This window comes from Triturus cristatus, chromosome 6 (genome assembly GCF_964204655.1).
Source record: "Triturus cristatus chromosome 6, aTriCri1.1, whole genome shotgun sequence".
Taxonomy (NCBI): Eukaryota; Metazoa; Chordata; class Amphibia; order Caudata; family Salamandridae; genus Triturus; species Triturus cristatus.
This window is the reverse complement of record NC_140589.1, coordinates 266,305,984-266,378,072: the sequence shown is the minus strand read 5'-3', so window position 1 is coordinate 266,378,072 and position 72,089 is coordinate 266,305,984.

The window sequence follows — 72,089 nt, the reverse complement described above, 5'->3', positions numbered from 1 at the left end:
GGAAGCACAACTGGGTGGGATGGGGAATCATGTTCTGTTCCGCATACCTGGTGATCTGATGGTTCACCAGGGAGTCTAGCATCTTACCAAGGTGAGGGAGGAGAGATATAGGCCTATAGTTGCTCAGGGTGTGTGGTCGGCGTTAGTCTTTTTTAGGAGACGGATTACCAGTGTCTTTTTCCAAGTTAAAAAGGGCATTGATGAGGATTGATGGCAGGGCTGCTTTGGCAAGCAAGGAGGGGGTACAGGGGTCGTGTGAAGAGCCCGAATTTATTTTATGGTTTATGTGCCCTGAGTCAGCAAACGAGATGGGCCCGAATGACTCAAGCTAATGCAATGTCTTGTCAGGAGAAGCGGAGGCATTGATGTAATGGGAGGGATTGTCGGATTGGTTATTGAAGTTGGAAAAGATTTTATCCACTTTAGTGTGGAAAAATAGAATAAGGTCCTCAGCCAGTGACTGAGGATGAGGGAACATACAGTTTGAGGGCCGCAGGCTGCAAAAATGTTTTGACAATTTTGAAAAACGTTCAAGGGGCATTAGTGGTTGCAATTTGCACAGAGAAGAATGCAATTTTAGCCTTTCTTTATGTTTCTTCTGAACTGTTTGAGGGCCGTTCTATAAGTCCACTTGTCCTCAGTGTGATAGTTCCTTCACCACTTTCTTTTCAGATGTTTGCATTTAAGTTTTTTTTCCTGTAGAATCTGTGTAACCACTTTGCTGAAGGTGCAGCGCGATTACTGGGTTATGTTTTGGAGGGGGACAGATTATCAAAGCCTTGCACTAGGGATGTATTGAAGGAAGTGATTGCGCTCTCCATTTCCTCAGATGTGTCCACCATAATCTGAGGGAACATGGATAATAGCCTAGACTCTGGAATATTCCACCAAGGTCTGGAGGTACTTTTTGACTTTGCAGAGCCCGGTCCGGCAGTAGAGAGGGATACTTGGAAAGGCACAAGGAAGTGATCTGTCCAAACTAGTGAAAGGTGGGAGCCAACCGTGAGGAGGGGGTGGTTAGAAGAAATCAGATCCAAGGTATGTCCATCACTATGGCTAGCACTTACTACTGATTGAGGTAGGTTAAGATCACACATAGGCTCTCGAAACTGCTCTGCTAGTCTGCAGATTGGGTCATCCAAGCACTACATAATTTGAGTATTCAAAGTAGAAAGGGGTGAGAGCATTGATAAGTGCATCAAGGGCAGAGGAGAGGGTTTTGGGAGGATGGTAGATCAAAGCATCTGAGAGGGAGAGGTTGGGAGTACCTGGAGGGAATAGATCGATCCCTCCATAAGGTCTATATCCTCAAACTTCGAGAAGGTGCAGCCGAATGTGGAGCAACAGATGACAGCAATCCCACCGCCCACTCAGGTGGAGCGATCAATGTGGGTGATCGAATAATCCTCGGGGATTAAGCCAGGTTTCCATTAGGAAGAAAACCTCTCAGTTATTGTCTTTTAACAGGTCCCATATTTCGTTCTTGTGTTTGGGGAGTGGTCTAACATTTAGTAGACCAATGTGTAGTTTACCTTGGTCAGGTAGGGAGGTCCACCTCTTGCCGTTCTTGACTTGAGATATTAAACTGGGGCTCAGGGCATCACAAGGGAATATGCAGGGAGTAAACCAATGGTGCTTGCAAGTGGGGCAGGTAGATAAATGGCTGGCCTTCTGTAGGCAGAAAAGAAATGTGCCAGAGGGCTGGTGACGGAAGGCCAGAAAAGATTCCTTATCATAGTGGAGTCTCAGGGGCTGGGCTAAAAAGGGCATAGTGGTTGGCGCTGGATGCGTTCTGGATGCAGACAGTGGCGCGCCCGCTGCATCTGTCCGCAGCGCATCAGCACTGTGTACTTCCTTAAATGGGCCAGGAGAGCCCTAGTAGCCTCGCCCAGCCACTAAGACTAGAGTGCTTACTGAAGCGTGACTTAGAGTTGATTGATTCCCAACACAAAAAGGAATTTCCCTCATAAAATCAAAGTGCTCTTGCCAACAATAAAAGCAGTATTTAAAATGAGGAATAAAAGAAAAGCCAAGAGTTTTATTTAGCAGCAACAAGAATTAAATTAATTTGGCAGCGTTCTTACTTCGCTGCGAGTCCACGCCTTGTCCTTACCACATCCTCCCACTCCTATCACAGATTTAGGGACTCATTTATGAGGCCCCAGGCGCCATTGGAACATCACTTCTTGTGTCGTTCTGGGGCACGGGAGCCTGCTCCATATTTACGAGGCACCACTAAGCCACTTTTTTTGGCATAATGCTGCCTTGTAAATATTGTCCCATTACAGGGACATGTAATGGGTGTTGCTGGGGGCGTTCCCATCAACATCCATGGCATTTTGACACTGCCCCAGATTTATGAGAAATCGTAAATCTGAGGCAGTGCCAGAGGCGTAAGGTAGGCACAGCGCAGCAGGCCTTCCTGCTGCACTGACCTACAGCAAAAGAAAAGGGCAGGAATGCGCCATTTCTATGAGATATGGCGCAATCCTGTCCTTTTCACCTGTGCCGGTGCACAATAGGCTGCTGTGCGCCAAGGCAGGCACCTTTGCAACATGATGCAAGGGTGCCTGCGTTGAGGGACGATTGTTTTTGTGCAGGAAGGGAAACCTTCCTGTACAAAAACAATCACAAGAGCCTTTTTTTTTTCCTTTTTCTATGTGTGCTGCATTCCGCACACATAGAAAAAGGAAAACGTTGGAGAAATAAAGACATTTCTCCTCATTGCCCGACAGCAAAAACACATAAATGAAGCCCTTAATCTGCCGTCATGCCTGACCTTTAACTCACCAGGAGTGCAGAATTCCTGTCCATCCCAGAGTCAAACAGAAAGGTACCTGGCAGTGTGCAAGGCCTGGCACCAATTCAGGATGCCCTCCTGTACACCAGGCACAGTTCCACAACCCCTTAGTAAGCGTATCATTGTTGGCAACATTTTATATTTAAGATAATACCTGAAAAATCCACATTTTGCCTGACCATATGCCCGTTAGCATTTTCCAAAGTTTACAAAGTTAATTACACACACTCTTAGGGCCTCATTATGACTTTGACGGTCTTCGGCTGAAACCACAACCACCCTGGTCCCTTGAGGACCGCCAAGGCCGTGGTGAACCCGCCTTCCAGATTACAACTTTAATCCAGGGCCCGCAGGCGGTGCTGTGGCACTCTCATGGTAGTGGTATGTTAGGCAACACAGAGAGCCTAACAAGCATACCGCAGGTGTCAGAGAGCCTGCAGCATGTTACTGCACGGTGTGGAATGCACCATGCCATGCATGTCACACCTTGCAGGAACCAGGGTGCAATTCCATGAGGGCCAAATTGTGACCACCCGCATGCACTTCAAGGCCCAGTTCTGGCTGAAAAGGGTGGTGGTTATTTAGGGGCCCATTAGGATCTCGGGTGGATTGCCACCGCCCGCATGGCGGTGGCGATCCACCCGAGATCCGTCCCCGCCCGCCACCCATTTTTCCCTGCCATATTACTATGGCGGGGGACCGCGGCGGACGGAAAGACCATCCGCCGCTTTTCCGCCCGGTCAACAAGTCGACCGGGCGGAAAAGAGTTTAATATGGTGGCGATGTCTGTGAGACACCGCCAGCCATATTAATAGGGGCGCGGAAACATGCCTTTCTGTGGCAGCATTGCCGCCACGGAAAGGCATGCGGGAATTGCGGGTGGTGGTGGTTGGACCACAAATACGGCAGTCCCAGGGCCACGGTACTTGTAATAAGGCCCTTAGTATTGATGTATATGAATGCTCAGAGTATTCAATTGTACATTTAGTGCACACCTTTTCTAGTCATTTACAAGAGACTAATAGGAAAGGCATTTCAATGTTGACGATCGTATGTTATTTTCAAAAGTGGTCAAAAATATATTTCTTATCCGTGTACGCAGATACCTGATTTTTAAGGAAAGGGCTAGTGCCTTATCTAGAAGGCTAGCTGTGTCATCAGAAGATATGAGTGTGCCAAATGCCATCAGGCAAAGGCCCGGATGCTGCACCGGTGCCACAAGAAACTGCGGGATGAGCCTAAAATGGCACTGGCAGTCTCATCAGAAGCCAATTTTAATGTATAAATTCAAACTAGGAACACAAGGGATGTGCCCAAGCTAGAAAGGTGAATGAATGGAAATGTTGGGTGGTGCAACTGCCCCTTTAAAAAAACACAGGGAAATAGAAATACGAAGGAAGACATTTTCAGGACAATTGGATGTAAAATGCTTCTTTGTTTATTGAAAAGGTCATGTTTTGTGTTCAGTCTGCCAAGAGACTGTACTTGCGTACAAAGAATATAATCTCCGGGGAAATTGCATAACAAAACAGTAGAATGAATATGATTCTTTAGTTGGCAGCGATGAGAGGAGGCAGGTAAAAAAAAATCTCTGTCAGTGCAAGAGACTGCCCTAGGGGAAATGACTTGCATGGCACCACTGGATTGCATTATGGATAAATGTACTTTTCTAACACAGAGCCTGGTTTGATTTCCCAGAATGCCTCATTTTGTTTAGGTCACTAGCAAGCTTCTGTTTTGAGACAGCACCTCTCTTACAAAAACTATTTTATTGTATCTATAAGCATTTTCAGCTCTAGGAAATGCCTGCAGGTTTTAGAAAAGACCATTTCAGACTGACACTCAAGAACTGCTGCCGCTTTGGCAAAAGTAAAAGTGCACTTGTATTGTATTAGTATTTATGAGGCTCTTTCTTACACATTAAAAGGCCCAAAGCGCTTCTATAATGACCACACTGTATTCCTCTGGATCACTTCTACACAGTATTTATTGTATAACAGTAGGCATCTCAATATACATACTCTCAGAATTAATCCAGCTCTTACATGAATAAAAAGCATTTTCCAAGACAATTTCATTTATAACTTCAACACATAGCACAAATTCAATTATAAGGTAATATATTGCCTTGGGCTGAAAGTCAGACCTGATAGCTTTAAAATTTTGTTGGGCCAGGTAAAACAATTTTAAATCAATACAAGTCAATACAAAACTGTAGTAGGTATAACATACATAACAGATAACTGTGTAATATAGGCCTCTATTGCATTTAAGGACTTCTGGTAACATTTGCAAATCACAAGGTTGAAAGCTAAGTGGTAAATGTCATGTGAGTCCTGAGATGGCAATATAGGACCTTATAACAAATGTTGTTATATATTTTTTATATTACATGATCTATTAATTAATTTAAGCATTTTAATAAATATTTACATCATTTGGCCATCATTTATTTAGTATTCACTCTTGCCTTGTTATTGTTATTGTTATTCTGATTAACAATATCTAGAATCCCATTAATGAAATACACAGATATTATTTGTGAAAATCATGAAATGTGGCAATACATGGCTAGATATTGTCAATAGGAATAACAAATTTGTTTATCTAAATACTGTTTCTTAATAATGAAGTGTATATATATATTAATTGTGATATACCATGCATTGAAAATCAAGATATATGCCGATATACGGCAAGACATTGTTAATCGGAATAACAATTATGTTATTTATTGCAATTAATAGGTTTTATTAAGCTCGAAATATGAGCACTGAAAAAAGCCACATATGGAAATGCTTAGATTTTTGAGCATACAAATGTATGCCTATTGAGGGCTCTAGAATGTATTGCAGGCAAAATTATGCCAAGATGGCGGCTTCTGTTCACATTGCGCTGATGTCTGTTCTCAATGTTGATGATTTCACGTGATTGATTTAAAAATGACCGCTTACGGTGTGGCAGACAACATCGACTAAGGCGTTAGCCGAGACACGTCTGTTGCATTGTGATTAAAAATAATCATTGCAACCGCTCCCACAAGTGCTTTTTTCTTTTGAGAAGAAGGAAAGGAGCTTATATATATATATATATATATATATGTGTGCTCCTTTTGCCGTTCCCCTTCGATTGAGAGCACTCAAACACAGGCCAAGGTGGCAAGCCTTTTAATTCAGGGTATGAGCAAGACGTAGCAGGCAGTTACAATCAGACACTCATGCACGCGATACGCCTGACGCGTTTCGAGGGTCATCCCTCTTTCTCAAAGGCAGTCGCGTTTGTGAATACGTGCTCCGGTCTCGGTCCATTGAGGCCTGTATACGCCCCCAGATGGGCGGGTCAGTTGGCCCAAGGCATCATGGTACTCAGAGTCCCGTAATTATTCCCTGTATGGTGCACTAATTTCTGTCCCAATAAAAAACCGTAGATGGGCCACTGTCCGCTGTATCCGCTCTCATCCCAGGTCTGTGATCCACTTGTCGGCTCCAGGCATATCGCCCGCCATGTGGCCCCCTCACTTCGCGGGGTGGTGCTGCTCGACGGCCAGGTCGCCGCCAGATATGTGTGCTCCTTTTGCCATTCCCCTTCGATTGAGAGCACTCAAACACAGACCAAGGTGGCAAGCCTTTTAATTCAGGGTATGAGCAAGACGTAGCAGGCAGTTACAATCAGACAGTCATGCACGCGATACGCCTGACGCGTTTCGAGGGTCATCCCTCTTTCTCAAAGGCAGTCGCGTTTGTGAATACGTGCTCCGGTCTCGGTCCATTGAGGCCTGTATATGCCCCCTGATGGGCGGGTCAGTTGGCCCAAGGCATCATGGTACTCAGAGTCCCGTAATTATTCCCTGTATGGTGCACTAATTTCTGTCCCAATAAAAAACCGTAGATGGGCCACTATCCGCTGTATCCGCTCTCATCCCAGGTCTGTGATCCACTTGTCGGCTCCAGGCATATCGCCCGCCATGTGGCCCCCTCACTTCGCGGGGTGGTGCTGCTCGACGGCCAGGTCGCCGCCAGATATGTGTGCTCCTTTTGCCGTTCCCCTTCGATTGAGAGCACTCAAACACAGACCAAGGTGGCAAGCCTTTTAATTCAGGGTATGAGCAAGACGTAGCAGGCAGTTACAATCAGACAGTCATGCACGCGATACGCCTGACGCGTTTCGAGGGTCATCCCTCTTTCTCAAAGGCAGTCGCGTTTGTGAATACGTGCTCCGGTCTCGGTCCATTGAGGCCTGTATACGCCCCCAGATGGGCGGGTCAGTTGGCCCAAGGCATCATGGTACTCAGAGTCCCGTAATTATTCCCTGTATGGTGCACTAATTTCTGTCCCAATAAAAAACCGTAGATGGGCCACTGTCCGCTGTATCCACTCTCATCCCAGGTCTGTGATCCACTTGTTGGCTCCAGGCATATCGCCCGCCATGTGGCCCCCTCACTTCGCGGGGAGGTGCTGCTCGACGGCCAGGTCGCCGCCAGATATGTGTGCTCCTTTTGCCGTTCCCCTTCGATTGAGAGCACTCAAACACAGACCAAGGTGACAAGCCTTTTAATTCAGGGTATGAGCAAGACGTAGCAGGCAGTTACAATCAGACAGTCATGCACGCGATACGCCTGACGCGTTTCGAGGGTCATCCCTCTTTCTCAAAGGCAGTCGCGTTTGTGAATACGTGCTCCGGTCTCGGTCCATTGAGGCCTGTATACGCCCCCAGATGGGCGGGTCAGTTGGCCCAAGGCATCATGGTACTCAGAGTCCCGTAATTATTCCCTGTATGGTGCACTAATTTCTGTCCCAATAAAAAACCGTAGATGGGCCACTGTCCGCTGTATCCGCTCTCATCCCAGGTCTGTGATCCACTTGTCGGCTCCAGGCATATCGCCCGCCATGTGGCCCCCTCACTTCGCGGGGTGGTGCTGCTCGACGGCCAGGTCGCCGCCAGATATGTGTGCTCCTTTTGCCGTTCCCCTTCGATTGAGAGCACTCAAACACAGACCAAGGTGGCAAGCCTTTTAATTCAGGGTATGAGCAAGACGTAGCAGGCAGTTACAATCAGACAGTCATGCACGCGATACGCCTGACGCGTTTCAAGTGTCATCCCTCTTTCTCAAAGGCAGTCGCGTTTGTGAATACGTGCTCCGGTCTCGGTCCATTGAGGCCTGTATACGCCCCCAGATGGGCGGGTCAGTTGGCCCAAGGCATCATGGTACTCAGAGTCCCGTAATTATTCCCTGTATGGTGCACTAATTTCTGTCCCAATAAAAAACCGTAGATGGGCCACTGTCCGCTGTATCCGCTCTCATCCCAGGTCTGTGATCCACTTGTCGGCTCCAGGCATATCGCCGGCCATGTGGCCCCCTCACTTCGCGGGGTGGTGCTGCTCGACGGCCAGGTCGCCGCCAGATATGTGTGCTCCTTTTGCCGTTCCCCTTCGATTGAGAGCACTCAAACACAGACCAAGGTGGCAAGCCTTTTAATTCAGGGTATGAGCAAGACGTAGCAGGCAGCTACAATCAGACAGTCATGCACGCGATACGCCTGACGCGTTTTGAGGGTCATCCCTCTTTCTCAAAGGCAGTCGCGTTTGTGAATACGTGCTCCGGTCTCGGTCCATTGAGGCCTGTATACGCCCCCAGATGGGCGGGTCAGTTGGCCCAAGGCATCATGGTACTCAGAGTCCCGTAATTATTCCCTGTATGGTGCACTAATTTCTGTCCCAATAAAAAACCGTAGATGGGCCACTGTCCGCTGTATCCGCTCTCATCCCAGGTCTGTGATCCACTTGTCGGCTCCAGGCATATCGCCGGCCATGTGGCCCCCTCACTTCGCGGGGTGGTGCTGCTCGACGGCCAGGTCGCCGCCAGATATGTGTGCTCCTTTTGCCGTTCCCCTTCGATTGAGAGCACTCAAACACAGACCAAGGTGGCAAGCCTTTTAATTCAGGGTATGAGCAAGACGTAGCAGGCAGCTACAATCAGACAGTCATGCACGCGATACGCCTGACGCGTTTTGAGGGTCATCCCTCTTTCTCAAAGGCAGTCGCGTTTGTGAATACGTGCTCTGGTCTCGGTCCATTGAGGCCTGTATACGCCCCCAGATGGGCGGGTCAGTTGGCCCAAGGCATCATGGTACTCAGAGTCCCGTAATTATTCCCTGTATGGTGCACTAATTTCTGTCCCAATAAAAAACCGTAGATGGGCCACTGTCCGCTGTATCCGCTCTCATCCCAGGTCTGTGATCCACTTGTCGGCTCCAGGCATATCGCCCGCCATGTGGCCCCCTCACTTCGCGGGGTGGTGCTGCTCGACGGCCAGGTCGCCGCCAGATATGTGTGCTCCTTTTGCCGTTCCCCTTCGATTGAGAGCACTCAAACACAGACCAAGGTGGCAAGCCTTTTAATTCAGGGTATGAGCAAGACGTAGCAGGCAGTTACAATCAGACAGTCATGCACGCGATACGCCTGACGCGTTTCGAGGGTCATCCCTCTTTCTCAAAGGCAGTCGCGTTTGTGAATACGTGCTCCGGTCTCGGTCCATTGAGGCCTGTATACGCCCCTAGATGGGCGGGTCAGTTGGCCCAAGGCATCATGGTACTCAGAGTCCCGTAATTATTCCCTGTATGGTGCACTAATTTCTGTCCCAATAAAAAACCGTAGATGGGCCACTGTCCGCTGTATCCGCTCTCATCCCAGGTCTGTGATCCACTTGTCGGCTCCAGGCATATCGCCCGCCATGTGGCCCCCTCACTTCGCGGGGTGGTGCTGCTCGACGGCCAGGTTGCCGCCAGATATGTGTGCTCCTTTTGCCGTTCCCCTTCGATTGAGAGCACTCAAACACAGACCAAGGTGGCAAGCCTTTTAATTCAGGGTATGAGCAAGACGTAGCAGGCAATAGGGAATAATTACGGGACTTCGAGTACCATGATGCCTTGGGCCGACTGACCCGCCCATCTGGGGGCGTATACAGGCCTCAATGGACCGAGACCGGAGCACGTATTCACAAACGCGACTGCCTTTGAGAAAGAGGGATGACCCTCGAAACGCATCAGGCGTATCGCGTGCATGACTGTCTGATTTTAACTGCCTGCTACGTCTTGCTCATACCCTGAATTAAAAGGCTTGCCACCTTGGTCTGTGTTTGAGTGCTCTCAATCGAAGGGGAACGGCAAAAGGAGCACACATATCTGGCGGCGACCTGGCCGTCGAGCAGCACCACCCCGCGAAGTGAGGGGGCCACATGGCGGGCGATATGCCTGGAGCCGACAAGTGGATCACAGACCTGGGATGAGAGCGGATACAGCGGACAGTGGCCCATCTACGGTTTTTTATTGGGACAGAAATTAGTGCACATACAGGGAATAATTACGGGACTCTGAGTACCATCATGCCTTGGGCCAACTGACCCGCCCATCTGGGGGCGTATACAGGCCTCAATGGACCGAGACCGGAGCACGTATTCACAAACGCGACTGCCTTTGAGAAAGAGGGATGACCCTCGAAACGCGTCAGGCGTATCGCGTGCATGACTGTCTGATTGTAACTGCCTGCTACGTCTTGCTCATACCCTGAATTAAAAGGCTTGCCACCGTGGTCTGTGTTTGAGTGCTCTCAATCGAAGGGGAACGGCAAAAGGAGCACACATATCTGGCGGCGACCTGGCCGTCGAGCAGCACCACCCCGCGAAGTGAGGGGGCCACATGGCGGGCGATATGCCTGGAGCCAACAAGTGGTTCACAGACCTGGGATGAGAGCGGATACAGCGGACAGTGGCCCATCTACGGTTTTTTATTGGGACAGAAATTAGTGCACCATACAGGGAATAATTACTGGACTCTGAGTACCATGATGCCTTGGGCCAACTGACCCGCCGATCTGGGGCGTATACAGGCCTCAATGGACCGAGACCGGAGCATGTATTCACAAACGCGACTGCCTTTGAGAAAGAGGGATGACCCTCGAAACGCGTCAGGCGTATCGCGTGCATGACTGTCTGATTGTAACTGCCTGCTACGTCTTGCTCATACCCTGAATTAAAAGGCTTGCCACCTTGGTCTGTGTTTGAGTGCTCTCAATCGAAGGGGAACGGCAAAAGGAGCACACATATCTGGCGGCGACCTGGCCGTCGAGCAGCACCACCCCGCGAAGTGAGGGGGCCACATGGCGGGCGATATGCCTGGAGCCGACAAGTGGATCACAGACCTGGGATGAGAGCGGATACAGCGGACAGTGGCCCATCTACGGTTTTTTATTGGGACAGAAATTAGTGCACCATACAGGGAATAATTACGGGACTCTGAGTACCATGATGCCTTTGGCCAACTGACCCGCCCATCTGGGGGCGTATACAGGCCAAAATGGACCGAGACCGGAGCACGTATTCACAAACGCGACTGCCTTTGAGAAAGAGGGATGACCCTCAAAACGCATCAGGCGTATCGCGTGCATGACTGTCTGATTGTAACTGCCTGCTATGTCTTGCTCATACCCTGAATTAAAAGGCTTGCCACCTTGGTCTGTGTTTGAGTGCTCTCAATCGAAGGGGAACGGCAAAAGGAGCACACATATCTGGCGGCGACCTGGCCGTCGAGCAGCACCACCCCGCGAAGTGAGGGGGCCACATGGCGGGCGATATGCCTGGAGCTGACAAGTGGATCACAGACCTGGGATGAGAGCGGATATAGCGGACAGTGGCCCATCTACGGTTTTTTATTGGGACAGAAATTAGTGCACCATACAGGGAATAATTACGGGACTCTGAGTACCATGATGCCTTGGGCCAACTGACCCGCCCATCTGGGGGCGTATACAGGCCTCAATGGACCGAGACCGGAGCACGTATTCACAAACGCGACTGCCTTTGAGAAAGAGGGATGACCCTCGAAACGCGTCAGGCGTATCGCGTGCATGACTGTCTGATTGTAACTGCCTGCTACGTCTTGCTCATACCCTTAATTAAAAGGCTTGCCACCTTGGTCTGTGTTTGAGTGCTCTCAATCGAAGGGGAACGGCAAAAGGAGCACACATATATATATATATATATATATATATTCACTGAAAAAAACATAGGTTTCAGGCACGTTATAGTTAGAAATTAGCATTTAAAAGACCTTTGAAATTCACTGAAAAAACCATAGGTTTTAGGGAAAGTTATAGTTAGTTGGACATTTCACCCGTACAAAACCATAGAAATTCCCCCGTTATAGTTAGTTCAGCTAGCTATAACTCGCGCCCCCGCAATGCACTGCTGATGACGTCACATATTACATCACTCATGACATGGTCAGTGACATCACTGATGACATCACTAATGACATCTCAAATGACATCACTGAAGACATCATCCATGTGATAATTTGATGCATCTTCTCACACCCTAATATAACCTTTGATACACCCACTCTAAATTACAGACTGCCATTCTCAAAACCATAGACACTCCAACACCAATAACTACATACCCACTCACTGATTCTTAGGTTTACACACACATCCACTCACTCACCCGTACAGTCACTCATACTTATGGTCACTCAGTACAGGACTATCATATGCACTCAAACACCTATATAGAAACTCACACACCGCCACTCATCCATTGAGGTACTCACACACCTAGTCAGTCATGCAAATAATTAATCACACTGCCATTTACTCACCTATACAGTTATACACACACCAGCTCACTTACTCATACAAATATTAGCACATACTTACGCTCTTATACAATCACTGATACAAGCACAGACTCGTCCATACAGCCACTCTCACAATCACACACTCTCACTTATAGCCATTTATATCCTCCAACACACATATATACTGCCTCTCACATATGTAGTTACTCACACATATACAACTGAGATATACATTCACTCACTAACACACTCATACACACACTCACCCACCCATACAGTCCATCACAGATGCACTCTTGAAACCATGCACCCAGTGAATCACCCACTCACAAATCTATGTACAAAGTCACACACACCCCACCCACACAAACACTCAGGCACCCATACAGATACTTAGACAACCAATCAATAACCCATATAGACACTCATTTAGCAATTTGCAAACCCATGCAGCTGCTTACACACCAACAGACAGACGGATACAGACATTCACACAGTTTACTCACTAACCTATGCATTCAGTAAGATAAGTTTAATCACTCACTTATAGAGTCAGTCACGCACCTACTAAATCATCTATTCAGACACTTATACACCCACTCATTCTTCAATACGCCTTTCCCTATATATATTAAACATATTTAAACTTTACAGAAACACACAGTCACTGGATGATGTCATCAGTGATGTCATCAGTGATGTCATTTGAGATGTCATGAGTGATGTCACTGACCATGTCATGAGTGATGTAATATGTGAAGTCATCAGCAGTGCAATGTGGGGGCACCTCTCTGCAACGCAGGCCTGTGGCGCTTACTGGAGGTACCTGGTGGCCTAGTTGGCCCCCAGGTGCCCTCAGGATTAAAGGGGACTTAATTCCCCAACTTAAAACGTGCCACAGGGCGTATTCTCTGAGAACTTTGGTTTGCCAGTAGGTAGTAATAGTTAGGACCTTGTTTCTATTCAAAAAGCGTTTTTTGTTTTCCCAATAACTTTGGCACCCGTTGACGAATCTTTGCGAAATTTTCAAAACATATGGCCCGCTCCGGTCAGCTCCTATCTTGAAAGTTTCGGGGTGATTTGGCAAGCGGGGGCCGAGAAAAAAGGGTGTCCGAAAACGTGTTTTCTCCATGTTAATTCCCATAGTAAAATTTAGACACGACTACAGCCCGAACTGCTGAACGGAATTACACCAAATTTGGCAAGAAGGTAGCCCTTGGTTCAGAAAGAGACCTTTCTTTTAAATGGTGTAATCCATTCAGTAGTTTCTGAGAAATTCAAAAAATAGAGGTCGGAAAATAATTTTTCCCATAGGAAACTTTAGACACGGTTACAGCCGAAACTGCTGAACGGAATTACACCAAATTTGGCAAAACGGTAGTGCTTGCTTCAGAAAGAGACCTTTTTTAAAATGGTGTAAATCTGTTCAATAGTTGCTGAGAAAATAAAAAAATAAAAGTTTTGGTTTCTATGGCCGCGGTGGATCCACGCACCCTCCCGATCACTAGCTGCATTATGGTAATGTAGGATTTATCCAAGTCCAGATTGTATATCTGAATCTATGATGCATTATGGGACATGTATTTTTGAATTACCAGTCAGGTGATCGGAAGTTTAAAGGCACGCATTAGACGCACTGTTCCAATTGAAATGGTTTCCACCTGTGAACAAGGCCGATAGAGACGCCGAAATGCGTAAGAACTTTTGGAAACATATGCGTTGCTGGGCCCGTGAATAAAAGCCAAGTCTCCTGTATTGGGCCTCACTATGTGTTTTCTTATGTGATTTTGACGGGCTGCTCCGTGCCCGTTTACTGAGGCCGCCCTGTAGGGTTGGGGGTTCCTGTACTCGGAGAACTTTGTGTGATGTTTAATTGGGAGCATGACCCACTCACGTTCACCTGCCTATCAAGGAATGCTAACCAGCGAAGTGGTGACCGCGAAGGAAGGGATTCGCAGAGGTATGACTTTCCTATTTGATCGTGCCGGAGGACAGGCTTTTTTGAAGGGCAATCGTAGTATGAGAGCACTACGCACGAAATGAAGCCACTTGACTGTACGAACAATATTTTACTTACCATGATGCATATTCGAAAGACATTATTTTGAACTGAACTGGTAATGTAGGATTTATCCAAGTCCAGATTGTATATCGGAATCTATGATGCATTATGGGACATGTATTTTTTAATTACCAGTCAGGTGATCGGCAGTTCAGAGGCACGCATTAGATGCACTGTGCCAATTGAAATAGTTTCCACCTGTGAACAAGGCCGATAGAGACGCCGAAACGTGTAAGGACTTTTGGAAACATATGCGTTGCTGGGCATGCGAATAAAAGCCATGTCTCCGGTATTGGGCCTCACTGTGTGCTTTTATATATATATATTCACTGAAAAAACCAAAGGTTTCAGGGGCGTTATAGTTAGTAATTGGCATTTAAAAAACCTTAGAAATTCACTAAATAAACCATAGATTTCAGGGGCGTTATAGTTAGCTGGAGATTTCCCTAGAAACCCTAGAAATTCCCCTGTTATAGTTAGTTCAGCAATGCACTGCTGATGACGTCACATATTACATCACTCATGACATGGTCAGTGACATCACTGATGACATCACTGATGACATCAGAAATGACACTAAAAGACTACATGCTAACTGACTGAATGATTACAGTACTATAAGGAGACACACTGGGTGAGTAACAGGGTGTTTGCTAGAAGTGTATGAATACTGCCTGGGGAATTGAAGGTGTGAAAGACAACTGTGTAGGTGGTTAGAGGCCTGCATGCATAGTGATTAGGCATTTGAAGCAGTCTATGTGCTAAGGCCTGGCTCACTGCATGAGTACTTGGGAACTGATGGAATGATTAGAGTACAGCAAGGAGAGTGCCTGGGTGAATTTATAAGTGGTTGGCTTTTGACACAGTGAATGGATTAGTACTTGGTGCTGAATGGGTCACTAGAGGAGCGCAAAGGGAGTGACAGGATGTTTGCTGGACTGTATGGATACTGACTAGGGAATTGAAGGTGTGAAATACAAGTGTATAGTATGTTAGAAGACTGCATGCATACTGCATAGACATTTGAAGCAGTCTATGTGGTAATGTATGGTTCACAACATAAATCATCAGACTACTGCTAGGACAGTGCCTGGGTAAAACTTTTAAGTTTTCAGTTCTGGCACAGTGAAGAGAATAGTACATGGTACTGCACTTTAGTGTCAAACCCTGACTCATTTTATCAATGCATAAGCAAAGAATAGCTTCTAAAGCTACTAAAACTTGACAACATGACCGGTTTTAAAACAGTTATCTGTCAGCAAATACACGATGTTACCAAATGCTTCTATCACAATCCTTACCCAAATGCACACAGACTCACAGTGTGATTTTAGACAAGCAACACTATCCTAGGAGTTTACCAAAACTCATTCACTAGTCTAGAGGAGGTAAGGGTACTGCACACAATCTACATATTTAAGTACAGCACATTAGTGTCAAAGCATGACTCATTTTATTAATGCATAAGCAAAGACTGGCTTCTAAAGCTACTAAAACTTGACAACATGACCGGTTTTAAAACAGTTATCTGTCAGCAAATACACGATGTTACCAAATGGTTCTATCACAATCCTTACCCAAATGCACACAGACTCACAGTGTGATTTCAGACAAGCAACACTATCCTAGGAGTTTACCAAAACTCATTCACTAGTCTTGAAGAGGTAAGGGTACTGCACACAATCTACATATTTAAGTACAGCACATTAGTGTCAAAGCATGACTCATTTAATCAACGCATAAGCAAAGACTGGCTTCTAATGCTACTAAAACTTGACAACATGACAGGTTTTAAAAGAGTTATCTGCCAGAAAATACACGATGTTACCAAATGCTTCTCTCACAGTGGTTCCCAAATGCACACAGACTCACAGTGTGATTCTATACAAGCAACACTATCCCTAGCAGCTTACAAAAACTCATTCACTACTGTGCAAGGGGTAAGGAGACTACACACAATCTACATATTAAAGTACAGCACATTAGTGTCAAAGCATGACTTATTTTATCAATGCATAAGCAAAGACTGGCTTCTAATGCTACTAAAACTTGACAACATGACAGGTTTTAAAACATTTATCTGCCAGCAAATACACAATGTTACCAAATGCTTCTCTCACAGTGGTTCTCAAATGCACACATACTCACTGTGTGATTCTTGACAAACAACACTATCCCTTGCACTATACCAAAACACATTTCTTCATCTAGAAGGAGTACTACATTTTAGTATAGAAACATAACTCATTTCACAAATTCATAAACAATGACTGGTTTCTAATTCTACCAAAATATAAAAACAGCACAGTTATCTGTCTGCAAACACATGAAAAACACAAATGCTTATCACAGAATGATATCTACCTGCACACACACTGTCAATAAGATTGTAGAGAAAAAATGTACTCCCTACACTTTAGCAGGAGAAATACATTAGTCTGATTAAAATCAAAATAGTCTACATACATCCCCTCACAATTAAATAACTCACCTTTCAAGTTGTTTTGTAGATTAAGAAGTATATCAGTCACACACCAGATATCAGTCACACACCAGATTTTCTTATACAGAATCTCTGCACTGTGCACCTCTCAGCACAAACAAAGAATGGCAAAGTTTCCCTTTCATTTTCCACACATATACATGTAAACATCAAATCACAATCCTTCACACATAAATTCAAAAGCAAACACACATTTCTATTGGTTAAACATTTCAACCCTTTCCAAATGAAATACATTTCAACCCTTCCCCCAATCTGCCTTCTGCCTGTTACCATAGAAACAGGTCATGGAACACTGCACTGAGCACACAGGTCACAAGTTCAGCACACAATGTTGCTAAACAAGACAGCAAGTGTGCTTGACTTTTCAACATATCAGCTTATCATATATAATGTTCCTTACAATCAGTTTTTGTTAACCAATAAGAATCATGCATTTAAAAAACAGAAATATACACCCAACCTTTCAGTGTAGAAAGTTGTCATACAACCAATGATTTCTTGTCTTTTTTCAATTTTTTTTCCCTTGGATCCGCGCACCCAACGTGAGAGGATCTGTGCACCAAACGCGATAGGATGCGCGCATACTGCGCGCATTTCGCGTTTTTTTTTTTTTAAAGTGGGCCCCACCTCTAGAGGGTCAGAGTATTTACACTCTGCCCCCTTTACATGTTTTACACACTTATTCCCCTTGCTTCTTCAGCCTCGCTTCTACCGAGGCAGAAAATGCCCGCCAACAGTTCCTAGTTTCGAATGTAAACAGACAATTGACAGCCAATTAGCATTCAGCGCACGATCGGAAGGGTGCGCGCTTGATTCGGGGAGGGTGCGCTTACAGTGCGGGTAGGGTCCGCGGATCCTCCCCGGCCATAGATATCACTAACTTGTTTACCCTAATTTTCTCAGGAACTAATGAACAGATTCACACCATTTATGCAAAAGGCACAAGTCTGAACTGAGGACTACCTCTTTGCCAAATTTGATGTCATTCCGTTCAGCGGTTCGGGCTGTAGCTGCGACAACAGATCCTATGGGAAATTGCATGGGAAAACCGCGTTTTGGGACCCCCCTTTTTTCTCGGCCCCCGCTTTACGAATCACCATGAAACTTTCAGGGTAGGAGCGGAGCGGCGCTGGCCAAAAGTTTGGAAAATTTCGCGAGGATTCATCAACCGGCACCAGACTTATTGGGAATAGAATGTTGCGGATTTCCTATGGAAAATAGGTCCTAACTATAACTATCTACTGGCGACCGCCAGTAGGTAATATATATATATTGAGGCGGACCCTCGTCTGATGAATTAAAAAAGGATTGGAAACTTTGAAATCGCTTGTGGTGCATTCTTTGGAAGGCAACATTGACCGTGGTCCGTACCTGTCTCAAAACCCCTCTGTGGAATCGGAGGGTCAGGACTTTGTGCTTATATATATATATATTCACTGAAAAAAACATAGGTTTCACACACGTTATAGTTAGGAATTAGCATTTAAAAAACCTTGCAAATTCACTTAAAAAACCATAGGTTTCACACATGTTATAGTTAGGTGGATATTTCACTCGTAAAAAACTAATGAAATTCCCCTGTTATAGTTAGTTCAGATAACTATAACTCGCGCGCCCGCAATCCACTGCTCATGACGTCACATATTACATCACTCATGACATGGTCAGTGGCATCACTCATGACATCACTGATGACATCATCCTTGTGACAGAGTGGCGGTCGCGCGAGTTATAGTTAGCTGAACTAACTATAACGGGGGAATTTCATTGGTTTTTTACGAGTGAAATATTTTTTAAATGCTAATTCCTAACTATAACGTGTGTGAAACCTATGGTTTTTTCAGTGAATTTGTACGGTTTTTTAAATGCTAATTTATTTATGTATTATTATTTTTTTTATATATTTATTTTACAATAAACTACGTATTAAAAATTATATATTTATTTTGGTATTTCACCGTGCGCGGGGCCTTCGGGGTCCTTCAGGGACCCCCTGACAAAGGCTAGGGGGTCAGGAACTCTCTACCCTGCCCCCTTTTCACGTTCGCCACCTTCCTTTTTCACTCTCGCACTGAAAACAAACAAAATGGCGGCAGACACTTCCTGATTTCGACCGATTCGAACGTTGACTAACATGTAACCACCAATCAGAATTACGCTCGCGCACGTTAGTGTGCTCGCACGGTGCGCTCACGGTGCACGCACGGTGTGCGCTTATAGATATTTATATGCTTTTAAATGCTATTTTCTCAGTAACTACTGAACAGATTGACACCAGACCTGCAAAAGGCACTTCCCTGACCTGAGGACTACCTCTCTGCCAAATTTCAAGTAATTCTGTTCAGCCGTTCGGGCTGTACCTCCGACTAAAGGTCCTATGGAAAAATGCATGGGGAAAACGCGTTTTGGGACCCCCCTTTTTTCTCGACCCCCGCTTGACGAATCACCCCGAGACTTTCAGGGTAGGAGCTGAACGGAGCGCCCCATTAGTTTTGAAAATTTCGCGAGGGTTAGTCAACCGGCGCCAAAGTTATTCAAAATAGAATTTTCAGATTTCCTATGGAAACTCTGTCCTAACTATAACTATCTACTGGCGACCGCCAGTAGATAATATATATATATGTATATATATATATATATATATATATATATATATAAAGTCACTCCACTCACACCGAAGTCTCGCACTCACGAACGGGTGCTGTACGGCGGGGGTGCTCCCGCCAATATTCACGCTACACGCCTCCGCTACACTCCAGAAAAGACACAGCACTCACGGGGGAGAGTCAATAGATTTATTTTGACCCTCAACACACCAGACGCGTTTCGGCAGTCGCTTTCCTCGATGGTATGAGTGCGCGCCTGAAACGGCCATGTTTTATGTTTACTTGTGGCCACATTTCCTGTTACCAACATAGAAAAAGGACTAATCTATTTGCACAACATCACCAGCATCACCAGCCACACCACACACAGCACCACCACCACCTCCAAACCAGCACAACTAACCCCCCTGCACAACACACACCATACACAGCACAACCACAACCACCACTCACACCCCTGCACCCACAATCACTTTGCACACCACACACCATGACCACACAGAAAATGCCCAAATTCACTGAGAGTGAGTTGAAGGTCATGGTAGATGAAATAATCAGAGTGGAACCACAGCTTTTTGGTACCCTGGTCCAACAGACACCATTAGCCACAAGGACACAAATGTGGGCTAGGATAGTCCAAAGGGTCAATGCAGTAGGGACCACCCCAAGATCAAAAATGGACTGGCAGTGGCCCTCCCATTCCACAAAAAACATTCACACAATGGGAGAAGGTGCTTGCCATACTGCATCCAGAGAGTCTCACAGGAGTAGCCAGGGGAGTGGAGGCTGGTAAGTACAAACAAATGACTACCACCACTCTGCTATGTACTGCCTTGCACAACTACAAAGCTACACCACCTAGGACACACACCATCCATCTGCACCACACACTCACAAAAACATGGCTCACAGATCCAACATTCACCCACTCCCATTCACCACAAACATAGCTAACAACATAACCATGGGGCCATGTGTACAGGCAGACAGCACTACAACAACCACCAGGCCTCTGGCCCACACCTGAGCAGGATGGACCCCTCCCCCACCCCACCCAGGAGCAGTTGCAAGCCATTGCAGTACACCAAACAAACTTACAGGTAGGTAGCCATCTTCACAATGAGGGTGTTTGTGTCTGGGAGGGCTGCACTACTACTCCCACCATGCCCCCTGTCCCACAGCCTAGCAAGATGGATCCCTCCCACCACCCCACCCAGAAGCATGTGTCAGCTATTACACAACCCTCATTAAACTTACAGGTAGGTAGCCATCTTCCCTTGGAGGGTGTTTGTGGCTGGGAGTGCTGCACCATCACTCCCAACATTCCCTGTGTCCCACACCTCAGCAGGATGGAGTCCTCCCCACCCCACCCAGGAGCAGTTGGAAGCCATTGCAGTACACCAAACAAACTTACAGGTAGGTAGCCATCTTCACAATGAGGGTGTTTGTGTCAGGGAGGGCTGCACTACTACTCCCACCATGCCCCCTGTCCCACACCTGAGCAGGATGGATCCCTCTCCCACCCCACCCAGGAGCAGTTGGAAGCCATTGCAGTACAACAAACAAACTTACAAGTAGGTAGCCATCTTTACAATGAGGGTGTCTGGGGGTTGGGGGTTTGCACTACTACTCCCACCATGCCCCCTGTCCCACACCTGAGCAGGATGGATCCCTCCCACCACCCCACCCAGAAGCATGTGTCAGCCATTACACAACCCTCATCAAACTTACAGGTAGGTAGCCATCTTCACAATGAGGGTGTCTGGGGGTGGGGGGCCTGCACCACTACTCCCACCATGCCCCCTTTCCCACAGCCTAGCAAGATGGAGCCCTCCCCCACCCCACCCAGGAGCAGTTGGAAGCCATTGCAGTACACCAAACAAACTTACAGGTAGGTAGCCAGTACGTGCACCCACCCATTTTTCCCAAATTAAATGGTGACAAATGACAACACCAGCCCTCGCATTGCAAAAAGAGCCATACCTACCCCATTGCCAAGCACAGTGTGCACACAGGTAAGCCAAGGAAACTGTCACAACCACCAAAGTGCGACACACCAATGCACAAGTAGAAGAAAGCCTGGGCACATGTATGCACAGCAACTAGTTACATGTGCATCGCCATGGGTCAAGTGCAATAAGGACCAATCTCAAATATGAAAGCATGTGTGGTGGCACAAATCAAGATATGCACATGACAGGACAAAGGGATGCAGGAGATGACAATGGCCAGTCCATGGCCAGATGTGACGTCTGCTAGGTCAGGCAACTAAACCATTAGTCCACAATGAAACACATGTTGTGCCGGGCCCTAGATGGCAACAAGTCCCAGTAAACCTCAATTGGACACAGTTCGCATGGTATGCCCTGACACCTCGCACCATGGACAAGTAATGCCTGTACCACTGTATCATGTCAGGGAGCACAGTACTGCACACAGTCAACAATGTGATGATATGTCAATTGTGCAGTGTACAAAATGTGAATGACACACAGCTAACCCAAAGCTTGCCGGGTGCACTGCAATGACCATTTCCCATCTGACCCACAGGTGACCAAGAACTCACTGCAGAGGACAACACCAGCAACCTGCAGAGCCAGGACTTTCGGATGTTAACTCCCAGGATTCCGTGGACGATGAGCTCGAGGTCGGCCCATCTGGTGTGCCAGGGAGCAACAGGTCCCAGAACCCCAGCGTCCCCCCACCACATCTGCAGCAACAACAACTCCACAGCAGACCCCTGCTGTCATGGCCTGTGCGGCCACCGCCACCACCACCAGTGCTGCCTGCAACACCCTCCCTGTCCCAGAGGATGCCCTGCACACACCACCCATGGAGGAGGGCAGGGAGAGGATGCGGGTGCCCACAGTGGTGAGGCAACAGGTCCGTGGCAGCAGGGCAGGTGGGAGGGGCAGGGTCACCCAGGGACACCAGGAGGCTGGGACCCACTCTCTGGAACACATCACCAGAGTCCTGGGCGCATACGAACAGGCCCAGGGACAAACGGGCCGGTCGGACGATCTGTTGCACGAGCTCATCCTGCTGATGAGGTCCATCAACAGATGCATGGGACAAATCATGGACCTCTTGGGCCAGCAAGTGGCGGTACTGAGGGACAGGCATGCGCCTCAGACAACACCTCCGCCTCCCTCTGATGGCTGCACAATGGCAGTTCACCATCCTCCCCTGCGCCCACAGAGAGGGGTGAATCCTCAGACCCCACTGTCCCTGCAGCAGGGCCCCCCTGCCAAACGACAAAGGGGCCGTCCCAAGAAGACCCTGGGAGTATCTGGAGGCAAAGCACCTGCCAGACGCAAGTCACGGAGACAGCCATGATGGCAACCCTCTCCACCACTGCATCGACTCTTTGGACTGTCCTACCCCACACTGCCTTGTGAATGGCATCTGCCTGTTGAACTGGGTCACCACAGCAATGTGGTGACTACTCGACCATCTCATCTACCACGACTGTCAACTCACTCCCCCCCAATGGAAATGTACACCCCCTTGCATCTCACCATAGTAAATAAAATATCACATGTTGTTGTGTCTGCTCTGTCTTTATTGCAGGGTGAACAGTCTTCAACATGATCACAATGTATCAGGACCACGGGCTGTATGTAGGCAAGGAGAAGTCGAAGGCACCTAGGGAAACACAACAGAACAACTGTCACTAGTCTGGGTGTGGCATCACAGACATCACACAAGCCCTAACACCAGGATAACCCAACATGCACATGTCATAATGGCCCCCAAGTGTCAACAAACACGTCCCGTTGATGTCTCCAAATGACATGTCCTAGAAACATTTCCAACCACCACTGAGTCTACAACTAGCGGATGCTACAATTCTCACATGCCCCTTCACGACAACAGCAATCTCATCAGACAATGGTTATGTTGCATATTGCCACCCACCGTCAAGTGAAGTAGCGGGTGATGAGCTGTTCACGCAGGTCAACACCTTTCTCCTCTCCACTGTCCTCATCACTGGACATGGCTTGGTTTGCAGGCTGAGGCCTTGGGTCCTCACCATCATCCAGGAGCAGGGGAATCTCCCTGCGAATGGCTAGGTTGTGGAGCATGCAGCATGCAACAACAATCTGACACACCTTCCCGGGCGAGTATGCCAGTGCACCTCCGGTCTTGTCCAGGCACCGGAAACGTTACTTGAGCAGGCCAAAAGTGCGCTCCACCACACGACGTGTCCTCCCATGGGCCTCATTGTAGCGGACTTCAGCCGGGGACCTGGGATTCCGCAGTGGGCTCAGCAACCAGGGACGGTTGAGATATGCAGAGTCACCTAGGTAGACATTGCAATGTCGCAGAGTCTCAGGGGAGCAGGTCACACACAGCACGCCACACGACACGGCATACTCACCCACAATCCATGCACGCTCTGGAAGAAGATTAGCCATCAGCTGGGGCACTACTTAGGATGTGGGAGTCGTGGGCCGAGCCTGGGAAATTTGGCACACACCTGCGAGATGGTCATATCTGCCAGGCTCACCACCTGCACATTGATGGAGTGGTAATGCTTGCGATTGCGGTAAATGTGCTCACTTGCCTGTGGTGGCACAAGAGCGACATGGGTGCAATCAATGGACCCAACAACATTGGGGATGTGTCCAAGGGGATAGAAGTCTCCCTTCATAGCTGGCAATTCAGCACCCCTGGGGAAATGGATGTATCTGTCCTTGTATAGCATCATGGCGGACAGTACATCACGCATGCTGAACATCGGTTGTGACATCCCACCGGCGCTGGCCTCAGTCTCCTGGAATGCTCCTATGGCAAAAAAATGCAGGGCTGCCATCACCTTATAAGTAGGGGTGAAAGCTGTTGGATATGTCCTGGGTGGCTGCAGTTGGGGCTTCAACAGATCACAAAGGGTCTTCAGGGTGGCTCTGTCCAGACGGCATTTGCGTATGATTGCAACATCCTCCATGTCCTCCAGCACCGTCAAGTGACGAATCAAATTTGGCCTCCTCCTATTGGAGTTGATAGTGGACACATGTCAATACAATACACCAAGAGATGTGCACAGCATATCACGTTCTGGATGACACAACGACAACAATGACTGACATCTAGAGTGACTAACAGACCAGCTTACATGGAGGGACATCTTCAGCTACACAAAGGGCACATGTGTCAACTTACACAAGACAAGTACCTCAAACACCACCTTTGGCTCTGTGAATGCACATAGGGATATGGCCACAGTACACATGTGCACGCCTGGGAGAATAGCATCCAGCATATGTGTAACTAATCAAAACCACTGTCTCCTACCTAGCTGCTGTACCGGTCACACCTTGATGCGTTATTACAAACTGGCACACATCCACCACACAATGACCACAGTCGGCGCTGAAATGATGAATGTGTTCATGAGCAGACATGAGAGGCAATGCTAATTAGATCAACATACATCGAAACGAGCATTGCTGTGATTGTCACTGGACCTCAACACATTGACATGTGTACACATTGTACAGTCCAGGACTACACTGTCCTGCCTACGCCAACATCAAATCCTCAAGTGACATGTGAGTGGGTACAGACAAATTTATGTTACACACACACAAACATGGCATGTGTAGCCATCAGTGGAGTAAATTGAACATTGGCATCGTGTGCACAATGATGTGCCATTGAACATGTTGGCACTATGCACTGTTGATGTGTGACAGATGGCCATCGCCATTGCATGGCACCCATATTGCGGTAGCTACCACCTGGCACCGGCGGTGAGTCCCCAGCACCCCCATTCACACCAGTGCAGTAGTCATAGGCATGGAGACATGTGGAAATGGCGGTTGGCATGCTCCGCCGCCAGAATGGCGGTGCCTCGTGTCAATGCATGGCACCCATATCGAGGTAGCTACCACCTGGCACCGGTGGTGTGTCCCCAGCACCCCCATTCACACCAGTGCAGTAGTCATAGGCATGGAGACATGTGGAAATGGCGGTTGGCCATCTCCGTCGCCAGAATGGCGGTGCCTCGTGTCAATGCATGGCACCCATATCGTGGTAGCTACCGCCTGGCACCGGCGGTGTCTCACCAGCACCCCCATTCACACCAGTGCAGTAGTCATAGGCATGGAGACATGTGGAAATGGCAGTTGGCATGCTCCGCCACTAAAATCGCGGTAGCGCACCCCGGGCCCCAGCGGTGTTACACCGCCGTGGATCTCGCCCTAGAGCCAGTGGGAAGCTTGATAGCGGTGGCATGATGCAATTTTGAAGGTCGCGGTAGGCGTGCTCCGCCACCGCGGAGGCGATCATTGGCTGCATTTGAAAGCTGCACCATCGCGGTAGCGCACCCCGGGCCCCAGCGGTGTTACACCACCATGGAGCTCGCCCTAGAGCCAATGCGAAGCTCGATAGCGGTGGCATGATGCAATTTTGAAGGTCGCAGTAGGCGTGCTCCGCCACCGCGGAGGCGGTCATTGGATGCATTTGAAAGAGGCAGACATGGACCACCAATTGCTGCAGCTTGGCACCTTTGAAACGACCCCAGGGGGCTATATATGTGGGAGTGAGCCTCACATTGCTACTGCTCACAGAGCCTGCTGCCTGAGACCCATCACCTGCTGCTGCCTCCAGGAACTGCTGCCTGACACCTCTCACCTGCTGCTGCCTCCAGGGACTGCTCCCTGACACCGCTCACCTGCTGCTGCCTACAGGGACTGCTGCATGACACCCCTCACCTGCTGCTGCCTCCAGGGACTGCTGCCTGGGGACCCTCGCCACCAAAATCCCCTGCTGTTGTCTCACGTCCACAGTGATGGCAAGGACAGAGAAGATCCGTGCCAGTCCCTTCACGAGCGAGGAGCTGGAGGTCCTGGTGGACAAGGTGCTCACACAGTACCCAAGGCTATATGGTGCTCCAAATGCTGTGGTGAGCCTTAAACAGTGTTGTGGTAGGGCAGGGGGGGCACACATGTAGTGTACTGATGCAGTATGTGCCTGGGAGTGTGGGGTAATGTAATGCACTGTCTGACATGCTGTCTCCAGTGGGAGGGTGTGTGTACCCAATGCCTCAGCTTTCCTTCCCTGCACATGTAAGTATGAGTGACCTGTGTTGTGTTGTCAGCCATACAGTGACACAGAAGGTTGTTCATGCTGTAGTCAGGACAGTGATTGCTTGGCTGGATGGCTGTGTGTGCCCCTGTACTCCATCTCAGTGTGAGCCCAGCTGGACAGCACAGTCCCTGTCTACAAAGACAAGGACACATCACTTCACTTACAGAGTATGACATCAGTCTTTTCACATTGCACTCCAGCTATGGCCCATCTCAGCACTGTAGATTGCACAAAACCGCCCTTGTGAAGGGCATTTTGTATTTTTGAGATCATGTCCCTCAATGTGACATCCATGACACAGTTATCTATTCACAGGGCAGGGACATTGAGGGCTGCGCAGTCTAGGACGCAGTGGGTCACCCCCCAAACACAGGTTGATATGTGATGTATGTGTTGCTCAAAGCAACAATTGACTGGAGAAGTGGGCAGGCAGGTTTCAGTGCTGGCATCCTGCATGTGTGTGAGATGTGCAGGGACTGTGTTCCCCCTCACACCTGCATGCTTTAACATCAGCTTTTCCGATGCAGGGGTCACATGTGGGCTGTACTATAGTCTCTGATTAATCTATCGTTGGATATGTGATTTGGTTGTATCTTGCTGCTATACTGATAGATGTCGGTACATGGCACTGTGTACCTGATCATTTCTCCCTCTTGTCTCCCATGCCTGCAGCTCAAGGTACACCAGCGTAAGGCCATGTGGAGGGCCATTGCAGCGAAGGTGCGAACCCTGGGGGTCTCAAACCGACGGCGCACCCACTGCCACAAGAGATGGGATGACATCAGCTGGCTGGCAAAGAATGTGGCGGAGATGACCCTGGGGCTGCTTCCTCGCACTGGGCGTCTGGCACGGCACAGCATGACACCACTAATGGGGCGCATCTTGGTGGTGACACAGCCTGAGCTGGATGCACGTTTGAAGGAGCATCAGCAGCAAGCCAGGGGTGAGCATTTGGGGAGTCTGACTTTGGATGGGAGTGGCTGCATGTGTACAGAGCCTGTGCCAGCGCTGGCCTCTGTGATGTTGGTAGTGTGATGCTGTGGCATGTAAGTGGCTGCTGGCCTGGGTGCCTGTGGCATGCATTTGCCCTACCTGTACTTACAAAGTTGATTTGGAAGCTGTGCCTTCACATTACATTCTGAGTTGTGCTCTTCAGGTTTCTTCTGCATTGGTGTAGTCTTGGGAATCCCATGGGAGGGAACAGCAGTGTGCCCAATCTGACTGCGCGGACATCAATGAGTCCATTGCATGCAACCATATTGGGGAGGGCTAGATATCTAACAGCAATGGGCAGCATTCTATTGTCCCCAAGGTACGACATGGTGGGTGGCATGGACTAATGTCCATTGTGGACTGTCATGTTGTAGTCTGGGTCTGTGTTGTCCCCTCCTGTTACATCCAGTTCTGTCATTGGCAACAAGTTGTGTGCCCCCATCATGTCCCTAGGTGGGCTCAGAACTAGTTGTGTGTCTGTTTGAACAGAGCCACAAGCAGGGTGTTGTGCTGTGTGGTCATCACATGGCTCACTCATGCCTGAGTTTCCAGTTTCCATGCACTGCTTGAGTCTATGTAGTGAGTTGGCACAATGTTGAATGCACAGGGTGGTGTGCAACATGTAGATTTGCTCAACTTTTGTCATGCATTGCTTGCATATGTTTGTTCTGTTTTTGCCACTGACCTGACCCTACATCTCTCTCTCCCATGCAGCATCACCTGTGGTTACGGAGGGACAGGAGACGGACACCAGTGGGGGTGAAACTAGCACCACAGCTGCCCAGGAGCCCAGTGACACAGATGTCACCAGCGCATCAGAGGGGCACAGGAGTCTGCTGGAGGAGTCCCAGATGCAAAACACCACATCATCTGAAGCCAGCGGGGATGCATCCAAGTTGGAGGGCACAGGGAACAGGGACTCTGCATCGACTTCCACCACACAGCGGCCATTGCCCACCCTCCCAGTCACTTCCTCTGGTGCTGCCAATGTCCACCTCAGTGAGAGGGGAAGAGTGTCCTTCACCCCTGGCACCGCTGCCCCTGCCCCTGTCCCCCCTGCTGCCATCAGTGCTAAGTCTGTGGACCTTTTGCGCCAGCTGTGTGTAGGTCAGACAGCTCTCCTAAATGCCTTCATTGACCACGACAAGAAATTGGCCCAGGTGGTTGCTTTCATGGAGGGCATACATTCCGACGTGGGTGAGCTGCACCGGACAGTCCAGGCTTTGTCATCAACAGTGACGTCCGCCCTGCAACAGGTACATTCTCACAGTCCAGCTCCAGTCCCTTTGTCCACCACCCAGGCAGTGGCCACGTCTGACGATAGTGACCACGGTCCACATACATCAAAGTCACAATACAGCACACGGAGCACACAGCAGCAGCAACCCAAGCGGTCCTGTGCACATACAGCATCCCCACAGAAGACCAAAGTCACCCCAGAGCGCAGGGAGAAAAGCCCGTCAGGCGACACCAGGGGACAATTAGCAAAGCAGCAGACCTCAGGCACACATGCCTCAGTGGCATCCCCATCCAAGGACTCTCCTGCCCCTAAGGCATCGCGCAAAGATAATCGTACAGTGTCTGTGCCCACCAAGGAGGTGGTGCATGCGAAGGGTACCCCTGGGAAGGGCTCAAAGGCAGTATCACCAACCACCACGACTCCCATTCCAAGCCCAGTGAAGCAGGGGCCGGAGGGGACTGTAGGGGTGACACCTAGTAAACAGGGGAATGGGGGGGCAGAGGCGATGCAAGGCAAAGCATTCAGCTGGGTCCAGCACATCACCAGAGGGGCTGTCAGTGCCTGCATCTGCTGCAGCAGTGGTGGTGAGTGTGTCTGTTGTGCCCACACCACTTCCCATTGATCCACAGTCAGTCAAGCCATTTAGGATCCCCAAGAAGTGGAAGGGCACCCCTCTACAATCTCCCAGCCACACCGTGACTCCCGTCTGCATGACTCCACCTCCACGTGCCACTACACCACCTGGTCCAAGCAGCCCTCCAGCCTGCCAAGACACTGATCGCTCTACCTCAGCTGTTTCGCTCTCTCCCCCTTTAAGTGCCCCGACAGTCCCCGAGGCACAGCCAGGTCCCAGTCCGCCTGACAGCCAAGTCTGAGTGGTAGTCACCCTCACACACCTGTGTCTCACACAGGAGGGCCTGTTCTGCACATTGTTGCCCTCTGACTGTGTTGCTGGCCATGGAAAGGTACAGTCGCAGACATTCCCTGTGCAGCTTCTCATGGACATACTCTGCACTCTGCCCTGGCCACTGGCCTGTTGTTCACTGCTGTTTTGCAAAAGCCTGTGCAGCTTCTCATGGACATACTCTGCACTCTGCCCTGGCCCCTGGCCTGTTGTTCACTGCTGTGTTGGACCCTTGCCTGTGCAGCTTCTCATGGACATACTCTGCACTCTGCCCTGGCCACTGGCCTTGCTGTTTTGCCCTTGCCTGTGCAGCTTCTCATGGACATACTCTGCACTCTGCCCTGGCCACTGGCCTTGTTGTTCACTGTTGTTTTGCCCTTACCTGTGCAGCTTCTCATGGACATGCTCTGCATTTTGTGCCTTACTCTTCTCTTCTCATGGTGCCTATCTGTGCAATTTGTGAATAAAGACAGTTGCTCCAGTTGTCTATTTTGTCAGTGTCCTTACTGAATAAAGTTATTTTGCTGTGTGTAAATGGTTTACTGTGCCACGTGGTCTGTGTAGCACTTCAACATGTTCAATGTTTGGGCTCACTTGCTCTCTTTTTTTCAGGGGTGACAGGGTCTTCAGTTCTTCTTGGCCCAGATACTTGTGGTGGCAATGGTGTCAATTTCGAATGTTTAGCAGTAGTCATTTACTTGATTAGTTCATGTTGGCTCTATTGTACACATGTCAGGTTGGGGGGCATTGCTAGCACAGGGTGGGTTTCTGCACACAGTATTGCAGGCAGGCTGTCCAGGGTCATCATATGTGTGTTCTTCCTATATGTGTGCCCAGTGGTGTATGTGTGTGGTCATCTTGTGATGGCCAGTCATCCTAGTCCCATAGCTTACTTTCCATGTGTGCTCTTGGATGGCCAGGTATTGTGCAGTGTGAAGGGGGTGAGTTTGTGGGGAGTGTTGATGTGTGCATGCCTCTGCAATGTCAACTACACACATGTGTCACCCAGGAGTTGTGTGCCTGTTGTTTTGATTGTTCATCCCTGTGGATGTGGTTGTATGCCCATGTGTGAGTTGTATGTTGTGCACTGTGCGGTGTGTTGGTGTGTCCTTGCAGTTCTGTCTGACTCCTACTTGTTGTTTTTGTCACTTGTGAGTATGCAGAGTGTGTTACTGGCAATTCAGTGTTGTGTTTTGTTGCACATCCCTGTGTCTGGTGGCTGTTTGTGGGGTCTGTGCAGACCTGCTGCTCCACACTGCCATTGTGGTTGTGTTTTCTCATGCCTTGCTGTCCCATGGTGCCTTCTTGCCTCCAGTGTGGCATGTTGTGTGTGTTGTCATGCCATCCCCTATCTGTGCTTCAGCTGCCTACCCATTGTGGGTCTGCACTCCCTCTCTTTGTGTATGGTACACTCCTGCCATGTCCCCTACTGACATGCAGTACACTTCACTTTGGTGTGAACTGTACCCTTGGTTTGTATGTGTGTGTGCCTCCCAATGACTTCATTTGTGCCACTGTGCTTTGTGGTACAGTTCTTTGTCCAGAGTCAATGTGTCACTCAGTGCATTTCCCCAATGGGTCATGTGTGATGTTCTGGTGCTGTTTGTCAGTCATGGTTGCTGCTATGCAGTTCAACTGTGTGTGCTGCTCAGTCCTGTGGTCAAGTTGTTTCCACCTTTGTGTCCCAGACTTGTGCATCTATTGGGTGTTGTGTTGGATGTATGTGTGTTGTTTGTGTTATTGCTTCACTTCCTGGGTGTGCTGTTGTCTTTATGCTATGCTGTATGGTGTTGTGTGGGTTGCTGTTCTGTCACTGATGTCTGTGTGTGTCTGGTATGCTTGGTGTGCACACACATCTTGTTGTGCTTGCTGTGCTGTGTGTATGTTGCCTTGTTATTGCCTGTTGTGCATCCCCTGATGTTGTGATATGTTTGCTATGTGATTGTTCTGCCTGTGCATCTGTTGTTTGTTTGCTGTGGCTGTGTTGTTCTGTGATGGTGCACTTCTTGTGTGTGTTGTGGAATGTTGTCTGTGCATTGTTCCTGAGTGATGAGGTTGTGCACTCCTGTTGTGTCTGTGCTCCCATTGTCTTTCCCCAGTTTAGCTGCACAGGGCATGTCTGTTGTTGTTGTTGTGGCTCTGTGTGTGTTTCAGTTGGGTTATGTGTTTGTCTGTTGTATTTGTTTCCACATTTGTGGTGGCATCCCTGTGTGTGTGTGTGATGTTTGTGGCTGAGCCCAGGGTGTGTGGTTGTTTGTGTGTGTATTGCCTGTCAAGTATTGCCAGTGTTCAGTGTGTTTGGCACTGGTGTTGTGTGCTGCTGGTGTGAGGGGGGTATGTGTGTAGATTCTTACTGGTGTTTGTCAGTCCTGAGGTGTGTAGATGGTCCCTGTGTGTAGTGCTGCTTGTGTACTCCTGTGAAGTAGTTGTATGTATGTGTGGCTGTTCCCAGTTTGACTTCGGGGCCTTTCTTTCATCCTTTCATCCTTGTGCCTATACATGGTTTGCCTTGCTGTCTCCCTGTGTGGTTGCACTGAGCTGTCTGTGGTTTGATTTCACTGACTGTGCCAGCCATGTGTGCTTTGATGGTGTGAGGGTGTTGTGCTCTGTTCCTTGTGTTGATGTGATGTACACATGCTTGTTGTGTGTCTCCATGGCCTTCCATTTGTGTGCAGCCCACTTTGGTTTCCCTATTTGTTGTGCTCCATTGCTGTTGGCATGTGGGGTGTGTATGTGTGTGTGTGTCAGTCTGTGATATGTATGTGTGACTGTGCAGGCTGTGTGTCCATTTGGATGTTGATTCCTTGTGTGTGTTCATTTGTTGCTTGTCCTCATTGCTTTTTCCCTGAGTGTGGTGTAGTGTGTGTTTCCCTGGCCCTGTGCTACTGTGCTGTGTGTTGGGTGTTCCTGTGCAGCCACTCCTGCATTGTGTGTCTCCATGATTGTTTGTTGTGTGGTGCAGGGTATGTATTGCCCTGGCTTGTTGTTGTGCATGGGGTGCACAGGGGGGGGGGGCACATGGCATGTGCCTTCATGGGGTGTGCTAGTGTGTGGGTGTGGCCCTGTGGTCTTTGTGCCCTGCCCATGCCTGGCCCTGCCTTCTGCATTGCGCATGTATTTGCTTGTGTTCGCCACTGCGGTGACGTGACCGGGACATTGCTGCATGGTGGCGGTAGCTGTGTGTCCAGGATGCAGCGGGGTGCATTTGTGGCAGGTGGGTGATATGTGGGTGCCCTTTGGGATGTGTCCCTATCCCCCCTAGGGTGTCTGATGTGGATTTGGACCCTGTGTCAGACCGTGGGTTGTGTGTTGTGTGTTGTGTTATTGCGTACCTGCGGCAGCGTCCGCGGCGGTCCATGAGTTCCTGGTGATGTAGCAAGTACAGCACCAGAAAGACGTGTAGAGCTGGGTCCATTGCGGTCATGTCCGGGTGGTGTGGACCGGGACTCTGGTTTCGCACTCCCCTGTCGAGTTTCCGCCGTCTCTGGTTGGGCGGTGTCTCTGCTGCGGTGCGTCTGCTTGCTTAAGTCATCCTAATTTGTGGACCGGGGCGGACGTCATTCCGCACGGCGGAGGGTCCCCATTGGCTCCCACCACTGTGGTGGCGGGCGCACTTTGATGGCAGTGCGCATCGCGGCGGTCGGGAATTGGCCTATTTTTCTGCACCGCCAGCGCGGCGGTGGTCCCACAGCCCTACATCCTAATGGACCCCAAAGTTTCAGGCAGCTACCATGCAGCCCGGGGCCATTGGACATTGAAGTAACTATCTACTGTGTTTACCGCTGCCAAGACTTGTTGGTCATCAGTTGGCACTGCACATAGAGGACACTCCACAAAACCTTCACCCGATGTCAGTCGTGTCATGTTTATCGAGATTTTGCACCTCGTTTCCCTTAAGCACAGTGAAAGAGGTAAAAGCAGCTCTCCTGCAGCTCCAATTCAGCACCTGGTACAGCTGTCTGTCACTCCACATTTTCCCATTGACCGCAAGCAAAACTTCTGAAGTTTTGAATTGCTGTGATTTATGTTCTCTGCTAAAATCCATAACTCCAGTTATATATATCTGATCACGTTCGTTTTGGTGTCAAATTTAATATAAAAATCTGCTTTATTTCTATCAATTGCTGTCAGATTTCTTTCGAGTCGTGTCAATTACTTATTGTCCATGTTGGTATTCTTTAATGCTTAGCACATGTTCCTCTAGTAAAGACTGACTGCTCTTTTTCACATTACCATTTAACCACCCAACATTAAATTATTAAAGCATATTCAAAAAAGATATTCTATTATTATATTATATACTATTTGTTTCTAGTAATAAATGAAATAAAATGTAAAATACATTTACAAACGTAATTCAACAAATAAAAAATACACAACAAACACAGCCCCCAATAAATTATAATACACCATCAATAAAACAATAATAGCATTGATATATTAATTAAATAAACCAATTAAAATTAAAACCAATAATAAATGTACAATATTTTTACTCGTTTTATTATTAAGTACACCTATAATTCAATTAACAATTCATCAAAAAAAAAATTACATAACAAATAATCAAATAAAAATGTACATAGTTAACAAATTAAATATTGAAGTAACATAAAAATCAAATTCTTACAAAATATACATTTTAAATAACTTCCCACCCTATTCCTCTACAAACCCAACAAGCCACAACGAAATGTAAATTACTAATTTAACTATACAAAAATAAAATGTACAATAAAAATCACAAAGGAAACATATAGTTAAGCAACAATTAATCAATGCACATAATTAGTCACAAAGTAAATTCCTAATTAGCATACAAAATGAATGAAAATAAAAAACAATATATTATTTTAAATCAGTTTTCACACTATACCCTTATCCAACATCCCACTAATAAATGATAAATTACTAATTCAATATAAAAAAGTGTTTAGTTACACAAGACAAATTACAAACTGAGAACAGTTTCATTAATAATATTATCATCTACAATTAGTATAATAATATGCATTAAAATAATGATAGAAACGCTATTATATACATAAAAATGACATTCGTACTTTCTATATTCTATATGTTCCTTGTTTTTTTTCAGTAACATTATTTTTGACACAATATTCATGCCACACTATATTTTTGATGCAATGTTTTTCTCATTCACCATGGAAAGTAAACGGTGTGATTGAGTATATGTCCCCTCCTCTTCTTCCCCCAACAGATAAATATATGTTAGCTTCTTGTTATGAAGTATTTGAGATTCAGTAATACCGGTGGTCTCAACAGCAAAGGGCACACAGGAAAAGGTCGTGTTAGACATGAACAATGAAGCTGAGGAAATAATTCAACCTCAGTGAAACTCTAAAGGATTTGCGAACTAAGCACAGGAACATTTGAAAGGACAAGTTCAAGAGAGGCCAAAAAAGGAACACAGGAATCCAAAGAAGAGAATACCCATATCTTCAGGTGAGTAAACAGTCCAAATCAATTGGCCAGGTGTATCAGGAGATATGTTGTGAAAGAAAGGGAGGGGAGGAAGAGGGGAAATTAACCGGTGGTGATTCGGAGGAGGGCACACTAAAGAGGACTGAGGTGATTTAGGAGGTAAACTAACCTTCAGGGACAATCTGAAAAACATGGCAGTTTGAGCACAGAGTCCTCAAGAAACGGCAGTAGAATGAGAAAGTAAGGCAGCAGAGAACTGGTCTTTGGTTAGGCAAAAATGAAACAGATCTGCTAAAAAACAGCAGCGAAATGGGTCTACATGCTAGAAGACGCTCAGTCAGCAATCAAGCTATCCTACAGGAAAGACTCCTGGTGCTAGGCTGAAGATTCTTTCATCATGTTCTAGTGTGCATCAATACAGGAATGCAGTCTGACTCTGGCAGTTCTGCTTGCTCCTATGCCACTGGACCTTGGACAGGTTCTGCTTTAACTGAACAGAGCAGGGGGCCACAATCACCAAATGGTTGGTCTGAAGCAAGTGCTTGACGTGACCATGACAGGTGACCTTAAACTAATACAACTGCAACTTTGCCTCAGTCAACTGAATGTTAGCAACAAAAAAAGGCTATGGCAAAATGCATGAAAATAGCCCAGCTGTCAGAATCAAATAGTGCAAGGATCAATGGAGGTCTCTTTGACAGATGCTGAGACTGTAATTAAAACAAGGCAATGTCCTGAAGAACTGGAGGGTTAGCAAATGTTTTGAGTTGGATGGACTGTGGTAATATATGTATATGATATGTTTATTAGTAGAATGGGTTAAGTATACCCAAAACATTATCGTTGGGAAATGAGTAAGTGCATGGGCAAGGTTAGGCAGGGTGAAAGATACCCAGTACAGGAGCCACTGGAATTTTAAGAGTTTTTGTGTCAGGATGTTTGCCCCTGGTGAACAGACATCCCCAGCACTGGCAAGGCAGCAATGTATGATCTGGTCAACTGAGGATAGACAATCTTGACAAAGTCTAGATCAAACTACACTCTTACAATCGCAGAAGTTGTTTTTTGACAGCGACAATATATTAGTTCTTCACCAAGGCCTTGCTCCATTTAGATATTAAGGACAGATTTATTAAGGGCTTGCACTGCTCTTGCAGCACGCAAAGTGACACAAGTCAACGCATGCCCTTAAGTCAGATTTATTATGCCACACAGAGCCACGTAGCTTGATTCTGCGTGGCATAGTAAATCTGGAATAGTAAATTCAAATCAGCACAAGTTGCTGCTGTGCGTTAGTCTGCAGTGGTAAGGTGTTCCATGGGTGAAGTGTGGGTGTTCCCACACATCCATCCATGATTTTTGGAGCATTCCCAGATTTAATAAAATTAGTCAACTTGAAAATCTGTCAAAATGCTACACCTTCCCGGGGGTGCAGGGACAAAATATCAATATATATATATCGATTTGCACAAATATCGAGGTAAAAATATCGTGGGTCAGAAATATCAACAGAAAAAATATCATGGTCAAGAATATTGATTTTAGGTAAGTAATATTGTGTGTTAAATATCGTAGTAAAAATGTAGTTGTTGAAAATATCGATTTTGTATTAATTTTATGTATTTTAGTATATATTTTATATGTGTGTGTAATGTTTGTTTTTTGTATAACAATTGTTTGTATTTTTTATTATATGTGTTAAACTTTTAGGTGCCGATTCCGATCCTGTAAAACCCGGGTACGAATGGTCGTATGGAGCGAATTCTCCGTCCAACTCGTACCCGGGAAAACCACCTTACAAACCTGCAAGTACGATTCGTACAGAAATACCATTTCCGTACGAGTCGTACAAAACACCGACCGGCTAAAAAATACCCACAATTCCGATCCGGGACATCGCGTATGTGACGTCCGGACAGAGTCAGGCAGCGTTTTACGGACCAGCAAGTACGATCCGTGCCCACGTCACTCTGCACCGCTCATTTTTTATGGCAGCCAAAAACTCCTGGGAAATTGAGGACGACGCGAAGAAGGAGCACCGGTACGCGACGGACAGCCATGGCCCCATCCTACGTGTCATCCCGGCCCTCCGAGCATACGACCTGGTGCACAGAAACCGACGCAGACGCCGCAGAAGTTCAGAACAACACCCAGGGGCAACGAGGGGGGGGGGGGCAGGGGCAGGAAATGTAACCCCCACCCAATGTAAAACATATATATCCTGCACATAAATTACCTCCATGGTCTGGTCACTTCGGGGGGCGTGTCCACCAATCCCACGTACCGCCACAACCGAAGTGGACATGGACGCGTACCCGTCACCGCTACAATGGTGGTACAGCCCGTACCCACGCCCCCCAGAGCGTGTGTACGGTCCGTACCACCATTGTTGTGGTGACGTAGGGGTACGCGTGGTACAGACCGTACCCACGCCCCCCAGAGCGTGGGTACGGTCCGTACCACCATTGTAGTGGTGACGTAGGGGTACGCGTGGTACAGACCGTACCCACGCTCTGAGGGCATGGGTACGGGCAGCACCACGCGTACCCCTACGTCACCACTACAATGGTGGTACGGACCGTACTCACGCACTGGGGGCATGGGTACGGGCCGTACCACCATTGTAGTGGTGACGTAGGGGTACGCGTGGTACGGACCGTACCCACGCCCCCGAGAGCGTGGGTACGGTCCGTACCACCATTGTAGTGGTGACATAGGGGTATGTGTGGTACGGACCGTACCCACGCCCCCCAGAGCGTGGGTACGGTCCGTACCACCATTGTAGTGGTGACGTAGGGGTACACGTGGTACGGACCGTACCCACGCCCCCCAGAGCATGGGTATGGTCCGTACCACCATTGTCGTGGTGATGTAGGGGCACCGTGGTACGGACCGTACACACCCTATGAATGCAGGGGTACCATCCGTCTCACCCGTACCCCTACGGCACCAGTACATTATGGATACAAGGCGTACACATGCCACAAATGTCGGACTACGGCCTAGTGCAGCAAATTAGCTGTAAATTTGGGGGGGATGTATGCCCAGGACAGCAGTGTACTGCACCAAGGGGGTGGGTGGGTGGGTGACTGCAGAGGACTCCCAGCAGTGTCCAGACATATGAGGGGTGGGTGCAGAGGACTCCCAGCAGTGTCCAGACATATGAGGGATGGGTGCAGAGGACTCCCAGCAGTGTCCAGACATATGAGGAGTGGGTGCATATCACTCCCAGCAGTGCCCAGACATATGAGGGGTGGGTGCATATCACTCCCAGCAGTGCCCAGACATAAGAGGGGTGGGTGCAGAGGACTCCCAGCAGTGTCCAGACATATGAGGAATGGGTGCATATCACTACCAGAAGTGGACAGAGACATATGAGGGGTGGGTGCAGAGTATTCCCAGCAGTGGACAGACATATGAGGGGTGGGTGCATATCACTCCCAGCAGTGCCCAGACATATGAGGGGTAGGTGCATATCACTCCCAGCAGTGCCCAGACATATGAGGGGTGGGTGCATATCACAACCAGCAGTGCCCAGACATATGAGGGGTGGGTGCAGAGGACTACCAGCAGTGTCCAGACATATGAGGGGTGGGTGCATATCAGTTCCAGCAGTGCCCAGACATATGAGGGTTGGGTGCAGAGGACTCCCAGCAGTGTCCAGACATATGAGGAGTGGGTGCATATCACTACCAGCAGTGGACAGAGACGTATGAGGGGTGGGTGCAGAGTATTCCCAGCAGTGGACAGACATATGAGGGGTGGGTGCATATCACTCCCAGAAGTGCCCAGACATATGAGGGGTGGGTGCATATCACTCCCAGCAGTGCCCAGACATATGAGGGGTGGGTGCATATCACTCCCAGCAGTGCCCAGACATATGAGGGGTGGGTGCATATCACAACCAGCAGTGCCCAGACATATGAGGGGTGGGTGCAGAGGACTACCAGCAGTGCCCAGACATATGAGGGGTGGGTGCATATCACTCCCAGCAGTGCCCAGGCATATGAGGGGTGGGTGCATATCACAACCAGCAGTGCCCAGACATATGAGGGGTGGGTGCAGAGGACTATCAGCAGTGTCCAGACATATGAGGGGTGGGTGCATATCACTCCCAGCAGTGCCCAGACATATGAGGGGTGGGTGCATATCACTCCCAGCAGTGCCCAGACATATGAGGGGTGGGTGCAGAGGACTACCAGCAGTGTCCAGACATATGAGGGGTGGGTGCAGAGGACTCCCAGCAGTGGACATACATATGAGGAGTGGGTGCATAGCACTACCAGCAGTGGACAGAGACATGGGGGTGTGTACATCATCCTCTGATGACCACAACTCCATGGGTGTATGAACGCATCCCCAATGTGCGACTATGTTGAGAGTGCCATAACAACACATCACTGACAGCAGTGTCCCACTCCCATGAGGATGGATGTCTTTCCCCCACTGCATGACACACCACATGTGGGTGTGAGGACAAATGACACATGCATACCCACCCCTGGCGGATGCAGCACAATACACACTCTGAGATCATGTCACAAGACTTTATAGTTATGTTAAAGCCTACTAAACAAAGAGAGCCAAAGGGAACACACACTGTCACGCACATTCCAGGACAGATAGGAATGTACAGGTGCTGGGACAGCCACCAAGTTGTTGTCTCCCATGGAAGGAATAGGGAGGACTTCCCACAGATACAATGCCCACAATTGGGAGTCAGGTGAACAAATACCCTGCAGAACAAGTACCATATGTGTGCCAGGCTGGGAGTACACACATGCATAGTGCGGAAAAGGGACAATTTCGACATGAAGGCATGGCAACATACTCTATACACAAGTACAGTGACTACCAAGGATGGCACAGACGATGCAGCCGGAGACATTGATGAGCAGGCATGGCCATAGTTGAAGGGATCCGTCACCCACAAAGGAAATGTAGACACAGGTTCAGCACAACAATTGTGCAACTCCCTGCAGGGAAGATGTCAGGTGCCACAGAGGAAGGAACACTCCTTGGGACAATGTCTCCAAACACAAAGAGCATACACGACCAAAGATCCTTTTCTGATACCTTGTGATGGCACGCAGATACCAGGGTCCACCCCATGAGCAGCAGACTACAACATTTCCCAGACACCTAAAACATGATCACCACCCCAGCTCATGGAGCATCAGCACCAACATCAATACCTGAAAACCAATCGTGGTCAAAAGAAAAACAAAATGCTTTATTCAGCATTAAATTAAAAGGTATAAAAGGACAATATTTACAGGCCATAGGCCAGTCCAGATGCGAAGTCCTGGGGGGGGGGACACATGTCCACGCGTCTCCCCGAGCTTGCCTGCACATACTATACCACTGGTTCAGCCACTGGGGGGTGGGGGCATCATGTGGAGAAGGACCAGGCACCGCAGGGACGGAGGGGGAAGGGTAGGTGTTGTGGGTGCAGGGACGGACGACTCCACCACAGGGTGTGGGTCAGCGTCAAAGGTGGCGGTTAGCATGGTGCTGCACACGTCCGCAAGCTCGTCCAGCGTCTCCCCTGCACCCGAAGGAACCACAGGCCCCAAGGAGGGGGGGGGTCGGAGGGATGGGTTGCAGCGCTACTGGGGGAGGTGGTGGACAGGGGGTGGGGACTCAACTCCCCTACCCGTGGAGTGCCTTGCCCGTTTGCGTGATGGTGAACCAGTGGGGCTGAGGCCCAGCACAGCCAAGTATGTCTCCTTCTCAGACTGTGGGGCAGGGGAGCCGAGGGGAGTGACATTGGAGGGACTGGGGAGTGAGGCATGCGGACTTGGACTGTGGCTGCGTGTCTGCCTGTGTGCCCTAGACCCAGTGGGTGTGCCTTCTTCCCCCTGAGTGTGGGTGACAGGAGGTGTGCGCTTGCCATTCCCTGTTGGTGTGCTGCCTGTGTCTGGTGGGGTGCGTGGCTGGAAATGTCTGTGTGTGCTTGGGACAGGCATGGGAGTGGGAAGTGTGGATGGTGCAGGGGTGCGGGGGGATGAAGCGCTGCAGGAGACTCACTGCTGCCGTCAGTGACGAGTCCATGGACCTCAGCAACATCCGTTGGTCAGACATCGCTGATGACATGCCCTCCATGTACGACACCGTCTGTGTCAGCAGTCTGGTGTGGCCATGGAGGACAGTCAGGATCGATGTCTGCCCAACCTGCAACTGCCGCTGAATGTCCACAGACTCGGCAGTGAGGGCAGCAGGGGAGACAGGGGCAGGGGGTGCGGTGCCTGGCACGAAGGAGACACATTGTTGCCCTACACGGACAGAAGGGACCCGAGCAAGTGGGAGGGCGGTGATGGGAATGGAGGGGGCGGTGACAGTTGTAGTGCTGCTGCCAGCTGTTGGAGCAGCCTCCGCCCCCTCAGGGAGCTCAGCCTCGGACCCGTCAGCGCCGTAGTCGGTGTTGGTACTAGACAGGTCCTCCGCCTGACTCCCATCGCCCTCCGTGCCACTTGTATACGCCGACTCCCCAGCAGTGGTGGCACCGGTGCTCGATCCCTCCTCCTGGTCCGTGCAGGTGTCTCCCTCAGTGTCCCCCGATGATGCTGTGTGCAAGGTGAAGAGACATGAAATTATCAGTCACCTGTGTACATCTGACACATGAGTCCAAACAAAATAGGTCACAGTGCATATCAGGAAATGCATCATGAGTAAAATCTAGAATAGTCCGCACATATGTAAGCCATGCACTCCCCAGTTGGTTCACCCACCATGCCACCTGAAAAAATGAACATCAGGACACAACAGCAAATAACTCGATATCCAATTATACTGAGAAGCTAGTGTCTGTGAACAGTGGAGCACAGCCAGACTATAAAGGCATGCCACCTCTTGTTCACTGTGAAAGAAACAGTATTGGTGCACCCAAGGCCAAATAACAGACGCCAATGCTGAAGGTGTCCCCACACTCAGAGACCTGTGAGTACTTTGTAAACCCTAAAGAAATACATTGTGATCCCTTGAGAATCACAACACTTTACACAATCGACATGTTTGGAATGTGTGAATGTGCCACTTTTGGAACAGAACACACATGTGCCTGGATAACAGAAGTCCCACAAGGAGGTGTACACAAAGCTACTTTTACACAGTCATTGTATGAGCTGCCAGCCTAATGCAAATAAGCCACTGTTAAGAAGAAATGTGGTATCAGGAAGTACATATACATGGCACCACGGTGGTCTGGATGACTTGACACCCGTAAGTTGGTATCAGCAATAACCGAGGACTAACCCAAATGCAACCACACTATGGGGACATGTATATGTATAATCTCTAATCAATTTCATTACAGAACTGTGCCTTTGTTTTAAATGTGCCAGAGTGTCCCCTAAAAGTGTAAAGGTGGTTTCTTGTGCACTTCCTTGGGAGACATCTGTCATGCAGGCACATTATTGTCCTTCACAACAAAATATCAAAGTCAAGCATATAAACTAGTGGGACATGTTGACAAGTGTAGTCAGTGCCAAGGTACAAGACATCTTGACTAACATCTTGAATCATGCCACCTGTCACATGGCCATCCGTACCATGATGACACAGTTGGCAACACATCTGACCCACTACCTGTCATGTGGAGTGGCTCACATGTCCAGACACAGGACAATGCATTAGCTAATGGCCCTGCAATTGTGTCGGAATAAGGAGCACCTGCACTGATGAGACACCCTCATGGGAACCAAGAATGTCCACACAGATGTCAGCACACACAGACCAAACTACGTAGCATCTGGAGCACACACCGGTGCCAAAAATAGATGAGCAGGAAACATGTCTTTTAACTATTGACACATGCTGCAAAGCACAAACATTACCCCCTGCACAACATGCCTAGGTCACTGCACGTTGAGTGTCTGTCCAGACAATTATCACACACAGGTCAGACCTGGCAAGGAGACATAAGGTTTGGACATGTAGGCCTTGCCTGCACAAACCCCCCCTACCTGAGACAATGTGATTGAGACAGAGCAAGTAGTTACACCTCTTAATCTGGGATTAACAAAATGTGCATCAAGAACTCCTAAATGTACTCAACATCACCTCGTGAGGCTGACCACACATATTTGTGACAAACGACCATCAACAGATAGTTGTACATAGACACACAGGCACTGCCCAGTGTGAGGATGCACAAGCCTAATGGGGTCACCATGGACAGTGGAGACATGTAGCACACTTTACGTAAATACAAATGAGGCCATGGAACAATGCCACAGAGGCCAACCTATGCTGAACACACAGTGAATGGGCACAGTGTTTGATGCCACACATGATTCCTGGGAAAAGGTGTCTCAGGGGACTGGAGTGGGCACACTGCTCCATGGTCCTGGAATGATCTGACTGTAACAGGAGCAACCGTCCCGGCACTATGCATATCTCCCACTCATGCACATCATGTCTGAGGCCACTACATCGGTCATGCATGCTGCAAGTCTGTTAATTTGAAACCTCACAATCCTATGTTGAGACTCAGGACAGTGCCAACAATTATGGACCCCCAAATGAGTGAACAGGGCAGGGCACAGGCAAGGTACCAACACATGTCACAGACCACCCCCACCCATGATGCTGAAAGCAGTGTGCACCTTGATTAACTTGCAGCCTAGATGACCATGTGCAATAGTGATTACACACAGACCAGGGAACACATGTCAAGGAGGGGAAGGGAGGAAGAACAGCACCGGTTGACTTGGGGGAACAGGATATGCACTGCACATATAAACCCTGGCAGTGTATCCAGGCGAATGAGCACTTCCAACAGCTGGTGACACACAACAAACACACATGTACCTACCCCCTTCCTGCTGCTGTCTCTCCTGTAACCGCCTATCTGTCTCAGGGAAGACCACCGCCAGGACACGCTTCATTTGGTGGGTACGGCGCCGGCGCCCGCCGTGGGGGCATGGTGATGAGTCCTCCAGCAGGACCCGGGCGATCCTCCTGGTCCAGCACCGGATGTCCTGCCAGCGTTTCCTCACTTTAGGCAGGCGCCGACTGCGACCCTCGACCCTCCACCGTATTCACGGCCCTGACGGCCCTCTTCCAAATTCTCCCCTTCTGGTAGGCGGTTACCTGTGAGGATGACAAAGTGAGACTACATCACTACACCTGCTCCATGTCACAGAGACACACATTTTAACATCATTGATTTGTTGAACAGGGCATAGTATGCTGCCAACTAATAGCACCTTTGTCATAGGGACATTCACCTCTGTGTAAGCGCCAATGCACTACATGTCATTGAAAGTACACAGGTGGCATGAGGGGTTCGACACACTCCTTGATCATGGCACACACTGTGCATCACAAGCAACACAAGGCTGATGGACAGCACCTCCAAGCAATCACATGCCCCAGGCCACTGACGCAACCTCAGCAGAGTACACAGACACACACAGGCACAGATCTTTCACCTGCCATTGGCAACAGCGGATCCAAACCTGACTCTGCACATGTGCCACTTTCCTGGGGGGTGTCACAGGCGTGGGGCTAGCCCAGCAAGTCAGACACACAGCACGGCTTCCTTCTCACATCAGATGGGTAGAGTTTATGCCTCCTCCATGCAGCTGTGTTGCAACACTCCACATAGACACTCACCCACATGACAAGGAACATTCACACACATCAATGTCCAGCGGGCGTACACATCATTTGGACACTCTCACCACAGCTCCATTCAACTCACACACATCTGTGGGTACAGTCACCTGTCACACCGGGGGGACCACAGAATCACATCAGGACTATAGAACAAAAATGCCCCAATGGATTAGCCAGGCTGAATGTGCCATGCACCATGCAGTGATTGTCACAGTAAGCACAATGCAAGTGAGGAGTGCAGACATGAACTACATCATGCTCTGCATGGGAGACATAAGGCACTCCCCCCCCCTGGGACCCACTCTAAACAACATTGCATGTCTGTCACACCTGGACACAATGCCAGAAGTGACAGTCACAAAAAAGGGGCACAGTCAAAGCTAGTGGAGTCAGCACTCACCTGCTCCCCTGGTCTCCCATACAGGCTGGGGTACTGTGGGAGGATGACGTCCAGCAATGCCTCATTCTCCTCCTGGGTTAATGGCTGGGCCCTCTCCACAGACCTGGACATGGTGACAGAGGAAGCAATGACAGCAGCAGTGGTGTCCAATGACGTGTTGTGCAGGCAAGTGCCCTCTCATGGGTGGTTCTGGCTGACTTATATCTGCCTTGCTGGCCATTTACAGGAGTACAGAGTGATTGGTCAGACTCATTTGCATCCTACGTTTCCTCCAATCCCTTTAAACATACACCAGTGACAGCATTAGCATCTTTCAAATTTGCAGCAGCATGTCAAGTCAACAACCACTTTGCAACAATGTATAATGTGTCCAACTGCTTTTTCCAGCCCACATGATGGAAAATGTTGATCTTGAAACTCGGTATCCATGACAACCATCATGCATTTAGGCCCTAATACTTGTCCCTTATGTGTTCCCATTGTAATTTTCAAATCCCCACACAGGTACGGTGCGTTTCACACGTTCCTCCTAGGGCACCACTACTATAGTGATACGGCCCGTACATGCGTGTGTAGGGGTCGTATCCCTATAGTAGTGTTGCCGTAGGTGTACACCATAGTGATACGACCCGTACACGCGCGTGTAGGGGTCGCATCCCTATAGTAGTGTTGGCGTAGGTGTATGCCATAGTGATACGACCCGTACACGCGCGTGTAGGGGTCGCATCCCTATAGTAGTGTTGGCACAGGTGTACGCCATAGTGATATGACCCGTACACGCGCGTGTAGGGGTCGGTTCCATATAGTTGTGTTGGCGTAGGTGTACGCCATAGTGATACGACCCGTACACGCGCGTGTAGGGGTCGCTTCCCTATAGTAGTGTTGGCGCAGGTGTACGCCATAGTGATATGACCCGTACACGCGCGTGTAGGGGTCGTATCCATATAGTAGTGTTGCCGTAGGTGTACGCCATAGTGATACAACCCGTACACGCGCGTGTAGGGGTCGTATCCCTATAGTAGTGTTGGCGTAGGTGTACGCCATAGTGAAACGACCCGAACACGCACGTATAGGGGTCGCATCCCTATAGTAGTGTTGGTGTAGGTGTACACCATAGTGATACGACCCGTACATGTGCGTGTAGGGGTCGCATCCCCATAGTAGTGTTGGCGTAGGTGTACGCCATAGTGATACGACCCGAACACGCACGTGTAGGGGTCGCATCCCCATAGTAGTGTTGGTGTAGGTGTACGCCATAGTGATACGACCTGTACACGCGCGTGTAGGGGTCATATCCCCATAGTAGTGTTGGCGTAGGTGTACACCATAGTGATATGACCCGTACACACGCGTGTACGGCCCGTATCACTATGGCGTACACCTACGGCAACACTACTATGGGGATAGGACCAGTGTGTACACGTACGTGTACGACCAGTGTGTACACCTAGGTGTACACACTGGTCGTACACATACGTGTACTACCGTAGTACACGTACGTGTACATACTGGTCGTACACGTACTTGTGTACGGTCCGTACACACACGCGTACTCCTACCCAAACCCAATATAGTGATACGACCGTACACACGCCCTCAGAGCGTGTGTACGGTGCTTTTCACAGCTTACACTGGTGATAGGAGGCGCACATGAAAGGACTGGAGGTGTCAGACTCACACAAGGCTGTACATCAAGTCATTGTCAGTGCAGTCCTTCATGTCCAGGGCCTAGGTGTGTCAGGCAGTGATGTGGCACATGTCTCCTCATGTTTTAGCACAATAGATGTGTGGTGACCTGTGTACACATGTCATGTGTGATGGGGCACTATGTTGCACACTTCCCCTTTACACTTTGCACATGTCTGCATGTAGTAGAAACGTGTCAAGCACTGCATCACTGGTATGGCACAGTCCCCAACACCCGCAACTGTCCCCTGATGCCAGGTACACGGTTAATTACACCTGACATCTAACTACCATCGTGCCACGATGTGACTATGTCATGTGTGTGTCATGTGTTCCCATGAGCTTGCTGTTGGTGTTCCGTCAACTGCATCTGCTGTTGCTGCATCCAACATGTGTCTGTGTGTAGTTGGGCATAGCACACAATTACGCACACCATGCAACATGTGGAATCCCACGTAACGTGTGTCTGTATGCATCGAACATGGTATTTCGACCTGAGGACATATCTGCGTTGTCTCAATGTCTGTGTTATCAGTTTCGACATGTACCCCTTCATGACAATGTGTGTGATCTGTACTTTTTAAATGACATGTGACCTGTGCGTCTAGCTTGCCGCAAGCTGTCTGAATGAGATAACATCCTTCTAATGCAGATATGTGGATGTATGTCACTCCTGTAATGTGTCTGGCTGTTCACTTACACTGTGCCACAGCTAGTTTCATGGCATGTCATGTAGACCTTGACAATCAACGTTTGTAGCTGGCTCTTAGTAGGAGTATCACCTGGCTGGCATACGTGTCCTGGATGTATTGCACAGACCAGACTCTGTATTTAGCAGATGTGTATTAGCTGTTGAACATGTGCTCAGTTCATTGACATTGGTGTTGTAATGTACTCAATCTTCGTTATTCCTTCCAAATTTCTGCAGGGCACCGCCTCTCCCCCGACCAATGCCAGACTTGGGTGCCATGAGAGAACGTGACTGCATACGCCGTTACAGATTCACCCAACAGTTAATTGAGGACCTGACAAACAGGCTGGCACCACACCTCCAACCGCGACACAGTTATCTTACTGCGCTGACCACCAAGATGAAGGTGATGGCAGACCTACATTTTTTCGCCACAGGTACGTTTCAATGCACCATAGCTGATGTGGGTGGCATGTCCCAGACCATGTTCAGCCGTGTCTTGCATGATGTTTTAGAAGCCATGTTGGAGCACCTGGATGAATTCATCCATTTTCCAACTCGTGAGCAGTTGACAGGTATCAAGGGTGAGTTCTATGCCCTGGGAGGGATGCCCCATGTAATTGGGTCCATTGATGGGACACATGTGGCTTTGGTACCACCACAGGCACAGGAGGTAGCCTATCGAAACCGAAAACATTATCACTCCATTAATGCCCTTGTGGTGTGTCTACCTAACATGCTGATTTCCCATGTCTGTGCACGTTTTCCAGGGTCAGCACACGATGCCTACATCATGAGGCATAGCAGGGTGCCAGAAATGATGCTGCGGCTGCACAATGAATGAGCATGTCTTGTTGATGGGTATACTCTGTTTGTCCTGTATTTAGCGGTATCTTTGTATGTTACGGCATCTCCTGACCCACTTCTTTACATGATGTTTCCATGTAGGGGACTCTGGCTATCCCAACATGCCATGGCTGGTGACGCCTCTCCGCAACCCCAGAACAGCTGCAGATCACCGTTACAACAACGCCCATGGGCAGACCAGGCGAGTGATTGAGAGGACGTTTGGCCTCCTGAAGAGCCGATTCCGGTGCCTCCACAAGACAGGCGGGTCCCTCCCATATGCACCGGTGAAGGTCTGCAAAATCTTCCTCGTGTGCTGCATGCTGCACAAAATGGCAGTGGAGAAAGCTGTGCCACTCATCCTGGATCCGGATGAGCAGGAACATCCACCCGTGGAGGATGAAGGCCTTGGTCACGAGGCAAGTGAGGAGGAGGAAGAGGAGGACATCCGGAGTCAGCTCATACGCAACTTCTTCTCATAATGGTGAGTCCCTGGGTCTGAGTGTGCATACTTGGAGCCTTGTGTGGCATGTGTTGCAATGTGTGTGTCCAGCTGACTGTATGCTAAGTGACTTAGAGGTGTGTTCTGATGTGTCACTCGAGTGATGATGTCATTCCACACATTTTAGCTGACACACTCAATTTTCAACTAGCATGGTGTCAACCTTATTCATGTAGAGTACATGACCATGCATGCGGATGACTATCTTTTTCCTGACTTCTTGTGTGTCTGTCATCCCAGGTAGTTGCGCATGCTGTCTGCTCGTGGCATCGTTGTGCTCCTGCTATTCCTCATGAGTATTGCAACGTGTGCTGAATCAGCGTTACATGCACGGACATGGTGAAAAGTCTCCTTTGGGTAAGGATTGCAGCAAGGCATTTTGGGTGTGGTAGTTGTTTGAAATGTGTGGGCACTGCTCCTGTGTAGGTTTTGTTACTATGCATACATGTCGACTCACCATGGGGCACATGACATGTAGCATGACTCACATGAATTGATAGTCACACTTCGTGACAGTCATCTGTAATGGGATTGTGGATTGTGATGAAGGCATCAATGTGTGTAAAACTTCCCTCTGAAACATACAGGATGCTACGGGTGGACATAGTGTGGGACATCCCCATAAGAGGCTCAATGGGGAATTGCAGCCTCTCTGTGTGCAGCAGGGGGTGTTTGGCTCACCCCCTTCACTTGTGTGCCAGTCCAATGGATTTACAGCATCTGTGGTGCGAAGGGGGTGTCCAGTGTAGGTCCCACATGTTCATCCAAAAGACCTGTGAGTCTGTTCATATTGATGAATTTCCATAGGTGTTAGCCTGAGTAATAAAGGTGTTTCTCACCCTCCAAGGTGCATCATCTCTGTCAATGCAGGTCTCTTGCCACTGTGCATGTGGCATCTCTGGCATAGTTGTCAAAGATTGTGCATATGAGTCTATGTGTAGATTAGCAACATGCATGCTGTTCTTCATGTATTTGATTCTCTATTGTGCATGAAGTCCATGGCTGTGTATGTGTTTTGGCATGTTGGTCCCCACAACGGGCCATCAACACCTGCTGAGGGTGTGTTTCCTGTGCGCAGCTCGGCCTTCAGTTTCATGATCCGGTGTCAGTCATCTTTGGTGATTGTGCATCCTTTGTCTCTGGGTGTGCCATGGAAAACCGGACACTCCTTCCTTTACATACACCGGTTGCAGTTGTCCTTTCTGACATCCTAGTCTTTGTGTGGAACTTGTGACATAGTTTCCAGGACATGCCGCCTGCTGTTGCAGCCCCTGCAGCAAGGGCACACGAAGTTTCCGGATTTGGCAACACACACACATCAAAGATGCTCCTCCCTTCCTCCCTCAACCCATTCATATGGCTGTCATCAGCTTGTCTGTGCTACTGTTGCGGCCACGCGGTGCCAAAGGCTGGACCGTCTGCACATGCAACGTGCACATTGCACGACCCTCAGGTCCTTGCATGACCCACATCACACTACAGACTGATGTTGCAGACACCCTCCAAGCAATGTCCATCTACAAATCTACCGCCTGCTCTCAGGCATACACTAAGCGCACACACAACACCTTTGCATGATGAGTGTGCAACTCCAACTGCCTACACAGCGCTGCCACGCCTTCCAGGCCCTGTCATACCAACCAGGTCATGTCCCTCCTACTCCCCACCGGCTCTGTACCCCAGCAAGGCCATGGGAGTGGGACTCAAGGCTTCTGCATGTAGTATGGTGTCATCGTCAGGCACATGGCACAGGTATCATCTCTCAGCATGTCAATCTACAATGTGTCCAGGACCCCGCTCTCCACCATCACATGCGCACAGCACCTCATCATCCGCTCGTATGCCATTGACAGCCAGGTGCACCTCACCCTCACCAAGGACGCAGACATTGCCAGGTCTAATATTCAAGAATGCATGACATCCATTGATGAATGGCTGAACATCAGCCACCTGAGGCTGGACTTGTACAGGACTGAGGTCAACATCTGAGGATTGTCCCCTTACAGCTGGGTCAACTGCTTGTGTCCCACCCACAAGAGCCTTGCACAAGCACCCAGTGTCCACGCACACAAGATGGTGTGCATCATGGATTGCTTGCTCACATTTGCCATGGTAATCACCAGCATCTGTGCCTCAGACTGCAACACCCTCTGCATTATGCACATGATCCCCAGATAGATCCACTCCAAGGAAAGACGGACCATCTCCCAGGTCCACGACAACATCCGTGTCAAATACTGCCCTGCCCTCTACGGAGGAGCCACATCCAAACTCCCGGGAAACTTGTCCACATCCAGGGTGCATCTGCACACCTCAGCTTCAACATCCCGCGCCCCAGCCACATCACTGTCCAGCAGAGATAGCTGCAATGGATCACTGTGTGCTGCAGGATGACCTTCAGACTCCCCACCCACACTCAGGAGGCAGGCCACAATTCGACCCAAAACCAACCTTGTACCACTGTCATCCAAGACCCCGTTGTGCCATCTCCGTGCATCCAACCTTGACCTGGCCACCATTCTTCACATCCACCGTACTCCAGCATGTAGGACATAGATCTCCCACCTGGGAACACATACCTGGGACTCACTCCCCGGGAACCTCCGAATGAAGCATGACCTCTACGCCTTAATGATACTCTTCCAAATAGGTCTGTCCGCACAGTATTGCAAGCCCCGCCCTCAGCAGCTTGAGGCCATCACAGGTGAGTATTGTGCTCCATGTCTGCATTGAATGATACATTGTGACCCATGTGTGTCCTGTACCAGACTCAGATCCCAGGGTATGGATGGGTGGAGTTAGTTCAACACTCAGGCATAGTTTGACATTTACACACACATATGTTGTGGACTAATGCAAAATGACAGCAACATCTCATGAAAAAATAACGTTTTTATTTACGGTGGGGTACGTGTTTTGGTAGATAAACTAAGGTGTTCTACCGGGTGCATAGAATCCAAAGTTCACAGGGGGAGATGGGATCCTTTGCTTTGGAAGTCATCAGAGTCCAGACCACAGTGTTGGTCATCATTGGTCAGACTGTGACCAGCAAGTCCATGTGGCAGAGAATGTCATTGGATGAGGTGCTGCTGTTGCTCCAGAGGGCCAGGTGCCAGGCCAGGTGACCTGGGAGATGTGGATGGTCCGCTGACTCTCACGGTCTTTTCGTGGACGACCTATCTTCCTGGGGGGACCCTCAGATGCAGGCCTTGACGATGTCTGTGATGCTCCGTTGGACGTATCCTCCTCCTCCTCCCTCCCTGTGGCTGGTGGTGGTCTTCGCCTGGTGGCACAGGGAGGGTTGCCCATCCTGTCGGCGATCCGACGGAGTGAACGGCTCATGTCCGTTTGCAACGCCAGGAGCTCAGTTAGTCTTGCCTCCATCCGTCCTTGGTGTTGTTGTTGACTGGCATGTTGCTCGGCCTGCAGGTTCTTCATCTAGTCGAGGGTCCCCTTCATCTCTGTGAGGCTCGCCACTACCTGGCTGATGCCCCTGGTGTCACGCCGGTATGTGTCCAGGATGTGGCGTATGTGTGACATACCGGTTCCCTCAGCTGGCTGGTCAGGTTCGCGCCTCCGCCTGCCTCTACTCCCACCACCCCTGCCCACACGAGCCTGGCCTGCCGTTGTGGGCACATCGGGTCTACGGGACCCCTGAAGGATGGCATTTGCGGGGTTGTCTGCCTCCTCCTGGGTGCCCGGAGAACCTTGTCTCTCCTGGTCAGACTGGCGGTGTTGTTCAGTGCGAGCAGGGCTCCTGGGTGTCTCCTGGGATGTGGCAGGAATGGGGGTGGGAGTAGGCACAGATGTACCTGACGCAGGTGCTGCAGGGTCTTGGGCACCAGAGGGGCCAGGTTGGTCGGGGTCATCCACGGAGTGGTGAGAGTCGTCGCTGCCGGTGGGATCATCTTCACGCTGAGCCTGGGACTGTGATTGTTCCCCCCATTGTTGGGGGGAGGTCCATGACGTTGCCCTGTGTGTGAGAGAGAGACAATGTTAATGCTGTTTCATGCCACATCCATGTTTCATACATATTCAAGTTGTCACAGTTCCTCCAGGTAGTTGGATGTGCCTAGCATTGCTCTCAATGTACACTTGGGGATGGGTATGTTGCGGGGGACAGATTGATATGTTCTCCTGAGTGTTTGACCAGTAGAATTTTGGCTAGGATGCGTATTTGGCTATGGATTGGTCTTGTTGTGTCACATGTCCATTGTGAGTGTGGGTAAATCCGTTGCCTGCCCCGGGGTGTGTGCTTGTGGAAGGGGGGGGGGGGGGGGTGTGACCGGGCCTGCTGTTGGGTGTAGTGTGATTTGTCACTGGGTCTCCCAGGTGATATGTCTGTCCCCTCATGGTGCATGCTGACATGACAGTGAGTGTGAGTTCCTGTGCTAGATATCTGAGCTTGTGGAGTTGGTGTTTGAGTGTACAGTGGTCACAGGAGGGGCTTGTGCTGCATACAGCAGGGCCAAGTGTCAGCTACCTTGTCAGTACTTTTCCAGTCCCTGTGCATTGGGCATGGTGCATGGGTATGTACCTAGGCCATATGGGCTGAGGGCATTGGTGTCTGCTTCTGAGTTGCACAATGTGTTGGGTGAGCCCCACCCTCCCAGCATCCCGGACATCCAGTCTTGGGTTTGTGGTTGGTGTGGCCTGGGACATGGCATTGCCTTTATTTGTGAATGGGGCATGGAGACGTTAGTGGCATGAGCGTGGTTTTTGAGTGTGGTTGTGTGCGGTGAGGGCTTGGGGGAATTTGCTTGCATTTGGTGTATTTGTGGTGTGGGTGCCATTCCCTCCATGTTACGTGAGTTGTTTGTGTACTCACCAGGCTCTGCGACTCCTTCGACTCCGTGTACTCCCACCGGCGGAAGCATGGCCATCACCTTCTCCTCCCAGGGATGGTAATGTACGGGTCTGCGGGGCAGCCCACCTCCAGTGATGTTACTCTGGGCGTATTCCTCGTTCATTTTCCTCTTGACTGCCCTGCGCAGATCGTACCACCTGGCTTGGCATTCATGCCTGGTCCTTCGGATGGGTGCAACAGCATTCACCTTATCGACGATCCTCTGCCACAGGCTAGTTTTTTGGGCTATGCTGGTCTGTCTGACCAATGTTCCAAACAGCTGTGGCTCAACTCTGATGAGTTCGTTGACAAGGAGGTCCAGCTCCGCCCTTGTGAACTTTGGATTCTTGTCTGTGGGCATGGTGTGGGGTGTGGGTGTGGATGGTTGTGGGTGTGTGGGTGTGAATGTGACGGTGTGTGTGTGAATGTGGAGAGGGGGTGTTTGTGAAGGAGGTTGTGTGAAGGTGTGTAAGTTAAGGTGTAGTTAAGGTGTAAGTAAGGTGCAGTTGTTTGTCTGTGGGGTTCGTCAGCAGTGGGTCTGTTGCAAAGGCTCATGGGTTGTGTGTGTGGGCCCTTTTTATTGGTCCATTTGTGGGTGTGGCGGGTTTGAAATTTAGGTGGGTGTGTTATAAGAGGTGGTTGTGATTTTGGGCCTCTGTTTGGATGTCCCAGGTCAGTCATTGAGATGTATTTTGTCATGTAGACGTGGTTTGTGGTGTTGTGCGAGTCAAATTGACCCTCCTTGTGCTGTTTTACAGTGTCCTGGTTCTGTACGAGTCTTTTTCGCGTAGGTGAGGTCCGTACATATGCAATGCTGGGTGAGGGTGCTGGGGTACGGTGTTGTGGTGCGACGTGTACAGGTGCGGGCTGGGGTATGTGCCTGGGGTGCGGCGTGTACATGCACAGGGCTGGGGTACGGGCCTGGGGTGCGGTGCGTACAGGTACGGGGCTGGGTTACGGGCCTGGGGTACGGTGCATACAGGTACGGGGCTGGGGTACGGGCCTGGGGTGCAGTGCCTACAGGTACAGGGCTGGGGTACGGGCCAGGGGTGCGGCGTGTACAGGTGCGGGGCTGGGGTACGGGCCTGGGGTACGGTGCGTACAGGTACGGGGCTGGGGTACGGGCCTGTGGTGCGGCGCGTACAGGTGCGGGGCTGGTGTACGGGCCTGGGGTACGGTGCGTACAGGTACGGGGCTGGGGTACGGGCCTGGGGTACGGTGCGTACAGGTGTGGGGCTGGGGTACGGGCCTGGGGTATGGTGCGTACAGGTACGGGGCTGGGGTACGGGCCTGGGGTGCGGCGCGTACAGGCACTACGGGCCTGGGGTACGGTGCGTACAGGTATGGGGCTGGGATACGGGCATGGGGTGTGGCGCGTACAGGTGCGGGGCTGGGGTACAGTGCGGACAGGGGGGGTACGGTGCTGACATACGGGGGTACGGTGTTGACATATGCGGGGGGAGGAGGGGCTGTACGACTCGTATCCGGGCACAAGTTTACCCGTGTACATGTGTGCTACTGCGTTCGCTCCGTACGGGGCCTTTTACATGCGGTTGTGTATTCGGACGGGCGGTACGGATCGTACTTGCGCACTCAGACTTCTGTTTTACGGTTTGCACGTAAAAATGTCCGGCTCCCTCTCGTACACTTTTCCCGACGCTATTCGGACGTAAAAATGTCGGCTTTCTCTCGTACCCTTTTCCCGACGCAATTCGTATGTATTTTTCACGTACGAATCGTACTTCACCGTTTGTACGGTACTTGTACGATTAGTGCGTGAAAATATACGGATACGAGTCGTACGCAAATTTATTTTACCGGATCGGAATCGGCACCTTAGTAGTTAATAATATTTTTTTAATTCATATTAGCGTTTTTAGTTCCGTAGTGGGTTGTGGGTTTTTTGGGGAATAGGGTGGAAAGTAATTTAATTATATACATTTTATTGATTATTTATAGTAGTTATTAGAAAAAAATTAATTGATTTTTGCATTATTAGTTCCTTAGCAGGTTGTAGGTTTATAAGGGAATAGGGTGGGAAGTAATTTAATTATATATATTTTATTGATTATTTATAGTAGTTATTAATTTTGTTTTCATTGAATTTTGCATTTTTAGTTCCGTAGAGGGTTGTGGGTTTATAGGGGAATGGGTTGGGAAGTAATTTAATTATATAAAATGTATTGAATAATTTGTATTTATTCATATTGAATAATTTTGATGGTATAGTGTTAAATGGGTAAATTAATTTATGAATAATTGTTTGATAATTAGTTGTTAATTAATTTAAATTAATTAATTAGTAATTAATTATGGTAATTGTGTAATTAATTGAGGTGTGTGTTGTGGTGTTTATAGGTGTTAATGGTGGGAAGTGTGAGAAGTAATTTAAATTTTATTGATCAATTATTAATTATTTGTTAATTAATTTATATTAAATAATTAGTAATTATTAATCGTAATTGTGTAATTAATTTTAGGTTTATGTTGTGCATATTAGAGTGTTAAAGAATGTGTAATCAATGAATGTTTATTATTGTTTTAATAATAACATATTTTAAATGTAATATTAATTATGTTGATCATGGAAATACATTTTAATAAAAATGTTGATGTCTTCTTTTATTGGTGTGTTGTTGTAGGGCAGGAAATAAAATAAATACATTTATGTTTTAAATAATTTGTTTGTTTGGCAATATTTGTTTCTTTTAAATGAATATTGTTTATAAATGTATTCATTATTTTCTTAATATCATATTTGTAGGTCCTTATTATATGTAATTAAAGTTATAATTAGTGTTATTTTTATATGTTTAATGGTATATTTTTAAAATATTGTTTATTTATTTTTAAAAATATATATTTTTTTAATTGTTTAAATGTTATTAGTAATTTTTGTTTTTCTGCTATCCAATACATTCCCTACTGTTGCACTCACTGGAGTGGGAATAGTAAATGTACCCCTTTGCTATCCAGCACTTTCCTTACTGGTGCACTGACTGGAGTGAGAATAGTAATTTTATCCCGCCGTTATCCAATACTTTCCCAACGGTTGCACTCACTGGAGTGGGAATAGTAATTTTTACCCCTCCTCTATCCAACATTTTCCCCACTGTAGTACGTTTCATTTTTATTTTAATAGTTTAATGTTTTAATTAATTATAGAATGTTTTTTTATTTTAAATTATTGATATATGTATATATTTTATTTTGATATAATTTAAAAGTTTAGAAATTAATAGTTAATAAATTATTTTAAAGTAAATATATTATATGTATGAATTATTATGTTTGTGGGTTTATATTTTGTGTATTAAGTTTATTTTTAATATTTAGTTAAATTGTATATTAAATTAAATAACTTTTGTTAAAGATAATATTAATATTTTATATTTTTAATATATATTATTTTATTTTATTTCTATTTTTAAATTGCTATTTTTTACATCTATATTTTTAACTTCGATATTTTTGATTTGATATTTTTGTACTTACCTATTTAAGTATAGGCAGTCGGTAATTTTACTATCTATGTAGGATATTATCAAGAACGTGTGATATTTATCGCAAAATTAGCTTAACGCAACTTTGCACATTGCAGTCTATTGCGGGAAAAAAACACTGTGTTAACGTTGTATTCTCAACACGGCGGCACCATGCGATAGTCTCACGATAACGCGCCAAATGAGCGTATTAAAATTAATGCGATGCCGAAAAAATGCGAAACACGAAAAAAGTTGCGTTGCCACAAATCGCGATACAAAAATCAGCGATAACTACCGACAGGCCTGCAATTCCCATGCGTCATGCGGGAAAATGCACTATAAAAGCAGAAGAAAAAAAAAGGCAAAAAAAAAAAACTGCGTAGCACCATGGATGCACCCGGACCGAGTGCAGAGGACAATGCGAACCCCACAAGCCCCACAGACGACCAGCAAGGAACCTCAGGGTCGGGGAAGGCCAAGGAGAAGAGGAAGAGGAAGACGCGGTTCAGTCTGCAGGAAAACAGGATCATCGTTACGGAGGTGATAGAACACTACCAACAACTGTTCGTCACCTCCAACGTGTCATTGGCAACAAAGACGCAAATATGGCAGACTATCTTGGACCATGTGAATGCAGTTGCAGTGTTGAGGAGGAAAATGGAAGAAGTCAAGAGGCGCTGGAATAATGTGAAGGGCAAAACCAAGAAGAAACTCGATGCCAACATGAAAGCAGCAACGCAGATTGGAGGTGGGGGTCCAGAAGCACACCAGGAGCTGGATGACATGGAGAAAATGGTGGCCACAGTCATCAGTCGGGATACGGTGCCAGGAGTTGTGGATCCAGACACTGCTCAACATGACCTGACAAAACATCAACAGGGTGAGTACTGACCAGGGACTGGGGGGACGGGGGAGATGGGCACAATGGCACACATGCACAATTAAGTAGCGCGCACTGCACACCCACAATGACTCTGGATCATGTCCCTGATCCCCATGACACACTGCAGGACACATACAAACACCAAGTAGGCGCCCGTCCACCATGTACCCAAATGGGTCCCACCCCACACATCACCAATCTCATAACCAAAACATGCACACGTGCGAAACCCAGCAAAGATGCGTATTTGTGAGCCACACTGACAATGCAAGTGACACTACATGACGATTAGAATGGCTGCAGTCCAATCATCATGACATTGTGCACACCACAACACTGAGGTGGCTGAGTGTGGACCACATCCGGAAAGAAGCAGGTCACACTCTGACACATCCAGGTGCACAAACAACCCCTGAGGTCAACAACACATCTGAGGATAAACCATGCCCAAGAGTCCAAAATGTGAACAAGAGCCAAAAGTAGCCAAGTCTGCAACATCTCAGCACTGTAGAAGCACAGAAGTCAAAGGCACACCTCCTCAAAGGGATAAGGGGCATCAAAATCATAGCTGCAGGGGCGACTCTCCCACAATGCAGCACACACACATAGCAATAACAGCACATCCACATTGACGACAATGTGGTACAAAGTGCAACACTTTCATCACAGAACAGAGGACACAACTGGTTCTGCTTGTGCGTAGAAACTGGCCAATCACATCTGGCATAGCAGGAAACTGTGAGATGAAAATGTACGTGTACAACCTCACATCCGTGATGTAGTTCAAATGTCCACTGTCCCACATCAAATAGTCAGCTCCTCCCAAAAAGTCACAATGTACATTGTCATGCAGTCTGTATGTAAACTTGAACAATGCGTCAACATACATGTCAACACAATGTTAAAATGTATCTCCCCTTCACATTGCAGAGGGACAATCAACACATCCTGCAGAGCAGACCAGACAACTCATCAGTGATGATGAAGAAGACCTCCACACCTTCGACACCGACGCCCTACAACAGCTCATGGACATCTTAGGCAACCCACCTCCAGGAGCAGGGCAGCCCAGCTGCATAGGGGAGACCCCACCCCCTGCACAGACCACACAGCAGAAAGCACCCACCACCACGGCTGGCTCCCAGCACCTCACCGAAGCACACATCGCATTCCAAGGCCAGGTGTTAGACTGCCAGAAGGAGTTGGCTGAACCGGTTCGGGTGGGGTTTGAGTTCATGGCAGCCAAACTAGATCACATACGTGGGTGTCTAATCCCCATCAGGGACCACGTGCACTCCCCAACGGACACCCACACTGCGACAGAGACACACGCATTTGCACATTTCCAGTACTGAACCACGCCCAGAGCCCCGGGATAATCATTCACACCCCTACGCTGGACTTGCGTATGCCGGCCCAGTCCACTCCTCTTACGTATAAAGTGGGGGATGACAAAGCTACATGTCCAAGGTCTTACCCACAGCCTGAGGTGACATGGTTGCGTCCACTGTACACAGCACAATGTAATGTGGTAGGGCCCAGGGCCATCATGCATACGTAATGAGCATACGGACACACTTTGATAGTTAGTTGAACTGGCTACGGGCACATGCGCACTGCCACTTTTTATTAACAGGGTCACCTGACCAGTGACGCCTTTGCTGGATGGGTGTGGGGTGAGTGTGAGCCAGCCCTCAGGGAGTGGTTGGTGCTGGCAACAACTTGAAAAGTGATCACTATTGAAGCGGAAACAGAAATCACCAACATAACACAAACAACTGTGAAGCATCATGGTGGTAGCCGGAGCAAGTACAGAGGTCACCCAATATGCAATCAGAAGGGTCCATGAGTTGCAGTGCACTGGGGTAGGGGCACCAGAGCTGAGCATGCTCCTGTGAAGGAATTGTCTAGGATTGTGTCCCTTCAGGATATTCCTGCTGCAGCTGCAGTGGGGTGTGTTACACCTGCCTCATCTTCCTCATCATCGTCCCAGATCTTCCCCACTGCCTGAGGTGACATTGTTGTGTGAGCTGTCCACAGCACAAAACTCAATCAGGAAGGGTCTATGAGTTGTGGTGCACTGAGTTAGTGGCACCTGAAGAGCAGAGCAGGGTATCAAGCTGATGATGGCATCCAAGACAGGTGTGAGAAACTCTGATAGTCTGACTGTAAGACTCTTTCGACTAGCATTTGTTGGTTGGAGGTGGTCCTGGCAGTGGTGGCCGGTGCAGCCAGCGGTGATGCGTCATCCGGGCAGGCCAGGACTCGATTTGATGTGTGAGCCCTTGGTGGACCGCAGTTGAGGCCAGAGGAAGCGGTTAGCGCAGGGCCACAGACACATGGCGTTGATGACCCCCCAGGCCATCGACTCAGAGGCCATCCAATATTCAATCAGACAGGGTCTATGACTTGAGCTGCCAGAGTTAGTGGCCTCGGATGTACTGCGGCCGGCACAGGCACACCGCCACGGGACGGTGACTTGCGGTGCACTGAGGTAGGGCCAGGAGAGCTGAGCGGGTCCTCGTCGATGTCCAAGGTGAATGTCACAGAGTGTTTCAGGGGACAGTGGAAGGTGTTCTTCCAGGGCATGATGCAGAGGGCAGAACCAAGCAGACGCAGGCAATATGGAGAAGATTAATGCTACAGACTCATTTTTAACGCATCAGCTACATGATGATGAAGACAACACCCAGGCCATAGACTCAGACGCCACCAAAGTTCAACCAGAGAGTGTCCATGAATTTCGGGGAACAGAGTTAGTGGCACCACAGCTGAAAGGGGATGCAGTCTGCGATGAGGCCTGTACAATGGTATAAACTCTGCCATAAAGGAATCAAGACTCAGTTCAAATGTGTGACCTACTTGACCGCAGTGTAGGCCGGAGGCAGCGGTCAGCAGGGGCCCACAGCCTCGTGTTGTTGGCTTGCGATGCACAGAGTTAGTGGCACCAGAGCAGTTGTTGGTAGTGTTCGATCACCTCCATAATGATGATCCTGTTTTCCTCCGGACTGAACCGCGTCTTCCTCTTACTCCTCTCCTTGCGTACAATGATATGAACTCTGCCATAAAAAATCAATACTCAGTTCCAAATGTGTGACCTACTTGATCGTAGTGTAGGCCGGAGTCAGCGGTGAAGTCCGCCAACGAGAAAGGAGTGCTGGGGGCCTGTGTCGGGGAGGCCAGCGATGGTCTGAGGAGGCTGTCAAGGTCACGGGCCTCAGGCTTGGAGCTTGCACCGGCATGTGGTGGGCCCTCTTTGACGCATGCTGGTGTTGGCAGGTGAGCAATGAGGCCTGGGTGCGCAGGGGCGGCGATGACGGGTCTGGGGACCAGCGGCCTGGGGTGCAGCAGGCGCACAGGATCGCAGGCACTACCGCTCACCGTGTCGGCCTCATGGCGGGGTGAGAGGCACCGCCCTGGCAGACATGTTGGCCATTCCGGAAGAGAACCATGCCCAGAGCAACGTGCTTTTTATTCACACACCTATGCTGGCCTGGCGTACGCCGGGTCAGCCCACTCCGCTCACGCTTACAGGGGGGACGTAACAAGCTACATTTCCGTGATCTTCCCCACTGGCTGAGGTAACATGGTTGCGTCCACTGTCCACTACACTCCACACACCAACAGTGTATGTCGACATGGAAATGTCTGTGGTCTGCATACTCAAGTATGTCTAGCACATACACACCACACTTGGTTTTAGTGTACATTCTCATTAATGAGTCACTTGCCTCCTTCGCACATGCCTGGTTCCCACCTCTCCCCACATTCTGCTATTGTGTGGCTGACGTGCCATGCCATTGATGGCTTGTGTGCATGGCTAGCCCAGGTTACCACAGTAAGTTGTGTTGTCGTGTCTGGTATGTGGGCATGTTGTTTGTCATGTTGTATGTGATTTTGTTACATGTGCATTCCCAGAGTTGTGAGTTATATGTTGGTGGAGTTGAGGTGTGTGGTGTGTTCAGTTGATGCTTACCGACGAGCATGGCATTTGCATAGATGCCAGCCTCAAAGCGCTGGTTGATGATGGACCGTTTGAAGATGAAGGAATCATGCACACTGCCTGGGTAGTTGGCGACGGCATTGGTGAAGAGTCCCCGGTGGGCCACTATTGCCTGCACATTGATGAAATGCGTGTGCTTCCTGTTGAGGTAATTGTGTGCAGTGGCGGCAGGGGCACGAGGAGTACATGTGTGCAGTCGATTGCCCCCAACATGTGTGGGAAGCCAGCTATGGAGTAGTTCCCTTGCTTGGTCTCCAGCTGTTCCTGTGCAGTGCGTGGGGAGTAAAGGTGCTGGTGTACCAAGCTGATGATGGCATCCAAGACAGATGTGAGGAACTTGGATAGGGCTGACTGTGAGACTCCTACGACTCTGGCAGTTGTTGGTCGGAAGGTCCCAGAGGCCAACAGGTGCAGCCCAGCCAGCAGCTTAGTCTGCGGAGGGATGTTGGCTGTCCGCCTTGTTGGTACCGTCAGCCTGTGGGCAATGTGGGTGAGGATGCGGAGGATGATTCTCTTTTTGAGCCTGTAGTGGGCAATGACATCCTCTGGTGTTAAGTCTGTAAGGCTGGTGTGTTTTCTGAAGGTCCGCTGTCTTTGTCTGCGCTGCCTCTGTGGTAGTCCTGGGGGGGTCCGGAGGGATGGCGGGCCTGGGGGTGGTGACTGTGGGTGTTGTGGCCCTCTTGGGGCTCCGAGCTGCATGATCAGTGGCTCCATGGCATCTGTTTTTCTTCAGGTGTGGCTCTGGGCTGGGCTCCCTTTTATGGTGCAGGTTGTCGTCCTACTTAACACCAGGTATGAGCAGGTGTTAAATCCCTGCTCCTAACGCGCCTTATCGCCTGTTTTGGGATCTTATCGCCGATCTGGCTGGTCATTAATAATATTGCAAAGTGGTATTATCGTGGCTTTTTGCACGGGAACGCCTACTCTGCATCTCATTAGAGTTAGTTGCCGGTGTCGTCCGTGGCGATGTATTTTGCGGCTGCTATCTCAGGAAAACTGACAATATCAGCTGTTAGCACTAGCTTGTGAATAGGGCGATAAATCTATCGCCACTTTGGCTGCGATAAAGTGCCGCTAACTTGGCGATGAGACCTTGAGAATATGCCCCTATATTTTTACTTCGATATTTTTATTAATGCGATTTTTTCTATCGATATTCTATCAGAGAACCCTTCCTAGGTGAGGCGTAATGAGAATAAATATCTGTATTTTGCCTTGTTACTTCCTCTCTCTATGTGTGCTGCATTTTGCAACATACATAGAAATAAAAAAAATTGCCTCAGAGGATTGTCTCTAATGCAGGCACCCTGGCACCATGACGCAAGTGTGCTTGCATTGGAGCTAGGCTGCACTCCGTTCCCCGGTACAACAGTTGATGGACAGAATGCAGAACAATGACATACATTCACCCCAGTACAGAGATCTGGGCCTAAATCTATTATTTTTTTGCTCACCTCGCAGTTCCAGTTTGAACTCAGCCATATGCAAATCAGTCTTGACCCTGTGCCTCATGGGTACAGTCCAGCCCGAACTGCCATGCCAGGTCTTCCCTGGATTGGAAAAAAAGCATCCTAGGACCGGTTTCGGGGTTGCACCCCTCTTCAGCCAAGATAGCTTGATTCCAGTGGCATGGAGAGCACGGGACCCACGTCTGGGCATACCCTTCCCACTCAGGGTGACAAATGTAAAAACAACAGTTGATGGACAGAATGCAGAACAATGTTATACATTCACCCCAGTACAGAGATCTGGGCCTAAATCAAGAGGGAGAGCAGGAATGATTTACATCTTAGTAGATATGGCACATTTCTGTTCTCTCCCTGTAACGCAACGCAGCACAGCAAGGTGTCTAGCTGCATTGCGTTGCATGACTTTTTAGTAAATCTGGCCCTTGTTTGGTGTAAGTGTATTGTAATGTGTGGGCATGGGCTTTTATAAGGCTGAAGAGGATGCTGTTCTTGTGACAAGGAGTCTACCATCGGTGGCGATGGTTTCCCAGCCAGTCCTGGGTGCTGATGGGGCGGTGAAGCTATCGCAGGCCACCATGTCATTTGGTAGCACCAATGATTATCTACAGGGTTGGGGTCACCATCACTAAGAGGTCTAGGGTATGATTGTGGATGTCGGGGGTGAAAGGCTAATACTGTAAAAGCACAGCCTTTTGATCAGATTAAAGAGAGGGTATGTCTGAATAAAGAATTATAAACACAAGGCATACTGATACCGAGCGGTCTCGGCAAAAAGGGTTAGATATTAAAAGACTCACATTACCAAATTAGATAACATAAACAGATATCAGAACAGGCTGTCCTCTTAGCAACAGATATATTTGTAGTAATTAAGACGGGTCATTAATGTAACTCTAATAAACAATTTGTGTTGCTTTGTAAAGTTATTTGTATAGCGCTTCAAACCCCCTGATGAGGCCTCAAAGATCAGTATTGGGTGGTAAGCTCACTGAACTATGGGGGAGTGCTTGGTTGTAAGGGTGTTGGACTAAACAATAGAATCTGTGAGTTATTTACAGTTTGGTGGATACAGGACATCTACCAAAAAATGGCGGATGTTGTGTTTTCCTATTTAGACTATATAGCCAGGCATGCACTCTAAAGATGACGGACGGGATATCTGCCAATCTTTGCCAGCTGTCCCTCCTCTGTCAAACTCAGAATAACACCCTCTGACTCTTTTTTCCTAGATTGGAATAAAGGAGGTTGGTGGCGGCCCAGTTGCATTAAGGGGACAAGGGGTAAGAGGAGTGTCAATTACTGAAACATGTTGGTTTCAAATCCTGCACCAATGAGCAGCCGAGCTCCAGAAACCTCCCTTCCCGCCTCAGCATAATGCACACTTTTACTGAGGACTGCCCACTTCCTAAGTTTCAACGTCTGAAGGATGCAATTTAACATCATTTGGTTTTCTATGTCTATCATTCTTAACTATGTTGAAACAACGACAATTGTATTGTATTGTAATTGTATTTATATTGCGCTTACTACCCCGGTCAAAAAATTAGGCGAGTAGAATGTGGAAATGTATGTGGACTCCAACTTATTACCGCTTGATTGCAAGGAGCTGCACCAGTCAGGGGCGTAGCTACAATTACCGGTATATTCACAAGAACGTGTGATAACTACCGCAAGAGTAGCTTAACGCAACTCTCAACATCGCAGCCTATCACGAGAAAATTACGCCGTGCCAACCAAGTATTCACAACGCGGTGGTAGCATGCGATAGTCACCAGATAACGCGTCAAATGGCTGCGCAAAAATCAACGCCACGCCGCAAAAATGCGAACGCAAAAAATCATGCAATGAGGCCAATCGCGGTACAAAAAGTAGCAAAAACCAGCCACAGGCTTGCAAATTCCACACGTCTGGCGGGAAAATGCACCATAAAAACCACAGAAACAACACACCAGAAACAAGCCAAAGCACGTAGCAACATGGATGCACCCTGACCGAGCGCAGAGGCCAACGCGAACCCCACAGCCTCCATAGACCACCAGCAAGGAACAACGGGGACGGTGACGGCCAAGGAGAGGAGGGAGAGGAAGACGGGGTGCAGTCCGCAGCCAAACCAGATCAGCGTCACGTAGGTGACAGAACACTACCAGCAACTGACCCACATGTAGACCACCTAGAATGCAGTCAGAGTGCCGAGGAGGCCAATCGAGGAGGCCAAGAGGCGCTGGCATCATGTGACAACCTAAACCAGGCACAAACCCGCTGCCAACAGGAAGGCTGCAACAGCGACAGGAGGTGGCAGTCCTGCACCACAGGAGGAGGAAACCGAGGCCACAGTCATCAGTGTGGAGACGGTGCAAGGAGTAGGGAGTACGGACACAGCTCGAGAGGACCTGACACAACATCAACAGGGTGAGTAATGACCAGCGACTGCGGGGATGGGGGGAGATGGGTACAATGGCACACATGCAAAACGAGGTGTAGCACACTGCACACCCACAATTACCCTGGATCATGTCCCTCATCGCCTTGGCACACTGCAGCACACACACATATCAAGAACAGCACACCCACATTGACGACAACGTGGTACAATGTGCAAATCCGACACAGCAGAACAGAGGACACAACTGGCTCCGCACATTCACAGAAACATGCCTACTACATCTGACAGAGCATGAAACTGTGAAATGGAAATGTACGCGTATGACCTCACATTGTCATGTAGTCCAAATGTACATTGTCCCGCAGCAGTAGTCAGCTTCTCCCAAACAGTCACAATGTACATTGTCATACAGTCTGCATGTAGACCAGAGCAATGCGCCAACATACATGTCAACACAATGTCAACATGCATCTCCCCTTCACATTGCAGAGGGGCACACAACACCTCCAGCAGAGCACAGAAGACAACACATCTGTGATGCCGGCGAGGACCACCACACCTTCGACACTGACGCCCTACAACAGCCCATGGACATCCCACATAACCCACCACCAGGAACCGGGCAGTCAAGCTACTTAGAGGAGAACACAGAGCCAGCAACACACCACACAGCAGGAAGCACCCGCAAGCACAGCTGGCTCACAACACTTCAATCACCCACACATGGCACCCCAATGCCATGAGTCAGCACGCCAAAAGGAGGTGGCCGAACAGGTGTGGGTGGGGTCCCAACCCATGGAAGGCGAACTAGATCACATACGTTGGAGTCTATTACCCTTCGGGGACCACCTACACCCCACAAAGGAGACCCACACTGCCATAGAGACACATGTAGATGCACATTCACAGTACACAACCACGCCCAGGGGCATGCACATATCAGTCACACACCCACGTTGGTCCTGCGTACGATGGCCCAGGCCACTCCCCTTATGAATTGAGTGGGTGACGACAAAGCTACATGTCCAAGCTCAAATCCGATACCTGCGGTGACATGCCTGCATCCGTTGTACACAGCACAATGTAATGTCGTAGGGCCCTGGGCCTTCATGCATACAACCAGACCACAGGGACACACGCAGATATTATGTTGAACTGGCTACAGGCACGTGCCCCCGGCCACTTTATTGGCAAGGCCACATGTACAGTGTCGCCTGTGCTGGATGTGTGTGGGGTGGGTGCAAGCCAGCCCTCAGGGAGTTGTTGGTGCTGGCAACAAATACAACAGTTAACACAATTAATACGTAAACAGACAACACCAGCATCATGGGGACAACTGTGGAGCATCATGGAGGGAACCTGAGGAAGTCCAGAGGGCACACAATGAGCAAGCAAAAGTGTCTGTGAGTTGCAGTGCACTGAGGTTGGGCCATTACAGCTGAGCGCGCCCATGTGAAGAAAAAGTCTTGGGGCCCGATTCACAGAACTAACTTAAGACAAAATCCTAAACTTACTACCATTTTGGTATTCACAGAAGGCACTTACTCATTTTGGTATTCACAGAAGACACTTACTCACTTCGGTATTCACAGAAGTTAGGAGTCCTAACTTTAGGACTCCTAAATACCTTCTGTGAATACCGAAAGTCTTAAAATTAGGATTTTTCTCAGTTTAGGAGTCCTAAAGTTAGGACTCCTAACTTTACTACCACTATACAGAGAAAAATCCTAATTTTAAGGCTTTCAGTATTCACAGAAGGCATTTAGGAGTCCTAAAGTTAAGAGTCCTAACTTTACTACTACTAAATTGAGAAAAAGCCTAATTTTAAGACTTTCGATATTCACAGAAGGCATTTAGGAGTCCTAAAGTTAGGAGTCCTAACTATACTACTACTGAACTGCGAAAAACCCTAATTTTAAGACTTTCGGTATTCACAGAAGGCATTTAGGAGTCCTAAAGTTAGGACTCCTAACTTCTGTGAATACCGAAATGAGTAAGTTCCTTCTGTGAATACCAAAATGAGTAAGTGCCTTCTGTGAATACCAAAATGGTAGTAAGTTTAGGATTTTGTCTTAAGTTAGTTCTGTGAATCGGGCCCTTGGATTGTTTCCCTTCGAGACATTCCTGATGCAGATGCAGTGGGGTGTGTCAGACTTGCATCATCTTCCTCATCAACGTCCCAGGTCTCCCACACTGCTTGAGGTGACATTGATGCGCAAACTCTCAACAACACAAAACTCAATCAGTAGCGGACGATGGCTTGTGGTGCACTGAGTCAATGGCACCTGGAGTGCCGAGCAGGGTATCAGTCTGATGATTGCATCCACGACAAGTGTGAGCAACTCCGTCAGTCTGTCAGGACCACTCTGGCAGATGGAGGTTGGAGGTGGTCCTGGCAGTGGTGGAGTGGGCCTCCTGCGGTGATGCGACGTCCGGGCCGGTCAGGACTCGATTTGATGTGTGGGCCCTGGTGGACCGCAGTTGAGGCCGGAGGCAGCGGACAGCGCAGGGCCACAGACACATGGCGTTGATGACCCTAAGGCCATCCCCTCAGAGGTCATCCAATATCTCAGAAGAAGGGGTCCCGGACCTGACCAGCACAGAGTTAGTGGCCCCGGATGCACAGCAGCTGGCACAGGCACACTGCCACGGGACAGTGACTTTCGGTGCACTGAGGTAGGTCCACGCACAGTGAGCAGGTCATCATCGATGTCGAAGGTGAATATAGCGGAGTCTTGCAGGGGACAGAGGAGGGTGTCCTCCAGGGCATGATGCGAAGGTCAGATGTTATCCGGAAGCAGCAAATGGTGGAGTGGAAAGCGACAGCCTCATTTTCACCACCAATTCGGTACCAGCTACATGAGGATGAAAACTAGCCCCTAGTCCATAGACTCAGACGCCACCAATGTACGACCAGAGAGTGTCCATGAATGTCGGGGAACAGACTTAGTGGCACCGGTGCTGAGAGGGGATGCAGTCTGTGATGATGCCGGTACACTGATATGAACTCTGCCATTGCTAAATCAAGACTCTGTGACCTACTGGACCGCAGTGTAGGCCGGAGGCAGCGGTCAGCAGTGGCCCACACCCAATCAATCAATCAATCAATCAATAAATTTGTAAAGCGCGCTACTCACCCGGAGGGTCTCAAGGCACTGGGGGAAGGGGGGTCCGCTACTGCTCGAACAGCCAGGTCTTGAGATGCTTCCTGAAGGAGAGGTGGTCTTGGGTGAGGCGGAGGTGGATGGGGAGGGAGTTCCATGTCTTGGTTGCCAGGTAGGAGAACGATCTTCCTCCCATGGTGGCTCTTTGAATGCATGGAACGGCGGCGAGGGCGTGGCTGGCCGATCGTAGCTGGCGGGTGGGAGTGTAGAAGGTCAGGCGGTTGTTGAGGTACCTGGGGCCCAGGTTGTGGAGGGCTTTGTGTGCGTGGGTGAGGAGTCGGAACGTGATTCTCTTGCTGATGGGGAGCCAGTGAAGGTCTTTCAGGTGTCCGGAGATGTGGCTGTGTCAGGGGGTGTCTAGGATGAGTCATGCGGAGGCGTTCTGGATGCGTTGGAGTCTTTTCTGTAGTTTGGCTGTGGTTCCGGTGTAGAGGGTGTTGCCGTAGTCCAAACGGCTGGTGATGAGTGCCTGGGTGACCGTCTTCCTGGTTTCGGTGGGGATCCATCAGAAGATCTTTCGGAGCATGGGTAGGATGTTGAAGCATGATGATGAGACGGCGTTGACTTGTCTGGTCATCGAGAGGGAGGAGTCCAGGATGAAGCCCAGGTTGCGTGCGTGGTCCGTTGGTTTGGGGGCGCTGCCCAGGGCAGGGGGCCACCAGGAGTCGTCCCAGGCAGAGGGTGATGGTCCGAGGATGAGGACTTCCGTTTTGTCGGAGTTAAGTTTCAGGCGGCTGTTTGTCATCCACTCGGCTACGTCTTTCATCCCTTCGTGTAGGTTGGTTCTGGCGGTGGCTGGGTCATTGGTGAGGGAGAGGATCAGCTGGGTGTCGTCGGCATAGGAGATGATGTTGAGGTTGTGTCGGCGTGCGATGGCTGCGAGGGAGCTCATGTAGACGTTGAAGAGGGTGGGGTTGAGTGATGATCCTTGTGGTACGCCGCAGATGACTTCGATGGCCTCGGATCTGAATGGGGGGAGGCGAACTCTCTGGGTTCTTCCGGCGAGGAATTAGATAATCCACTCCAGGGCCTTCTCTTGGATTCCGATGTTGCGGAGGCGCTGCACCAGGGTGCGGTGGCAGACAGTATCGAATGCTGCGGAGAGGTCTAGGAGGATGAGGGCTGCTGTTTCCCCGTTGTCGAGCAGGGTTCGGATGTCGATGAGGGCGGTCTCGTGCTGTGGTTGGCTCTGAAGCCGGACTGCGAGTGGTCGAGGGATCCGTTCGTCTCGAGGAAGGTGGCGAGCTGTTTGTTGACTGTCTTCTCGATGACTTTGGCAGGGAACGGGAGGAGTGAGATGGGGCGGTAGTTCTTGAGGTCGGTGGGGTCTGCTGATGGTTTCTTCAGGAGGGCGCTGAGTTCGGCATGCTTCCAGCTCTCCAGGAAGGTGGCGGTGTTGAAGGAGCAGTTGATGATGTCCCGGAGTTGGGGTGCGATGACGGAGTCAGCCTTGTTGAAGATGTGGTGGGGGCATGGGTCGGTTGGAGAGCCGGAGTGGATTGTGTTCATCGTGCGGATGGTGTCTTCGGTGCTGACCGGGGTTCAGGCACGGAGGGTGATGGTGGGGGGCGTCGGTTCAGTGGTTGGGTGCGTGGTCTGTGCGCCGAAGCTGTTGTGTATGTCGGCGATCTTGCGGTGAAAGAACGATGCCAGTGAGTTGCAGAGGTCTTGTGAGGGAGTGATGTCGTTGTTTTCGGCGCTGAGGTTGGAGAGCTCTTTGACGATGTTGAAGAGTTCCTTGCTGTTGTGTGCGTTGTTGTCTAGTCGTACCTTGAATGCTGTCCTCTTGGTGGTGTGGATCACCTGGTGGTGTTTGCGGGAGGCGTGCTTGAGGGTGTTCATGTTGTCCGTAGTCGGGTTTTTTCGCCAGGCTTTCTCGAGGGTGCGGCAGTTCTTCTTGGAGTTCTTGAGGTCGTCGTTGAACCAGGGGGCTGTCTTGCTTTTGGTCCTGTTGGGATGGTTTTTCAGGGGTGCGAGGTCATTGGCGCAGTTGGTGATCCACTGTGAGAGGTTGTTGGCTGCTTGGTTGAGGTCCGTTGAGCTGGCGGGGGGGTTCTGGCTCAGTGCTGTGGAGAGCTGGTCAGAGGTGATCTTGTTCCAGCTCCTGCGGGGAGCCTGTTGCTGGTGGTGGTGAGTCGTGGTTTTTCTGAAGCTGAAGTGGACGCAGCTGTGGTCTGTCCAGTGGAGTCTGGTGGAGTGGCTGAAGGAGATGTGTTGCTGGAGGAGAAGACTGGGTCAAGCGTGTGTCCAGCGTAATGTGTGGGGGTGTTCACCAGTTGCTTGAGTCCGAGGTTGGCGAGGTTGTCCAGCAGGGTGGTGGTGTTGTTGTCGCTGTTGTTCTCCAGGTGGAAGTTGAGGTCCCCTAGGAGGATGTAGTCAGCGGATGGTAGGGTGTGTGGGCTGATGAAGTCAGCGATGTCTTCACTGAATTGTGTGTGGGGTCCTGGGAGTCTGTAGATGAGGGTGCCTCTGAGTGTGGTCTTGGGGTCGGTGTGGATCTGGAAGTGAAGATGTTCGGCGGCTGTGAGGGTGTCGTCGGAGTTGGTCGTGATGCGGATGGTGTTCTTGTGGACGATGGCGATGCCTCCTCCAGTCTGGTTTATGCGGTCCCTCCGGGTGATCTTGTATCCATCCGGGATGGCGATGGCGATGTCGGGCGCTGAGTAGGCGTTCATCCATGTTTCCGTGAGGAAGGCGACGTCTGGAGATGTGGTGTCGATCAGGTTCCAGAGTTCCACAGCGTGTCTGTGGACGGAGCGGGTGTTGAGCAGGATGCACTTCAGGTGGTTGCTGCTGGTACTTGGCTTGGCGGGTGTAGTGCGGGTCCGGA